This window comes from Eptesicus fuscus, chromosome 1 (genome assembly GCF_027574615.1).
Source record: "Eptesicus fuscus isolate TK198812 chromosome 1, DD_ASM_mEF_20220401, whole genome shotgun sequence".
Taxonomy (NCBI): domain Eukaryota; kingdom Metazoa; phylum Chordata; class Mammalia; order Chiroptera; family Vespertilionidae; genus Eptesicus; species Eptesicus fuscus.
This window is the reverse complement of record NC_072473.1, coordinates 76,345,407-76,407,989: the sequence shown is the minus strand read 5'-3', so window position 1 is coordinate 76,407,989 and position 62,583 is coordinate 76,345,407. Positions and strand designations below refer to the sequence as shown.

Genomic DNA, 62,583 nt, shown 5'->3' with positions numbered 1-62,583 from the left:
ATTTCAGTTCAGCTTCATTCCAGGGCTCCTCAGTGTTGGAAGCCAGTCCTGCTTTTTAAGCCAGCCCTGTCTTAATTTCTCGTATTTATTTTTGATTACACCAGAGACAATTAGCGTTTCAGCCCCTGGGTGGCAGTGTTTCTGAATTGACTTCCGGGCCTCTCTAGCTCTTTTTTCTTTTTTTTTTTCCCCCTTCTATGGCACTCACTACCGGTTTGTGGAGGTGTGCGCCTCAGAGCTGCCTCTCTGATGGTCACACGCAGCTCTGGCCCCAGGTTCCGAAAAAACACCTTCCCCCTGCAGTCTTTCAGGGTTTCCACCTGGGTTTACCTCTGTATTGGGCTTAGCAATCAGAGTCGGAAAGAGCCCAGGTGTGCGGACCGTGGGTCTGTGCCCCAGACTAAGGAGCCTGCACTCCTTTGAAAATTCTTAGTCTGACCCTCCTCGTCAGATTAAAATGAGTTGCTTTCAAGAGGTCACTTCTGTTAGCAGCTCAGAAGACCCCCCTCCTCATTCACGGATCACGGCAGTTCCAACTGCCGCTGATTTTTCTAGGCACAGACCTCCCGGCTCCTGCCGGTCCTGCGGCTGCCGCACTTCCCTCACCCAGCGCTTCCTTCACCCACCGCGGGGATTAGAAACCGCAGCTTATTTCAGACAAAATCTGACCTTTCCGTGGTGCCGTGAAGAGTTTCTTTGAATCCAAATGTTTGCGCTGATAGGGGACCGGTGGTCTGGTGCTCCCAGCAGTTCAGTGTTTGCAGTTGTCGCGGAAAGTCAGGTTTCCACTAAAATCCTCCTTTCCTTGCAAGATGGCGAGGCGCCCGGCGAGCCCGCAGCTCCAGGAGGGGACCCAGCCCCTGTGGGTGCTGCGCGGTCAGAGGAACACTGCCCAGCACTCCCCCGCCTTCTCCTGGAGTTTAGCTGTCCCTTGGCTTGCCCACATACACTCCCTCTGCGAGCCTCTGCTGCTCCGACTCTCCGCCCCAGGAACAGACTCCAAACCCGACTCTATTCCGTCGCCATTTTTTTCCCCTCCTGTTACATATTTTTTAAAACTCTGTGGAATTCAATTGAAACTGGACAACCAATGGGTTTAGGCTGCCTGTCACAACTTGAGCCAATTAAGCAGAGACGGGGTGAAATCATACCTTAGCGTTTATTCCAATACCGCCGGCAGTATGGGAGGGCAGCAGGCCATCCACAAAAATCTGCTCTCATATTTTTAACTATAAGTATAAACATTTTCAAAATGATTTCTTTTAAAAATATGAGTCATAGCAGATTCAAGTACCACACTAACACATTCATCACATTTTTTGTGTGTGGTGATAACATTTAAGATCTAATCTCTTAGCAACTTTCAAGTATATAATGCAGTATTGTTAACTATAATCACCTGCTGTACAATAGATCCCCAGAACTTGTCTTATTTAGCGAATTGTATTATTTTAATATTATGTGATTATATTATTATAAAATTAGCTATTTATTATCTATTGTTTATAAATAATAGTTATTGTTTGATAAAGGTTTATTATGTGCCAGATACCATGGCAAATTTATCTCATTTAATTCTCACCTCAAAGAGATGTTTGCACTCTTTGATCAACATGTTTCCATTCCCCCAGCCCCTGGCAGCCACCATTCTACTCTTTGTTTCTGTGATTTAAGTATTTTAGGTTCCACATGAAAGCAAGAATATAGCCCTAGCCAGTTTGGCTCGGCGGATAGAGCGTCAGCCTGCAGACCAAAAGGTCCTGGGTTCGATTCTGGTCAAGGGCACGTACCTTGGTTGCAGGCTCCTCTCTAGCCTGGGCCCTGGCCGGGCTCCTGCAGGAAGCAACTAATTGATGTGTTTCTCTTACATTGATATTTCTCTCTGTCTTTCCCTCTCTCTTCCACTCTCTCAAAATCAATGGGAAAATATACTTGGGTGAGGATTAAAAAATAAATAAATGAAAATAAAGGGGTCTTGTTAACAAAAATAATAAAGCAAGAACATAGTTGTCTTTCTCTGACTTCTTTCACCCATAATGCCCTCAAAGTACATTCACATAATGTCTTCAAAGTCCATTCATGTTGTTGCAAATGACAAGATTTCCTGTATTTTGATGCCTGAATAATATCTCCACCATATATGCCACATTTTGACACTCAGATTGTTTCCACGTCCTGACAATTGTGAATAATGCTGCAATGAATATGGGTTACAGATATTTCTTTGGGATAGTGATTTCATTTCAGATAAATATCAAAAGTGGGACTACTGGGTCATAAGGTAGTTATATTTTTAATTTTTTTAGGAATCTCCATACTATTTTCTATAGTGGCTTTACTGATTTTCATTTTTACCAAACAGTGCACAAGGGCTCCCTTTTCTCCACATCCTTGCCAACACTTGTCATTTCTTTCTTTTGGATAATAGCAATTTTACCAGGCCTAAGGTGATATATCCTTATGGTTTTTATTTGCATTTCCCTGGTGATTAGTGATGCTGAGCATCTTTTTATATGTACCTGTTGGCCTTTGTATATCTTCTTTGAAAAAATGTCCATTCGGGTCTTCTGTCCATTTTTTAATTTGTTATTTGCTTTTTTGCTATTGAGTTCCTTATATTTTTGGATATTAACTCCTTATCAGATATTTGGTTTGCAAATATTTTCTCCAATTTTGTAGGTTGCCTTTTTATTTTGTTGGTGGTTTCCTTTGCTATGCAAAGGAGTTTGGGTTTGATATAATCCCCCTTGTTTTATTTTATTGCATTTGCTTTCGGTGTTATATCCTAAAAATTGTTGCCCAGACCAATGTATTACAAGCAATGTATGCTTATGTAAAGCTTTTATGAATACTATACTTCATAATTCTCCAGAGTTTTGTTTGTTTGCTCTACTTCTCCAACATTTTGGTAAAGATTCTTCTAAAGGTGGATTTGTCTTTGAGGTTGTCATTTGCATTTGAATGCTATTCTCTTTGTTTGTTGTTTCTTTGACTAGTTCTCTCTAGAGTTTTCCTCTCTTCTCTTTCTACTTCCCCCTCAACTTAACTGTTCTCTACCCATCTGCTGTCTTGGGTCCCTTTGCCCGCTTTCCACATAGCCATGCTTTCTCTTTGGGCCTCTCTGTCCTCCACACCCATTCTCTCTTGAGTCTCCTTTTCTCTCACACACTATCTCTGCTCCTCCAAGATTCTCCCTCCTTTTTTTCCATTTTATATTTTCACCAGAAATGTATGAGGATTCCTATTTCTCCATATCCTTGCTTACACTTGTTATTTTCTGTGTTTTTTTTTAATTTAGATTTAAAATTATTTTATTTTTCAATTACAGTTGACATTAAATATTATATTATATTCAGATGTACAGCATACTGGTATAGACATTTATATAACTTACAAAACAATCCCCCCATAAATCTAGTAACCACCTTCACCATGTATAGTTATTACAATATTATTGATTATACTAGAGGCCCGGTGCATGAAATTCATGCACAGAGGGGAGGTCCCCTTAGCCCAGCCTGCACCCTCTCTAATCCGGGACCCCTCAGGGGATGTCCCACTGCTGGTTTAGGCCCGATCCTGAGAATCGGGCCTAAACCAGCAGTCAGACATCCCTCTCACAATCTGGGACCACTGGTTCCTAACTGCTCACCTGCCTGCCTGCCTGATCGCCCCCAACTGCCCCCCCTACTGGCCTGGTTACCCCTTACTGCCCCCCCTGCCAACCTGGTCACTCCCAACTTCCCCCCCTGCTGCCCTGGTCACCCCTCACTGCCTCCCTCTGCTGGCCTGGTTGCCCCTCGGTGCCCCCCCCCCCTTGCTGGCCTGGTTGCCCCTCACTAACCCTCCTGCTGGCCTGGTTGCCCCATGCAGCCTGCTGCTCGGTCATTTGGTCGCCCCTCACTAACCCTCCTGCTGGCCTGGTCGCCCCATGCAGCCTGTTTGGTCGTCGGTTCAGTTGTGATGGTCACTTAGGCTTTTATATAGATAGATTCCCTATGGTGTACTTTACATCCTCATGACTATTTTGTAACTGCCAATTTGTATTTTTAATCATTTCACCTTTTTCAATCAGTTCCCAACCCCCTCCCATTTGGCAACCAACAGTTTGTTCTCTCTATCTATGAAATTCTCCTCTCTTGAGTACTTCTACCCACCCTCCCCTTTGGTCCCACCCCTAGTATTTCCAATTTTGTAACTGCTAAAGGCACTCACTGAGAATGAGACCTGTTTCATGGCAATTTACAGTCTTCTGCAATGTCACACTTCTAATATTTAGAAAGTTGGTCTTAATTTTGGAAATTAAATTTTTTTTTCTAGCCCTTAAAATAAAATTCTGACCTTATGGCTTTGACATGTTATAGTACAAAGGGGAAGAAAGGCACTTAATGTGAAAGGTAATCAATAAGTTATACTGCTTAAGATATTTAATATGAACTCAAACTAATGCACCATTTTCAGTAGCCTTATATTTTATTTTGGCATAAAATAAAATGGTTAAGTTTGATCCCTTTCAATTTCCTTAAAAATGGCTATGCTAATTTCACCTCTCTCTGTCAATATGTCTCTAGGAGCTCAAACATTTAGAATAAAACATTAGTAATTCAATTTCAATTCCAGAGCTGGCATTTGTAACTATCAGTGCAAATGAGGATCCTACTGTACTTTGAGGTTAATACTTTCTTCTTGAGTAACATTTCTAGTAACATTTCTAGAAGGCTTTCTTGATGGAACAAGGGTTTTTGTTCAGTGAATTTATACCTTTCCTTTGCTTCTCTTCTCTCTCCTTAGTTTGGATAATTAATAATGTATCAAAGAATCATATGTGTTATCAGAAGTTGTTATTTACCAGAATGGTTCTATAACACGACTAATCAGATTGCATGAATTTTTAGGCCAAATCAGTTAGTAATTATGTTCTTGAGGAGTTGAAGTTAATTCATGGAACCTAATGGTTGTCAAGTAACTGGGCAGGTTAGGGAGAATGTTACCTCTAAGGAAAATCTACTTGCTTCCAAGAAGGTAGGAAACAAATTAATAAATTATATAGCTGAGCTTCTATGCTAGTCACTGCTTGCATCTGTAGGGGAATAGTAGCAAAGTGATTCCCCCAAAATCATTTATACTGTGTGATACAGAAACCCCTAAACATTTATGTTGAAATGGTTTAGAATAAGGATCCTGTCTTGAAGTTACCTTGTTTCTGCTTTTTGAGATGCAGATTTATCTTCCTCATAATGTGTTGCTTAAGCAAATATTAAAATGGAAGTATTGTGTCATGTTCCTTCACTTAACTACTTGCTTGTCCTTGGGAAACTAGTGTTTCAGAGCATCAGTTTCCTCAACTATAGAATGAAGATCAAAAACCAGTTTCGATTTGTTGAAGGTAAATAAGGGAATTCTGATTTAGTAAGTGTTACATTTTATCTTTCTTCCTTTATATTATGTAAGAGATTCAAGAATTTAAGTGGTAAAGTGGTATGTACTAACATGACCTGCCATCATTTATTGAATTTAGGTCAGATTTCCTACTACTCAGAATACTCCTTGGAATAATAAATTACGATAGGTAGTACACAGATAAGATAATTTGCATGCTGATGAGATATGTAGTAATTTTTTAAAATTGTAATTTGAAATCCATTTTATGTTTACTCTGTGTGCCAGCTAAGAGAGTGCTACATAAATATCTATAACTGATTTGTTGATCTTCCATTGACAGCAAGAAGAATGCCAACTTTATATTTTGGAAAGTTTTCATACAGTATTTTACATTAAATTAAATTAGACAAAGTAATATATGTGAAGGGTCCTTTGTAAACTTATTTTTAAAATATTTTAGTTACTTAATTGAACTGCAAGAATTTTAGAGGTGAGGAAACTGAAACTCCAATTTATTTAAGTGACTAGCACAGTCTGATCACCAAAAGAAAAATGGTGAAGCAACATTAATGGCAGTGGTACTCATTCAATTGTTTTCTTTCTTAAAAAGATTATTTTCTTTCTATACAGTTGTTTAGCTAATTCAATAAGGCACATTTAGATTGGATAAACAGGCAGGGAACAACTATCTGCCCATTCCCAGAAGCCTTTTCAGTGAGCTCTGATGATTTCTTTGGATGTAATGGGTTTTCTGCAGAAGCTTTTTACCATCTAGTATTTCTTTTTTTGAACATGTGTGCTTGCATTAAGGCATCCAAGATAGAACTGTATGCTGGGGTCAACATAAAAATCTGTAGTTTTGTCAACTTTAAACTCCTATAGTCAGACAGCATGGATAAGGAAAGATCATTTTGAAGAGAAATAGAGATTACCTGGAGGAACTCAACAAAAATAGAGACAGTTATTCCTATTCATAGCCATGTAAAGGGAGTATAAATTTATCTTATTTGTTTATTGGTTTGTTTTCCATTTTTAATAAAGTAATGCTATGTCTGCATAGGGAGTTAGAGTGTGCTAAGGTCCTCTTTGTTAAAAAAAAGAAGGGGAATACTGATTAATTTCAGGCTTTGTTAGAAAAACATGAATTTGTTCCTATTTTAAAAGAAAGAGTTCAAGAGAAACTCATATCAATTAATATAATTAGAATATGTAGCTTTAAAGCATTGAAAAACTAAGGAGAATAGAGTAAATTCCAGCAATCCAAATATGCGGAAAGAGATAAAAGATACACATGCAACACGGCAAATTCAAAACAATAAAATGAAAGAAATAAGTCTTATTGTACCATGTAGTCACTATAAATGTGAATAAATTAAACTCACTCATTAAGAGAATCTTAGATTGGATTAAAATTTTTCAGCTTTGCTATTTACCAAAACCATACATAAAATGACACAGAAATGTTGAAAACAAAGTGATGGAAAACAATACACAAGGCACATATCAACTAAAAGAAAAATGCTGAAGTAATATTAATGTCAAACAAAATGTGATTTAAGGAAATTTAGTAAAAAAGTGACATTTCACACTGATGAAAGGAAGGAAATCTGCCAAGAGACTATCAAATATGAATTCATGCCCTAACAACATAGCCTTGAAATATATAAAGCCAAAAGCAATGGGATTATAAGGAGAAATTGACAGTCCCTGGTAAAAATAGGAGACTTTTTATTTTTTTTATTTTTTTTTATTTATTTTTTATTTAATTTATTAATTTATTTATTTTATTTAAATTACTTTATTTAAATACCTGTCAGAAATGGTTAAGCAAAATAGTTTTTTTTTTATAAAAAAGTATAAGGATATGAAAGATTTAAGATCTAAATGACATGTAATGGACAGAATCTTTAATTTCAAATTCTTAGTGTAAATGCATTTTTAGTCCAAAAGTAATTTTCTCAAATTTATATGGTTAAAAAAATTAAAGGTTCATATTGTATTTAACAGGGAGTTTCTTAAATTGCTTTCAAAAGAATAGGAAGTCCATAAATGCAAAGGCACAGGGGGAAAAAATCCACCTTTTGATGGCTACCAGAAGACTTTCCTTTGGCTTGCATTGATGCCAATGCCTAAATCTCAAAGTGTCAAGTACTATTACAGTATCAATCCATGGTTTGACAATACTAAGTTTTTCTGCCAATATTTATAATATTATATAAAAATATTATAAATTTATTAATTATAAAGTATGTTAAACTATATGTTATATAATATATGTAACAATATACTATTATTATAATACTAGAGGCTCAGTGCACAATTTGTGCACTGGTGGGGTCCCTCGGCCTGGCCTGCACCCTCTCACAATCCGGGACCCGTTGGGGGATGTCGGACTGCCGGTTTCAGCCTGATCCCTGCAGGCCAGACCGAGGGACCCCACTGGTGCATGGTTTCGTGCATGGATCTTATGCATATAAGATCTTCAGTTAATCTCTTCCTGCCTTCCCCCCGCCACCTTTCCCTCTGAGATTCATCAGTCTGTTCTATCTTTCCATGCCTGTGCGTTGAGTGTCTGCCTCCTGGTGGTCAGTGCATATCATAGCTACTGGCCGAATGGTCGAACGTTCGCTTAGGCTTTTATATACATAGACTAGAGGTCTGGTGCACAAATTCGTGCACCAGTGGGGTCCCTCAGCCTGGCCTGCGGGATTGGGCCAAAACCAGCTCTCCAACATTGCCCGAGGGATGCTGGATTGCAAGAGTGTGCAGGCCAGTCCGTGGGACTCAACCAGTGCACTATTGGGGCCGGAAAGGGATGTGGGCGATTGGCCAGCCAGGGAGGGACCGTGGGAAGGCTCCAGGGCATGTCCGGCCAGTCTCGCTCAGTCCCGATTGGCTGAACCCCAGCAGCAAGCTAACTTACCAGTCAGAGCGTCTGCCCCCTGGTGGTCAGTGCACGTCATAGCGAGTAGTTGAGTGGCCTTAGCATATCATTAGCATTTTATACTTCGATTGGTTGAATGGCCAACCCAATGACCGGACACTTAGCATATTAGGCTTTTATAAGATAGGATAACCCTATCTAATAAAAGAGTAATATGCAAATTGACCATCACTCCAAGACACAAGATGGCCACCCCCTATGTGGTCAAAAATGGCTATCCCCATGTGGACACAAGATGGTCACCACAAGATGGCCAGCAGGGGAGGGCAGTTAGGGGCAATCGGGCCAGCCGGGGAGCAGTTAGGCATTGATCAGGCTGGCAGGGGAGTGGTTAGAGGGTGATCAGACTGGCAGGCAGAAACAGTTAGGGGCAATCAGGCAGAGGCAGGTGAGCAGTTGGGAGCCAGCAGTCCTGGATTGTGAGAGGGATGTCCAACTGCCCTTTTGGGATCGGACCTAAACGGGCAGTCAGACATCCCTCAAGGGATCCCAGATTGGAGAGGGTGCAGGCTGGGCTGAGGGACACCCCCCACCCGTGCTTGGGTTTGTGCACCAGGCCTCTAGTTTATAATAACATAATCTCAGGAGAGTGCTACCCTCGGGAATATTAGACTAAATACAGAAAGTACTGTTATTCTACCCAGAATGACTCCCTTTTTGTGCCTTCCAGGATTGAGTTATTACACTTGAAATCACCATTTAGAGCTTACATGTTTAAAGTTTTAAAATGTGTATATGACGTAACAAGTATGTCATAACTAACATATTCAGATAAATATTGTCCTTGGGAAGGTGTTCACTTATACCCTTGATACTAACTCTACTCAAGATAATGTGTTTCAATTTTTAAGAAGTATAGTTTCTAATATTTTAACATCTCTGAAATTAAAATGAGTCTTAATAATTGATGGATCTTGCAATCCCTTTTGGCCAGGTGACAGTTGTGACATCATAGTTGTTCCTGTAATATCACAATGTCTAGAATGAAAACTTGTGTAATGGGTGGCTTGGGGGAAAAATCCCTGAGCTAACAAGGGATCACCTTTACCTCCTAGAAACCAATGATTGTGGGGCAAAAATGGAGAAGATGGTGAATTAGATTTAGTTATTGATTATGCTAAAATGGGAGAAAAAAGGAGGCTAGTCTACACATTTGCAAAACTGGCTTGAAAGATAGTGAAAATGCCAGTTAGTTCTCTTATAACTTCTTTGAAGAAATACTGCATCAACAATGCTCCTGGTGGCACAGAAATTCTCAAGGAATTTGAATTGAAAATTGTATTTGGAATATTTTTTTTAATGTATGCGTGTTTGGTTAAAATCTATGTCTACATTGGAAAGAGCTCTTTCAAAAGTATAAAAAAATTTAAGTGATAGAAAGGAATTGTGACAGGTTGATATTTTTTCTTTTCTTACTGGTGCATTAAAGTAATGGCATTCTTAAATGGAAGAAATGGTTTTTTGAAACTGATTTCTTAGAATTGCCTTTCAGAGCTATTGTGTAAAAACTGATCTTTAGTCACATCCCATTGTATAAATCTTGATTGGGATAGAATTATAAATATACAATGATTTTTCCTTAACATTTTAAAGATATTATTCCATCATCTTTTAACATTTATTTTTGCTAATGAAGAGCCTGCTGTCATTCTGGTTGTTACTCCTTATTAGGTAAATGTTGTGTGTTTTTTCCCTCTGGTAATATTCAGATTTTTTCTTTATACTTAATATTCTAGGGTTTCAATAGCCTGTATAATAAAGAGGGAATATGCTAATTGACCATTACACCCTCACAAAGATGGCGGTGCCCACAGCCAATAAGGAGGGAATATGCTAGTTGACTGCCACGCCCTCAAAGATGGTGGCACCCACAGCCACAAGATGGTGGAACCCAGTCCCCTCAGCCCCACTGGGGTGACAGGCATATGGCACGGCCTCTCCGCATGCCCGCCTCTGGAGTCCTCCAGTCACCTCAGCCCCCCAGCCGCCCAGGGCCAGCCCAAGGAACAGGCAAGCCTCAGATGGCAGCTGCACAGCCGCCCAGGGCCGGCCCAACATGCAGGCAAGCCTTGGAGGCAGCTGCCCAGCTAACGCCTGAGGCACAGGCAAGCCTCGGATGACAGCTGCCCAGCCGCCCAGGGCCGCCTGAGGCTCAGGTGACCAGGGCCGGCCGAGGATTGCGCTGCTGGCAGTGGCAGCAGCAGAGGTGTGATGGGGGCATTGCCTTCTCCTGATTGCTGGGTCACCTCCCTCCCCTGTGGGTTCCCGAACTGTGAGAGGGGGCAGGCCAGGTTGAGGGACCCCCCCTCCAGTGCATGAATTTTCATGCACCGGGCCTAGAGTATTGTATATAAAAGGTATGCATGTGTATATAGTGGTGGGGAGGGGTTGCCTTCTTGCATTGGTGGCTTTTTTAATGTGAGGACTCATTTTTCTTCAGTTCTAGAAAACTCCCTTATTAATTCTTTGAATATTATCTCTGCCATTCTATTTTTTCCTTCTGACATTTCATTCTGGATATATATTGAAGCTTACCTTTTGTTTTCCCCTTATCTCTTAATTTCTCTCTTCTTTCTATCATTTTGTCCATCTTGTGTTCTGGCAGGGTTCTTCTGTTCTCTCTTATAATTTACTAGAGGCCTGGCGCATGAAATTCATGCACGGGTACAGTTCCTGAGCCTAGCCTGCGATCAGGGCCATCTTCCCCAGCTGCCCACAGCCAACCCTGCCCCCCTCCCCCAACCGCCACCCACTCCTTGTTCCCTGTTTGCCACCGGGTGATTGCTGCCTGACAGCCGGGGGAAGGGACCGAGAAGTCAGCTGTTCCTGCATGCACACCAGCCCCGCCCCTCCCCCCACCGCCACCCATCCCTCGTTCCCTGTTTGCCATCGGGTGATTGGTGCCTGACGGCCAGGGGAAGGGACCGAGAGGTCAGCTGCTCCTGCCTGCTAGCCAGCCCTGCCCCTGCCCCCCACTGCAGGTGGCCATCAGGTGATGAGAGCCTGCTGGAAGGGGAAAGGGACCAAAAGGTGGTCAGTGTGCCTCATAGTGACTGGTCCAGCGGTCATTCTGTTCGTTCCCCTTTTAGGGTCAATTTCTATATTACCCTTTTATTATATAGGATTGATTTTTTTTTTTCTCTTTAAAAGTGTGTCTAGTCTACTATTTAAATCTATCACTTGAGCATTGTTATTTCTAATACTGATATCCATTTCTTGGACTTCTTCTTGGTTCTTTTTCATATTCACTTGTTTGCTTTAAGGATGGTTTTTCTTTCTTGAGCTCTTTGAACATATTAAACATATATTTTAATGTGCCATACATATTGCTTTGTTATCTCTAACTCCTTGGATAAGAATTCTTTTTGGGAGGTCTATAGACTACTTACTTAGATGTTTTGTAATTCTTGTGTATGAGTTGATCTTCTGGGGTTTTTTTATGACCATGTGTGATCTAGGAAGTGGGTTAACTGCCTAGGCCCTGAAGGTTTCATCAGCTTCTAACCAATTTTTATGTTAGCATCTTAGCTTGAAGTTTCCACCCCACAAAGGTAAATGGAATTTGAGCCACCTATGTATATTTTCTGTACCAGCTTGGGGTTCCTGCATGTTTCCATTGCTTTTTCTGTTGTCCTATAGATGTTTCCCAGATTTAAGCTTCACTAGGTCTCTGCTGATTGAGGAACCTGTGGCCTCACCCTGTGGCCTCAAATGGTACACACAACTTAGCATATTTCCATTTATTAAGGCACACACCTCATTCAATTCATCCCCTTGGACAGAATAGCTTCAATTCTGTTGATTGACATAAATGCCCTCTCTTTCTGGCACCTAACAAATTATATTCTTTCTTCAAAAACTCTTTGTATTTTTACAAAATATTTTTTAAAATATTTTTATTGATTTCAGAAAGAAGGGAGAAAGAGAGAGAGAGAGAGAGAGAGAGAGAGAGAGAGAGAGAGAGAAACATCAATGATGAGAGAGAATCATCGACCAGCTGTCTCCTGTACGTCCCCACTGGGGATCAAGCCCACAATCCAGGCATGTGCTCTGACCGGGAATTGAACCATGACCTTCTGGTTCAGAGGTCAATGCTCAACCACTGAGCCACACCAGCCAGGCATTAAAAAAATACTTTTATTAAGTGCTTTTAAACGGTTATTTTTAGGGGTTTGGAGTACAGGAGAATGATTCCAATGTGTCTTGATCCACCATTTTGGAGGTCTCATTGAGATCTCTAAACTTTTTTTCTTCCATTCCTCTCTTACCCCCATTTAGGGTTTGGGGTCATGAACAGGTTTAATTTTGGAGGAACTGGTACCCCTACAGGTGGGTTCACTTTAGTCCACAAAAGGAACAACCACCACTTCAGCTACGGGTTTACCTTCTCTACACCTGGTATAGGAGGGTTTAATTTTGGGACTCCATCCCAACCAGTTACAAGTACATCTTCTAATGGCCTGTTGTCATTCAGTACACAGTGCCAGACTACAAAATTCAGCTTCTGCCCCAGTAGCAACTAGATTTTCCTAGGGTAAAACCAATACCCTTTGATTCTTTTGGTGGATACAGATCTAGTCATCTTTCAAAGACAAACTTTCAGTTTAGAGTACAGAAAGGGTAAAGAGATGCATGTTATTTCTAAGTCAACAATTTGAAATTATACCACTCATTTCCAATACAGTCTTATAAATTGAAACCATCTTAGATTTGAGGCACAAGGCACACTGAATTCTGATTTGTGGTCTTTCTTCATTTTATGTGAGCCATAGGAGGAGTACTCACTGAATTTTGGACATATATCATCTTGGAATTAGGCTGCTGACTTATTAAGTGTCTTTCTCTAGAGAGATCTTTATCTATTTGTCATTATAATGACCTTGACTATACATTCTTCCCTCCTGCATCTCAGAATTTTAAAGGGAGCACTCTTTTAATGCCTTTCTATGTAAATCTAGTTGGACCCAGCCATTTCTTTCAGTAGTACCTGATAGCCTGATGAAAGCTGGAGTATTCTTTCTGTAATTCTCCCCTATTCTTTTAATTATCTAATAACTTGAAGTTTTAATATCTGGTTATCTTTTTTTCTGTATTGAGATGAAATAATATATAGAACAGCATTTTTACAACCTGTTAGTATTTATTTTTTTCCTTTTTATTAAATTTATTGGAGTGACACTGGTTAACAAAATTATACAGGTTTAGGTGTAGTTTCACAACACATCATTTGTACCCTGTATTGTGTGTTCACCACCCCAAGTCAAGTCTCCATCCTGGACAACAGTGAACAGTGTGGTGTTTGCTGGTTGGAGAGGGGAGGGCGCAGAGAGGGGATGAGGGGAGGTGGAGGATGGTATAGGGGGATAAATGATTATGGAGGTATACTGTTAAAATTTAAAACATAATTTGACAGGATCTATGTAACTTTACTGCCATTTAATGTGTCTACTTAAAATAAGTGTACCAAAATTAAACTTTGGCAATACTGCTTGAATACAACCTACAGTGATTACAGGGGCTTTTGGACTGGGTACCAGAACCCTTGCTAATGCTGAAGCAAGCATAGCCCCATCACACCTGGTAACAGCATTCACTCCTTTTGCTTTTGGCTCTGATATCACCGCTGCTACTCAGTCTGGAACTGCCATAGGTCTCTCACTAATAGGGGGAAGTGCACCTCAGATTGGGAGCACCAGTTTCTCCACAGGGAAGGAAGCTCAAGCAACAGCATTTGCAGGATGATCCCGCATTCCTGCCTCTGAGGCATCGTGGAACAATTGCTGCACAACCAATTGCTCCTTTCAATCTTGGCAGACAGTCTAGGTTCGAACTTTGCTCTCTAATGGAGAAGCACAGTATTCAAGATTGATTTTGAGATTCTCATTTCATTGCTTCACATCCGAGTACGACTCACTTCTCTTGTTGGAGGTTAGTGTCATTGATGAATGTGATAGAAATTAAGTCCAAACTGCTGGTTCTGGTTTTGCACTTTTAGGTTAGGAACCAAGGAGTGTTTGTTTTGGAAAAAATTACAACCTTCTGAAAACCAGTAATCTAGATAGATTGGCATTTAGTAATAATAGAGTTATATTGAAATGTTTTATTCAGTCATTTAATGGTTGTATTTAGCAAATACATTCTTATTCACTATCTGTTGATATGTTCTGTTTTCATTTTTAAAAATAAAACTTCTGAATTGAAATTTATCAGAAGGTATAATAGCACAGGAAAGAATACCTTTGGAGTAGTATAAAATTTTAGAGAATATTAAAATAATAATGCAATGATGAGTCAGTTATATGGCATAGTTGGGGAAGGGTAGTTTGGCTGGTAGCTACATCATACATCTGCATGTGTTATCAGTGCCCACATAATTAAGATTCGGGGGGAAAAAAGAAAAACAAATAATTATTATTCAGTAAAATTCATTTATCCTATATTGAACATTAATCAGAAGATATTTAGGATCTTGCCAAAGCAAAATGCAGTTAATAAATAGTTCTGGTTTATAAGACATACAAATTTGGTTTTATTATAGATGTCTCAGATATTTTAGAACTTGGAAAATAACATTGAAATAGTAATACATTTTATTTTATAGTGTATTTTATTAAATTAGATAGTCATCATAATAATTTTAGAACTTTCAGAAATAACCACAAGGAAAACTATTTTTTAGATTATGGATAATATAGAAATAACATATTTATAATTTGTAGTAGTGCTAATAAGACTAATTTTGATTGTTTGATATGGCATTGTAGGTCATAGCAAGATAAGGTGGAGCATTTAAATAATTATGATGCTAGAATATTTGGTCCCTATTTTAGGGGTACACCATTTTAATTGTGTGCAAATGAATTTTTGATGTTAGAAATACTGTGGAACCTGGTTCTCGAACTTAATTTGTTCCTGACAGCGGTTTGGGATGTGATTTGTTCAAAAACCCCAAATCATTTTTTCCCATTAGAAATAATATAAATTGAAGTAATCCATTCCAAACCCCCAAATGATTATGTTTTAACCTTTCTTATATACAGTACTAGAGGCCCGGTGCATGAAAATTCATGCACTGGAGGGGGGGGGGTCCCTCAGCCCAGCCTGCCCCCTCTCACAGTTTGGGAGCCCTCAGGGGCGGGAGGCAACCTGGTGATCAGGGGAAGGCGATGCCCCCATCACACCTCTGCTGCTGGCAGCACAAGCCTCGGCCGGCCCTGGTTACCTGAGCCTTGGGTGGCCCTGAGTGGCTGGGAAGCCACCATCTGAGGCTTGCCTGCACCTCAGGCCAGCCCTAGGTGGTTGGGGGGCTGAGGGGACTGGGGGACTACGGAGGCAGGCACACAGAGTGGCCATACCCACCTGGGGGCGGGCCTGGCTGTGCCGCGTGCCTGCCACCTGGGCGGGGCTGAGGGCACTGGATGCCGCCATCTTGTGGCTGTGGACAACATCATCTTTGAGAGTGTGGCAGTCAATTAGCATATTCCCTCCTTATTGGCTGTTGGCACTGCCATATTTGTGAGGGTGTGATGGTCAATTAGCATATTCCCTCTTTATTAGATAGGATATGTTTGTTTAATGTACTGTTTAGTACATAAACAAACACTTCTTAAATTTATCAAACCACCCCCTACTAGCCTTTAACAAATCACTTTCAGCACTCTTTCCTCAGGTGTCTTTCAGGAGGTTCAGTGTGCAGCATCTCTATTTTTCACATATCATTGCCTCCGAAATGCTATCACTGGCTAACTGCTTTTTTTTTTAATCCAAATCAGCAACAGCTTTTCTACCTCTTCAATTGCCTGTGATCATTGTTTTGTGAGCACTTTCACACCCTTTGCAACATCAGCACTCTTGATGGCCTCTTTATGTTTTAAAATTGTGCTAATTGTCCATTTGGTCAGCAACAAAAGCAACAACAAAAACACCCACAAAAATATTCACAGCACAATTTCCTGAGATATTAACATGGCCCTTGAATTCTCTCCATTGTTTGTGTCCTGAGAGCCTCTTCTTGTCTGGTCAGGACCCAAGTTTTGTTCCACAACCAAGACAATTTTTTCCATGAACATCTTAGTGGAGAACCGAATTGTTTGAGATGGGAGACGTTCAAGACCTGAGGTTTGACTGTAATACATATCAGTGATTAAAAAAACAACTAGGAAATAAATGTTTGACTCTTGACTCTATTTACTAGTTCTATGACCTTGGGCAAATTGCTTTAACTTTTCAATGTTTGGTTTGCTCCTTTGTAAGTACTGAGCACAGGGCGGTTGAAAGGATTCAATAAATTAATATAGGTAGAATGCTTAGAACCTTGCCTGACATGTGACAGGCACATAATAAATGTTACCTATCTTATTGTTTTTATAAAGGTGTATATCCCCCTGCAATGTTATATAACATTGAATATTATTTAAAATATATATTTTTTTATTTCAGAGAGAAAGGAAAGGGAGAGAGAGATAGAAACATCAGTGATGAGAGAGAATCATTGATCAGCTGCCTCCTACACACCCTCCACTAGGGATGGAGCCTGCAACCTAGATGTCTTCTCCCCTCCACCTCCCAGTACTATGTTGGATAAGAGTGATGAGAGCAAGCATCAATACTTTTTCCCAATGTTAGGGAAAAACATCTAGTTTCTCACCATTAATATGGTGTTAGCTGTAGTTTCTTATACATACTCTTCATTAAGTTGATGTTCCCCTCTATTCATATTTTTCTGAGAATATTTTTTTTTCCTTAACTGGGTGTTGAATTTTCTAAAATGCTTTTTCTTGCCCACCTGGTGTTGCTCAGTGGTTGAGCATCGACCCATGCACCAGGAGGTCTCCAGTTCCATTCCAGGTAAGGCTGGTTGGATTCTAGGTCAGGGTACATACCCGATGTCGGGCTCAATCCCCAGCAGGGGGCGTGCAGGAGGCAGCCTATGGATCTATGTTTCTAGCTCTCCCTCCCCCTTCCTCTCCAAAAGAAAAAAATCAATAAAAACATATTTTAAAAAATGCTTTTTCTTCATTGATTGATATGATGAAGTGGACCACATCAACTGATTTCCAAATATTATACTTACCTTGCATCCTGGTATAAATTTTACTCGATCATGGTATATAATCCTCTTAAAAAGTGCTGAATTATAGTTGCTTATATTTTAAGGATTCTTGCATTCGTATTTAAAAAGGAAAATGTTCTGAAAGTTTTCTTTTTTATATTGTCTTTGTCTGGTTTTGGTTAGGATATAATGCAGGCTTCATAAAATAAGTTTGTGTTTGTCCTCTTTTATTTTCAGAAAGAAATTCTTAAGCATTTGGTAGAATTCTCCAGTGAAAGCATCTGGACCTGGAGATTTTGTTTCTAGGAGTATTAATTTAACCTACCTGTGACTTTTGAAGTTTTACTGTTACACATCAATATACAACAAAACAAACTTTTAATTATTATAGGTATTACAGAGAACCCAGCATCCCTTCTTGGGTCTTGTGGGCAGAGAACAGATCCTTTCATAGTTATAGGGCTACTCAAATTACCTAGGTCATATTAGTGAGTCATGGTAGTTTGTGTTTTTTGAGGAGTTTGTCAATTTCTTCTAAATTATTGTAGGCATAGTATTCTTTTTTTTTCAATTTTTTTATTAAGGTATTATATGTTTACATATCTTACCATTGCCCCCCCACCCCATTCCCATATATGCCCTCACCCCCCCCCCGAGTTTTGTGTCCATTGGTTATGCTTATATGCATGCATACAAGTCCTTCGGTTGATCTCTTATCTTCTCTACCTCTCCCTAACCTTCCTGCTGTAATTTTACAGACTGTTTGATGCTTTACTGCCTCTGTATCTATCTTTTTGTTCATCAGTTTATAATGTTCTTTATTATCCATAATAAGCCAGTCAATGAAAGTAAAATACCACATGATCTCACTCATTTATGGATAACAAAGAACATTATAAACTGATGAACAAAAAGATAGATACAGAGGCAGTAAAGCATCAAACAGACTGTCAAATTACAGTGGGAAGGTTAGGGAGAGGTGGGGGAGACGCAAAACTCTGGGGGGTGAGGGCAAGTATGGGAGTGGGGTGGGGGGGGGACAATGGTAAGATATGTACACATATAATACCTTAAAAATTTTTAAAAAATTAAAAATTAAAAAAAACAGTAAAAAAAAAGAAAAAAAATCCATCTGATCCAGTGTATCATTTAGAATCTCTGTTTCCTCATTAATTTTTTGTCTGGAACATCTATCCAGTGAATTTAATGTAAGGTTATTTTTATAAGTATTTATATATTGCCATTTTTATTGTCTTTATGCCTATGATCTCCTCTCTGTCCTTTTCTTCTTCTTCTTGAAGCAGTCCCTTTAACATTTCTTGCATTGCTGGTTTGGTGGTAATGTACTCTTTTACACTTTTTTTTTTGGTCTGGAAAGCTTTTTATATCACCTTCAATTTTAAATGATAGCCTTGGTCTTTAATGTTTGGAACGTTTTAATTATGATGTGTCTAGGTGTGGGTCTCTTTGGGTTCTTCCTTATTGGGATGCTCTGTGCCTCCTTAACTTGTGTGACATTTTCTTTCACCACATTGGGGAAGTTTTCTGTCATTTCTTTAAACAGTTTCTCTGTTCCTTCCTCTCCTTCTTTTCCTTCTGGTTTTCCTATAATGTGAATGTTGTTATGTTTCTTGTTTTCCCAGATCTACCTTATTCTATCTTCCTGCTTTTTAATTTTTTTTATGTTTGCTGCACTAAGTGGGTATTTATTTCTACCTTGTCTTACAAATCACTGATTCAGTCCTCTGCTTCATCAAATCTACTTTTAATTCCTTCTAGTATGTTCTTTTTTTAAAATATATTTTTATTGATTTCAGAGAAGAAGGGAGAGAGAGAGGAAGAGGGAGAGGCAGAGGGAGAAAGAGAGAGAGAAAAACATCAATGAGAGAAAATCATTGGTTGGCTGCCTCCTGCATGCCCACCACTGGGGACTGAACCCGCAGCCCAGGCATGCGCCCTTCACCAGAATCAAACCCGGGACCAATGCTCTATTCACTGAGCCCAACCACCTAGGGCCCTTCTAGTGTGTTCTTTATGTCAGATATGTTATTCTTCATTTCTGTCTGGTTCTGGTTCATGGTTTCTTTTTCCTTTTTCATGCTGCTATAGTTCTCATTGAGTTCCTTATAATTTGCACTAAGCTCCTTAAGCACCTTTATAACTATTGCTTTTAACTCTATGTGTGATAGGTTGTTTGCCTCCATTTCATTTAGTTCTTTTTCTGTATATTCCTTCTTTTATTTTATTTGGGATTGTTTTTATGTCTCCCGATTTTAGCTATCTCTTTGTATTTGCTCCTATGTATTAGGTAGAACTGTTATGCCTTCCAGTCTTTGTGGGATGGCCTTATGTAGAAAGTGTCTTGAGGGGTCCAATGGTGCAGTCTCTTTGTTCTCCTGAGCTGGATGTTCTAGGAATGTGTGTGTTATTTGGGCTCTCCTGTTGTAATTTGGACTTCATTGTTGATGTCCCATTCATGGGAGGGATATCCCCTCCAACTTGCTGCCAGTGAGGCTCAACACGAAAGTCATCATGCTAGCTGTTATACAGGTGCTGATAGAACAGAACAAGACATAACAGGATACAACCAAAAACACCACAAAAAATCAAGCTACATAATGTAACAGCAACAGGAAAGATTAAGAAGGAAAAAGAAGAGAAAGCAAAGCAAAGAAAAAATAAAAAGAATACTGAAAGACACACCACCAAAGATTTAGAGGGGATATAAAGAAAAATGGAGAAAGAAGAAAGCAGCAGAAATGGCTATATTGAAGCAAGGAAGTTAATAGAACTACTATAGGAAGTTAATAGAACTACTATAGGAAGAAAAAAGAAAAGGAAAAAAATGAAATAATAATAATGAATTTAAAATGTAGAAATAATGGCTATATTCAGATATAGATGGAATAAGTAAAACAGAAAAAATGAGAAAAACCAAATAAGAAAGAACAATAAAAAGAGACAAAAGTAGAATAGAATCAAAGGAAAGAGAGAAATTAGAGATATGCAAGGAAAAAGAGAAAACAGAAAATAAGGGGGGGGGGAATACAAACAAATAATAACAAAAACAAAAAAAGCCACACATACACACACAAAACAAAAGTGCACACATTCTAAAATCTTTGGGTCTGGTGTTTGTGGAGCTCACTGGATTTTGCTCTGATGTTGCTGAATCTGGTGTCTCTGGAGCTTCTGCACCAGAGAAGCTCCTGGGATTCCTAGGAGCTTCTCTGGTGCAGAACAGTGTGAGTCACAGTCCATCTGTCCCTGGACAACCTGATTGAGGTCCAATAGGTTGAAGCCCCTAGTAGTCCAGTGGGTGGCGCCTCTTTAGCCCAGATGCTGGGTCTGCCTTAAGTCTCATGCCTTGATTGTCCTTGTTCTGAGGTGTGCTCCCTTCCTCTGTGGAGTTGGGCTCTGCAGGGGTATGCTGTTCTTACCCAGGATGGTTTGATCAGACTTGTGTTGGGGGTGGTGCAGTAGCTATTAGGAGGGGTGGACAGGGTACTTCCTTTTCTAATACCTCAACTATGCCTGGTTTGCTGGCACTTCCTCTTTGCCACCTGCAGGGGCACAGATTTCCCACCCTAGGCTGTTCCCCCTTGCATCTGGTCACTGCAGGTCAGGTTAGAGCAGTTGTTTTGACAGTGGTAAAGAGGGCACCTCCTGCATTCCATTTGGACAGGGCTGACCCTCCTTCCTGGTCCTACTGTCCAGCCCCCTTTCTGCTCATCAGCATGAGTTCCTCCAAGGAATAGAGGGTCTCCCAGATTCAATGTTGGGTGTGTCCTTCAAACCCCTCAAGTGTAGGCTGGCTCTGAGCTCCACTGTATGGCCCTTCCCACTGGTCAGGAGGAGCCCCCCAGGCTGCACTATGGCAGGTGCTAGTGCTATTCTATCCAGAGACATCAGTCCCAGGTTTCCACTGCTACACCCACTCCACTGTTTTCACAGCCAGTGCCCTCGGGGTCTCCTCTCTCAGTCCCAGGCCCTCCCATCTCACCTACAGATCTGAAGCCTCTTTAGTCTCCACAGGTACTCAGTTCTAATAGGTCCAGGTCAGGAGAGGCTACATCCACCTCCTGGCCGTCAGCACAGTTCTTGTCCCCTAGCCCTGGTGATGGACCAAGCAGCTAGGCTCTAGGGCAGCAGTGGCAGCATAGTAGCGGTAGCAGTGGGTGAGTATACAACATGGGTGAGAGTCCTGCCAAGTCAGTGGTGGTCGCACTGTGGTGGCACAGAATCCAGGCTGGGTACTCATTGGGCACACAGGGTCAGGCTGGGTGCATGCCAGGCACATGGAGTTCCTGCCAGTGTCTACAGCATGCGTGCAGAGTCTGGTTTGTGACCTATGTGGTCGCATGGGGATGGTGGCAGGGTGCACGTGGGTTCAGGTCAAGGCCACAGTGAGTCCGGGTGGTGGTGAGGCTTGGTGCCTAGCCACTGCCACTTCCCGCAGCCCCCTCCAAGGAGGACCTTGTAACCCCTTCAGGATGATGTGCTCTCCAAGCTGGAGCTGCACCCAGGAAGTGGCTGTGGTGATAGCAGTGGCTACTTGTGGCAGTAGCTCAGGGCCCTGCAGGTGTCAGTTGTAGGAGCATGGGGTCACACAGATGTCAGCTACAAGAGTGTGGGGTCCCATTGGTATTAGCTGTAGACACAGAGTCCGGGCAGTGTGTGCGCGGGGCACGTGCAGTGTCTTGGGTGCAGTGTGCATGGGTCTGGGTTGGGGTGCCCGTGGGTTTGCACCTGGGCTTTGGGCTAGTCCAGGTGGTGTAAGGCTGAGTGCCTAGCCACTGCTGCTCCCCACAGCCTCCTCTGAAGGAGGACCTTGTAAACCTTTCAAGATGGGAAGGTCTTGGAGCCAGAGCTGCGCCCAGGGCATGACTATGGAGGTAGCAGTATCTCTTTGTCCAGGAGAGCCAGAACCGCCTCTGAGACTCCTGTACAATTGGACTATCACACACACACACACACACACACACACACACACACACGCACGTCCACACACTCACCTTCTCACTTCCTCACTCACATTCTCTCCCTCACTTTGGTCCTACCAGCTGCCATGTTGGAATCCTCCCTGTATATCTTTATCATAATTATCTTTCATTTAATTGTGTATTTAGGCCATTTATATTTACTATAATTACTAGGGGCCCAGTGCATGAAATTCTTGCACAGGTGCAGTCCCTAGACCTGGCCGGTGATCAAAGTGCAAGCACTTGGCATGGAAGGGCAGGTCCCACCTGACCTCTGGGCCCTGGGCAGCACCTGGGCCCACGGGCCCCTGCACACCCCCCTCCGCCTGAGTCACAGTGCCCGAGTCACCATGCAGAGATGTGGTAAGTGCAGTTGGATGCCATGGGCTGGGGCACAGTGTGGGCCTCTGGGCTGCCCAGTGGCACTGTACAGAAGCCAGCAGGCAGCACGCTCTCTCCTGGCTGGACTTGCAGACTGGCTCCTGCACCAACCCACAGGAAGCCGGACTGGCCCCTATAGTTCCAGTGGCTGTGTTCTGGCTCACCCAGCAGAGACCACATGGGTGCGGGGCAGTCTCCTCACGGGAGCCCGGCACCTGAATACGGAAGCTTCCCTGGCGTGTGAGCCTTAGCCTCCCAGGGAAGTGTAGTGGGGGAGTGAGAGTGAGCTCAGCAGACACCCCACATCCCACCACACCTCCATCCCCGTCACCTCCACACCCAGGTAGCTGGTGAGAGGTCACAGCCCCCAGCCCGAACACCGTGGGAAGTTGGTCGCCGCCACCCACCCCCAGTTCCCTGCCCCCCTCAGTGCCTGGGAGCTGGGCAGTGACACCGCCTCCCATCACAGCTGGTCACCATCTGCGGGGTGACTGGGAGGGCGATTGGGCCCCCCTCTCACATCCGCCTTGGCCCTGCCAGCCCGCTCACCTGCTCCACCATCCCACTGTGGTCCTGCTCTTGTTGGGGCCCTTTGGGGCTGCCAGCACCACAGTGCCAACGCCCACCATGTTCTGTGCTGTCCCCTGGTGGTTAGCACACATCATAGTGAGCAGTTGAACTCCCCATCTCTGGGTCAAACAACCACTCGAGGGGAAAATTTGCATATTAGGCTTTTATTGTATAGGATTGCTGTGTTTGGGCTTAAGTGTGCCATTTTAATTTTTTGTTTTGTTTGCCATGTTTTCCATTTCTCTGTTTCCTGCCTTACTATTGATGACTTCCAACATTTTTGACAATTCCATTTTGGTTTATCTATAAGTGATTTTGGGAGTACCTCACTGTATAGCTTTTTTGGTAGTTGTTCTAGTTATTATGTATAAACTAGTGGCCCGGTGCACAAAATTCATGCATGAGCGGTTCCCTCAGCCCAGCCTGCACCCTCTCCAATCGGGGACCTTTTGGGGGATAACTGGCAGTTGGACATCCCTTTCGCAATCTGGGACTGCTGGCTCCTAACCGCTCACCTGCCTGCCTGCCTGATTGCCCCTAACTGCCTCTGCCTGCCTGCCTGATTGTCCCTAACCCCTCTGCCTGCCTGATTGCCCCTAACCTCTCAGCCTGCCTTCCTGATCACCTCTAACTGCCTCTGCCTGCCTGCCTGCTCGCCCCTAACTGCCCTCCCCTGCTAGCCTGATCTCGCCCCAACTGCCCTCCCCTGCCGGCCTGGTAGCCCCCAACTGCCCTCCCCTGCTGGCTTGATCTCGCCCCCAACTGCCTTAAAACCCCTCCTCAGCCCCCACCTTAGGTTCTGCCTTCGCAGTTCACCCAGATTAGATTCTGATTGGTCGGTTTCTATGCCAGTTAGCATTAAAAGCTCTGCATCCTAGGCAGCCATTGGCTCTTCGCACTTCACCCAGATTTGGTTCTGATTGGTCGGTTTCTATGCCAGTCAGCATCAAAAGCTCCGCCTCCTAAGCAGCCATTGGCTCCTCATAGTTCACCCAGATTTGGTTCTGATTGGTTGGTTTCTATTCCAGTCAGTGTCTCTGGGCCTATCTCCGGGCCTGATCAGAGAGGCAGGGCTGATCAGCAGCCCCAGTGGAGGCCCAGAGAGAAAGAGAGGCACGCTGCTGGCCAGGCCCGGAGAGAAAGAAAGAGGCAAGGGCTGATCAACAGCTGTCATGGAGGCTACAGATCAGACCCTGCTTCTCTCTCCAGGCCTCTCTCTGGGCCTGATCCACAGCCCCATCAGCAGTCAGTGCTGGGTCACCACACCCACAGCAGCAGCAGTCAGTGCTGGGTCACCACAGCAACCCAGCACTGACTGCAGGACTGACTTCTGGTGTTTGGTTGAGCCTTCGGTCATTACAGTCACTGCCTTTATATATATATAGATAACTTATCATAGTCTACTGATGTCATTTTACCAGTTTGAATGAAATATACACCAACCTCATATGTTCCATAACCCTTTTCCATTTGTAATATTATAATTCTCTTAAAACTTCCATTTATATACATTCAGAACTATATCAGGCAGGGTTATAATTTGTGTTTCAAACATCAAACATACTCGGAGGAAGGAGAAAATGGCGACGGAATAGAGTCGGGTTTGGAGTCTGTTCCTGGGGCGGAGAGTCGGAGCAGCAGAGGCTCGCAGAGGGAGTGTATGTGGGCAAGCCAAGGGACAGCTAAACTCCAGGAGAAGGCGGGGGAGTGCTGGGCAGTGTTCCTCTGACCGCGCAGCACCCACAGGGGCTGGGTCCCCTCCTGGAGCTGCGGGCTCGCTGGGCGCCTCGCCATCTTGCAAGGAAAGGAGGATTTTAGTGGAAACCTGACTTTCCGCGACAACTGCAAACACTGAACTGCTGGGAGCACCAGACCACCGGTCCCCTATCAGCGCAAACATTCGGATTCAAAGAAACTCTTCACTGCACCACGGAAAGGTCAGATTTCGCCTGAAATGAGGGGCGGTTTCTAATCCCCGCGGTGGGTGAGGGAAGTGCGGCAGCCGCAGGACCGGCAGGAGCCGGGAGGTCTGTGCCTAGAAAAATCAGCGGCAGTTGGAACTGCCGTGATCTGTGAATGAGGAGGGGGGTCTTCTGAGCTGCTAACAGAAATGACCTCTTGAAAGCAACTCATTTTAATCTGACGAGGAGGGTCAGACTAAGAATTTTCAAAGGAGTGCAGGCTCCTTAGTCTGGTGCACAGACCCACGGTCCGCACACCTGGGCTCTTTCCGACTCTGATTGCTAAGCCCAATACATAGAAAAACCCAGGTGGAAACCCTGAAAGACTGCAGGGGGAAGGTGTTTTTTCGGAACCTGGGGACCAGAGCTGCGTGTGACCATCAGAGGGGCAGCTCTGAGGCGCACACCTCCACAAGCTCTGAGGCGCACACCTCCACAAACCAGTAGTGAGTGCCATAGAGGGGAAAAAAAAAAGAGCTAGAGAGGCCCGGAAGTCAATTCAGAAACACTGCCACCCAGGGGCTGAAACGCTAATTGTCTCTGGTGTAATAAAAAATAAATACGAGAAATTAAGACACGGCTGGCTTAAAAAGCAGGACTGGCTTCCAACACTGAGGAGCCCTGGAATGAAGCTGAACTGAAATACCTCCCAGACTGGGAAAAAGGCGTACCAAACAGAATAATAGAGGAAGTGAATGACAGCCGCTACTGCACATTTTAGTCTTCCTATTTTTTAATTTTCAATTCTTTTTTCAATTTTTTAATTTTTTAATTTTCATATTTTTTATTTGCATTTTTTGCATCTTTTACTTAAGAAACTAATTTTTTTTCTTTTTCCTCACTCGATTTTCACCTTTTTAATTATTACATTTTTATTTTCAATCAGCAATATTATTACTATTATTTTACTTTTTTTTTTTAATGTCATTTGATTTTCTCTTTCTTTTATTTTTGGATTAGTGTCCTACATTCGATTTGCATCTTTCCCTTACAATCGCTTTACCCTATCTCAAAGCTAACATTATGCCATCACTCTCCTCCTAACCTTTCCCCCTTGGTCCCCAGTTTATCTTAACCCTTTCTGGCTTTAGATTTTCCCTACTTTTTCAGTTTACTCCCTGCTAAAACTTCACCCTACTTATATATCTAATTCCCAACCCCCTGCTCCAAATCCATACAAACCTCTCTCTACGATACCTTAAAAAAATTATTTTTCTCTCGGGCCTTTTGTTGTTGTTTGCTTGAATGTTGATTAGATTGAATTTTTATGCTTTTTTATGAGATTGTTTTGATTATTCTTTTTGTTGGTTTGGTTGGTTCTTTTGTTTGCTTTGTTTTTGTTTGTTTTTTACTTTTGTTTTCCCTTGCCTCACTTGATATTAGCTGCTGTTGCAGTTTGTATTAATCTCCAGGCTCGTGTTGCTGGAATTTGCTGGGAATAGTGGTTGTTCTAGTGGAGTTTACTCCCCATATATATAGTTTGTTCCCCTTTTCTCTCTTAGTATCATTCTTGTCTCTCTTACTTTTTTTTTCTTTTCTTTTTCTTTTCTGTTATTTCTTTTTCTTTTCTTTCTTTCTGCTCTTTTCCCAAGTTCAGATTCACACTCTTTGTTTTCTTTTTTTCTTTTTTTGTTGTTGTTCTTTCTTTTTACTCTCCCTCTTCCACTCCTATTCCCTAATTTGTCTTTCTCTGGTGGTTACCTTTATTGGAGGTTATTAATATCGTGAATACAATTCTGTTCAGTGCCTTGTCTGTTGTGCCTGGTTGTGTTGTATTTTATACCTTTAAATCAACGCCAGAGAGAGAAATCTATATAACCAGACATCCGGAGAAGAGAGACCATGAGGAGACAAAGAAACAGCCCCCACAGGAAAGAGAAGCAGGCATCACCAGAAAAGGAAGTAAACGATTTAGAGGCAAACAACCTATCGGAGAAAGAATTCAGAGAAATGGTCATAAAGTGGCTGAAAAGGATGGAAGACAAATTCGACAATATGAGTAAGAACCAAGAAGAAATGAAGAAGAACCAAGAAGAAATGAAAAATGACATCGCTGCTGTAAAGAACTCAATAGAAAGCATCAAGAGTAGACTAGATGAAGCAGAGGACCGCATAAGTGAGCTAGAAGACAAGATGGAAAAAAATACCCAATTACAACAGCTTCTAGAAACAAAAATTAGAAAGATTGAGGAGAGCGTAAGGGAACTTCGGGACAATACAAAACAAAACAACATCAGGATAATAGGGGTGCCAGAAGGAAAGGAAACTGAGCAAGGAATAGAAAACCTGTTTGAAGAAATAATAACAGAAAACTTCCCTGATATAGGGAAGAAAAAACCCACACAAATCCAAGAAGCTCACAGAGTTCCAAGCAAAATGAACCCCAAAAGACCGACGCCAAGGCACATTATAGTTAAGTTGGCAAACACCAACGACAAAGTAAGAATCTTACAAGCGGCCAGAGAGAGACAGACAGTTACATACAAAGGAACCCCCATCAGACTAGCAACTGATTTCTCAACAGAAACTCATCAGGCCAGAAGGGAATGGAATGAAATATACCAAGTCATGCAAAGGAAGGGTCTAAATCCAAGAATACTGTACCCAGCAAGGCTATCAATCAAAATTGAAGGTGAAATCAGGAGCTTCACAGACAAAAAAGGACTAAGGGAGTTTATCACCACCAAACCAGCAATGAAAGAAATGCTAAAGGGTCTGCTGTAAAAAAAAAAAAAAAAAAAAAAAAAAAAAGAAATAGGAAACAAAGAAGGTACACAGGGGTATAGAATAAAAATGGCGTCAAATAAGTACCTATCAATAATAACTTTAAATGTAAATGGATTGAATGCCCCAATCAAAAGACACAGGGTAACAGACTGGATAAGAAAACAAAACCCAGATATCTGCTGTCTACAGGAAACCCACCTCAAAAAAAAGGATGCATACAGACTGAGAGTAAAGGGATGGAAAAAGGTTTTCCAGGCAAATGGAAATGAAAAAAAAGCTGGGGTTGCAATACTTATATCTGACAAATTAGATCTCAAAGTGAAGGACATAACAAGAGATAATGAAGGCCACTTCATAATACTAAAGGGAGAAATCCAACAAGAAGAAATAACTCTGGTAAACATATATGCACCCAATACAGGAGCACCAAGATACATTAAAAAACTCCTGGAAGATATCAAAGGAGAGATTGACAGTAATACAATCATAGTAGGAGACTTCAATACCCCACTATCACCATTGGACAAATCCTCTAAACAAAAAATCAGCAAAGAAACATCAATCCTAAATGACTCACTAGAACAGATGGAATTAATCGACATCTTCAGAACATTTCACCCCAAAGCCACAGAATATACATTCTTCTCAAGTGCACATGGGTCATTTTCAAAGATAGACCATATGTTAGGACATAGGCAAAGTCTCTCCAAATTCAAGAAGATAGAAATCATATCAAGTATCTTCTCAGATCACAGTGGCATAAAACTGGAAATCAACTACAATAAAAACAACCCAAAGAAATCAAACACTTGGAGACTAAACAGCATGCTATTAAACCATGACTGGGTTACCAAAGACATCAAGGAAGAAATAAAAAACATCATGGCAACAAACGACAATGAAAACACAACAATCCAAAATCTATGGGACACAGCAAAAGCAGTCCTGAGAGGGAAGTTCATAGCTCTACAAGCCTACTGCAAAAAACAAGAAACAATGGTAATAAATTACCTAACCCAACAACTCAAAGAGTTAGAGAGAGAGCAACAAGATAAGCCCAGTGTAAGCAGAAGGAAAGAAATAATAAAGATCAGAGCGGAGATAAACGACATAGAGACCAAAGAAACAATACAAAAGATCAACAAAACCAAGAGCTGGTTCTTTGAAAGGATAAACAAGATTGATGGACCTCTAGCCAGGCTCACCAAGAAGCAAAGAGAGAGGACCCAAATAAACAAAATCAGAAATGAAAGAGGTGAAATAACAACAGATCCCGACAAAATACAAAGGATTGTTACAAAATACTACGAACAACTCTACTCCAACAAACTGGACAACCTAGAGGAAATCGACATATTCCTAGAAAAATACAACCTTCCAAAACTCAATCAGGAAGATTCTAAACAGCTCAACATGCCAGTAACTATGGAAGAAATTGAAGCAGTCATCAAAAAGCTTCCGGCAAACAAAAGCCCGGGGCCAGATGGCTTCACAGGAGAGTTTTATCAAACTTTCAAGGAAGAAGTAAAACCTATCCTCCTCAGACTATTCCAAAAAATTCAAGAGGAAGGAACACTCCCAGGCTCCTTCTATGAAGCCAGCATCACCCTAATACCAAAACCAGATAAAGACAACTCAATGAAAGAGAATTACAGGCCAATATCCCTCATGAACATTGATGCCAAAATCCTCAACAAAATTCTAGCAAATCGGCTCCAGCAGTACATCAGAAAGATCATACGCCATGACCAAGTAGGATTTATTCCAGGAATGCAAGGATGGTACAATATCCACAAATCAATAAACGTGATACATCACATAAACAAATTGAGAGATAAAAATCACATAGTCATATCAATAGATGCAGAAAAAGCATTTGACAAAATCCAACACCCTTTCTTGATAAAAACTCTCAACAAGGTGGGAATAGAAGGCTCATACCTCAACATAATAAAAGCTATTTATGATAAACCCACAGCAAACATCATACTCAATGGGCAAAAACTAAAACCATTTCCCCTAAGAACAGGAACAAGACAGGGATGCCCACTCTCACCACTCCTGTTTGACATAGTACTGGAAGTATTAGCTATCGCAATTAGGCAAGAAGAAGAAATAACAGGCATCCAAATTGGAAAAGAAGAAGTGAAGCTGTCCTTATTTGCAGATGACATGATATTGTACATAAAAAACCCAAAAGATTCCATCAAAAAACTAATAGACTTAATAAATGAATTCGGCAATGTAGCGGGATACAAAATTAACGCCAAGAAATCTATGGCTTTTCTATACACCAATAATGAACTTACAGAAAGAGAGACTAAAAAAGCAATCCCATTTACCATCGCACCAAAAAAATTAAGATACCTAGGAATAAACTTAACTAAGGAGGTAAAAGACCTATTCGCAGAAAACTACAGGACACTGAAAAAAGAGATAGAGGAAGACGTAAACAGATGGAAGAACATACCATGTTCCTGGATTGGTAGAATCAACATCATTAAAATGTCCATACTACCCAAAGCAATCTACAGATTCAATGCACTTCCCATCAAAATACCAACAGCATATTTCACAGACCTAGAAAGAACTCTCCAAAAATTCATCTGGAATAAAAAAAGACCCCGACTATCCTCAGCAATCCTCAGAAAGAAGAATAAAGTAGGTGGGATCTCAATACCAGATTTCAAGCTGTATTACAAAGCCACTGTTCTCAAAACAGCCTGGTACTGGCACAAGAACAGACATATTGATCAATGGAACAGAATAGAGAACCCAGATATCGACCCAAACCACTATGCTCAATTAATATTTGACAAAGGAGGCAAGAACATACAATGGAGTCAAGACAGTCTCTTCAATAAATGGTGTTGGGAAAACTGGACAGATACATGCAAAAAAATGAAACTAGATCACCAACTTACACCATACACAAAAATAAACTCAAAATGGATACAGGACTTAAACATAAGACGGGAAACCATAAAAATACTAGAGGAATCCACAGGCAACAAAATCTCAGACATATGCCACAAGAACTTCTTCACTGACACTGCCCCTAGGGCAATGGAAGCTAAAGAGAAAATTAACAAATGGGACTACATCAAAATAAAAAGCTTTTTTACAGCAAAAGAAACCATCAACAAAACAACAAGAAAGCCCACTGCATGGGAAAACATATTTGCAAATGCTATCACTGATAAAGTTTTAATCTCCAACATCTACAGGCAGCTTATGCAACTTAATAAGAGGAAGATAAATGATCCAATAAAAAAATGGGCAACAGACCTAAACAGAATATTTTCAAAAGAAGACAGAAGAAAAGCCAAGAGACACATGAAAACATGTTCAAAGTCACTTATTATCCGAGAGATGCAAATCAAAACAACAATGAGGTACCATCTCACACCTGTCAGAATGGCTATCATCAACAAATCAACAAACAACAAGTGTTGGCGAGGATGCGGAGAAAAAGGAGCCCTCGTGCACTGCTGGTGGGAATGCAGACTGGTGCAGCCACTGTGGAGAACAGTATGGAGTTTCCTCAAAAAACTGAAAATGGAACTCCCATTTGACCCAGTAATCCCACTCCTGGGAATATATCCGAAGAAACTAGAAACACCAATCAGAAAGGATATATGCACCACTATGTTCATAGCAGCACAATTTACAATAGCTAAGATTTGGAAACAACCTAGGTGCCCATCAGCAGATGACTGGATCGGAAAACTGTGGTACATCTACACAATGGAATACTATGCTGCCATAAAAAAGAAGGAATTCTCATCATTTGCAGCAACCTGGATGGAATTAGAGAACATTATGCTAAGTGAAATAAGCCAGTCAATGAAAGAACAATACCACATGATCTCACTCATTTAGGGATAGTAAAGAACATTATAAAGTGGTGAACAAAAAGATAGATACAGAGACAGTAAAGCATCAAACAGACTTTCAAATTACAGGGGGAAAGTTTGGGAAAGGTGGGGGAGTTATGAAATCAAACGAAGGACTTGTATGCATGCATATAAGCATAAACAATGGATGCAAAACTCTGGGGGGGGAGGGCATGTGTGGGTGTGGGGTGGGGGGGTAATAGTAAGATATGTACACATATAATACCTCAATAAAAATATTAAAAAAAACAAAAAAACATCAAACATAATTTTAAAAACTCACGAAGGAAAGCCTATTGTATTTACACGTGTTTTTGCTCTTCTAGTTGTTGTTTCTTCCTTCCTAAGATTCCAAGATTCCTTCTTTTATTGCTTTCTTTTTGTTTAGAGAACTTTAGCCATTCTTTTAGGATGTTCTACTTGCAACAAATTGTGTTTTCTTCTCAATGTCTTGGTTTCCTCTTCATTTCTGGATGATAGTTTTTGCTAGACATAGGATTCTTGGTTGGCAGTTCTTTTTTTTTTTTTTTTTTTCTTTCAGCACTTGAAACATATTGTGCTCCTTCCTTCTTGCCTCTATCATTTCTGGTAAGAAATGTGCCATTCAAATATTCCCCCCCCCTATAGATTTGATGCCATTTTTCTCTTGCAACTTTGAAGATTTTTCCTTTGTCCAGTTCATAAATTTAATTATTATGTGTCTTCATTTAGATCTCTGTTATTCTATCATCCAGTTCATTGATTGTTATTGTTACCACTTCCATTCTTCTGGGTCCTTCCACTTAGCTTTCCATTTTGTTGTGGTACTTTTCAGTTCTCAGTTTTCCATTTGGATCTTCTGTATATCTTCTGGTTGTTGTTGTTGTTTTGTTTGTTTGTTTTGCTGATGTTTTCTTTTTTTTGTCTTTTTTCTTTTTGGGAGATGGTGAGGCTATTTTTTTCATGTGTTTCAAGTATGTTTGCAATTGCTTTTGGATGCATTTTTATCATGGATGCTTTAAAATCTTTGATATATAATTCTAATGTTACTGTCATCTTGGTATTATACTTTTTCAGTCATTTTGAGATCTTTCTCATTGTTGGTAGGATGGGTGATTTTAATTGAAACCTATGTATTTTGGTATTATGTTATAAGATTCTGAATCTGATTTAAACCTTTATTTTAAGTTGGCTTTATTTGACATTGCTCTTGTAGGGGAAGAAAGGGTGCTGGCTCATTAATGCAAGGTGGGATTAAAGCTTTATTTTCTTCACAGAGTCAATTGCTACCCAAGGCAAGGGTTTCCTAGTTACTTCTGAGTGGGGGTGGGAGTTTCTGATCCTGATGTGGTTTTCACTGACACTATGAGGGCAGGGTTCATTAACTGCTGGCAAGGATGAAAACCTGGCTATCTACTTGACCTTCTCTGACATCACCCAGGCCTGAGTATTGGAATACCTCTTAACAGTCTCAGAAGGGTGGAAGTCTGGGATCCTTGCTTGGGGTTTGCTGGTATAGATATGGAGTGACCATAGTTTTTTCTGTGGCATTTGGTTGTAGTGGAGTGGTTATTGTCTGAGTTTTCTTTCTTGCTAGCCTGCCCTTTTCCTTTTCTTTGTCTACAGAGAAGGCTGTTTTTTGAGAGGTGTTTAGTTTGTTTTATTTTGCTTTTGGCCTATACCCATTTGTGTTCTGTGTTGCCAGCCTATTCAACTCCAAGCTTGGCAAATGGGAGGCAAAAACAAAACCTATGGAACTCACCACCATACTGTTTCTTTGGTCTCAAGATCCCTAGCTGGTTTGCCTTCTCTCCACTTTCCAGGACCTTGTTATGTTTGTTTTGTGTGTAATACCTAGGGGTTTTAGTTGTATCTAGTTGGAGGAATAGGGTAAAAGTGCATATGTTCTATTTTCCTGGAAGTGGAAGTCCTTAAGATTCTTATAGTGTCAAATATCTTATTCTTCTGAGTTTCTCTCTGGACTTATTTGTATCAGCCTTTTCCATCCCAAGATTCTTATTTTTTTTGTTCTTTTATGGTTTATATTTTTAGGAATATTATTTTTTCTAAGTAATTAGTGAATTAAACCATTTTATTTCATTAAATAGCCATCCACTCTTCCCCTTTTGATTTAAGATGCTGTCTTCTTTATACAATAGATTATTGTATTGTATACATTTGGCTGTGCTTCTGGACTTCCTATTCTGTTCTATTTATCTTCCTTTCTTGTTCTACTATAACCATTTTAGTTATTATAACATGTCCCACTGTCTTGTAGTTTAAGGATACCTTTCCCCATTCTGTTAAAAAATTATTATGTATCTTCTATGGTCAATAATTTATTAATATAGTTGACATGTTCTTATGTTATTTATTAATCTTTATTGTTGAAAATATTACAGATGTCCCTTTTGTTTGTTTTTCCCCATTGACCCCCTCCACCCCATACCTGCCCCTCCCAGGCCTTCACCACCATTCTATTGGCTGTGTCCATGGGCTATGCATACTAGTACATGCATATAAGTTCCTGGTTAATCACTCCTCACAATCTTCACCCCTTCCTTCCCTCTGAGATTCGTCAGTCTGTTCCATGCTTCTATATCTCTGGATCTATTTTGTCCATCAGTTTATTTTGTTCATTAGATTACACATATGAGTGAGATCATGTGATACTTTTCTTTCTCTGCCTTGCTTATTTTGCTTAGCATAATACTCTCCAGGTCCCTCCATACTGTTGCAAATGGTAGAGTTCATTTTTTTTACAGTTGCATAGTACTCCATTGTATAAATGTACCACAACTTTTTTATCCACTCATCTGCTGGTGGATACTTAGGTTATTTCCAAATCTTAGTTGTTGTAAATTGTGCTGCTATGAACATAGGGGTACATATATTCTTTCTGATTGGTATTTCTGGTTTCTTAGGATATATTCCTAAAAGTGGGATCACTGGGTCTAATGGAAGTTCCATTTTTAATTTTTTGAGGAAACTCCATACTGTTTTCCACAGTAGCTACACCAGTCTACATTCCCACCAGCAATGTACTAGAGTTCCCTTTTCTCCATATCCTTGTCAACACTTGTTTGTTGATTTGTTGATGATAGCCATTCTGACAGGTGGAAGGTGATACCTCATTGTTGTTTTAATTTGCATCTCTCCAATGATTAGTGACTTTGAACATTTTTTCATATGCCTTTTGTCCTTCTGTATGTCCACTTTGGAGAAGTGTCTATTTAGGTCCTTTGCCCATATTTTAATTGGATTGTTTGTCTTCCTTTTGTTAAGTTGTATGAGTTCTCTATACAGTATTTTGGAAATTAACCCCTTATCAGATATATCATTGGCACATATATTCTCCCATTTCATTTCATGGTGGTTTCTTTTGCTATACAGAAGCTTTTTATTTTGATATAGTCCCATTTGTTTATTTTCTCCTTAATTTCCTTTGCCCTAGGAAATATTTTTATGTTCTTAAATATCAAGGAATTATGTCTGATTTTTGTTATCCTTATAGCAATAGATGGAGGAAATTATGATATTGAACCCTTCCTCTAGTCTAGTAGGTATCAACTGGAAGTGATTTTGCCCCTTCTCCCAGGTGATATTTGGCAGTGTCTGAAGACATTTTTGTTTTGTGTTTGACACTGGAAAAGTGTTACTGGCATCTAGTGGGTAGAGCCCAGTATACTGCTAAATATCCTACAGTGCACATAAAGGAAAACTTTTTGTCCTCTACATACCACACTTTTGACACCAAATGGGTGTCTTATGATTTAGCTATGAATTGTGGGTTCTTCCCATGCCACCCAAGTCTTCAACTCTCTGAACACCAACTGTGTATCCTATGGTTCAGTTATGATGATCACTACCTGGAGTTAGTACAGACACCATAGGTTAAAATCTTAGTCCCCTAAGATTGTCCCCTCTTCAGATACCAATTGCTTGTACTTCTGACCAACTGGCTATAACTGAGGGAGTTTCCGTGACCCCCTTCTTGGGTTGGATAATTTGCAAGGACAAACCACAGAACTCTGGAAAAACACTTTACTTACAATTATAAATGATACTTTATTATAAATGATACTTAGGAATAGCCAAATAGAAGAGACACATAGGGCAAGGTATGGAGAACAGCCCAGATTCTTCATGTATTTTCCAAGTGCCTCACGCTACTAGCACCTCCTTATGTTTGCCAACCCAGAACCTCTCCAAACCTCTTCATTTAGGGTTTTGATGGAGGTGCCACAATGTAGGCATGATTGATTAAATCTTGACCCCTAGTGATAGAATTTAATCTTCAGCCCTCTTCCCTCCCTGGAGGTTAGGGGATGGGGCCAAAAGTTCCAGTCCTCTAATCACTTGATTGGTTCCTCTGGTACCAGAGCCTCATCCTTGGGGCCTTTCTAAGTTTACCTCATTAACATAAATCAGGTGTGATTGAAAGGGCCTTGTTATAAATAACTGAAGAGGCTCTGTTCACTTTTGTTGTTCTTGGAGCTATTTCAGGAATTAAGGACAAAATACAAATGTTATGACATAAAGATGCTCCTATAACCCTTAACACTTAGGAAATTACAAGGCTTTTAGGATCTCTGTCTAGGAAAGAGACCAAACACCAAATACACATTTCTTATTATATCCCTACATGGGATAGCCCTCCACAACAAAGACTGATTTCCCTCAAAATGTCAGTAATGCCGCTTTTTACAAAGATGGCACCAAAAGCTAAGTCCCTGCCCCTCCCAAAGCCAAAGCCAAAGCAAAGCCTTTGAAGACATATAAAGCAGTGTTGAAAGGCATCCACAGCCACACACACACACACAAAAAGAAGATCCGCATGTCAGCCACATTCCAATGGCCAAAGACACTAAGGCTCCAAAGGCAGCCTAAATATCCTTGGAAGAGAGCACCCAGGAGAAACAAGCTTGACCACTATGCCATCATCAACTTTCTCTTGACTACCAAGTCAGCCATGAAGAAGATAGAAGACAACAATACACTTGTGTTCATTGTGGATGTCAAGACCAACAAGCACCAGATCAAACAGGCTGTGAAGAAGCTCTATGCCATTGATGTGGCCAAGGTCAACCCTCTGATCAGGCCTTTGGAGAGAAGAAGGCATATGTTCGACTGGCTCCTGACTCTGGTGCTTTGGATGTTGCCAACAAAATTGGGGTCATCTAAACTGAGTCCAGCTGCCTAATTCTAAATATAAAAATTTTACACTGAAAAAAAAAAATGTCAGTAGTGCCATGTTGAAAAATCCTGCCCTAGTCCTATGATTAGAAAAATAAGACTGTCTCTTAAATACTTTCTTATTTAAGGGTAAAATTCTGTTAACTTAAAAGCAAATCATATTAAATGGCATGTGCTTCCTTGGTTACCTCTGTTATTTAATGTCAGGCTCCTGAAATTATGCCAGTACCTGAGACAAATTATCAAGATTTAAAAAATATGGGCATAAATCAAGTGCAAATTTAATTAGCACTAACTAGTGAAGGGGTTTCAGTAATATGGTCAGTTACAAAATAAATAATACAAAAATCAATAGCTTCCCCATGTTTATGCAATAGTAATTTGGAGATATAATGAAGAAAGGTCCCATTAACAATTTCAACCGCAAGTATGAAGTGCCTAGAGATAAACTAAAAATGTGCATAACCTATATGAACATAACCTCAAAATTTTATTAAGGAATATATAAAGACATGAATAAATGAAGAGACCCAGTGAATGCCTGGGTTGATAGTATACAAATTTCATTTATTTACAAATTAATCTATACACATTTAATGTAATTCTTATAAAACACACTGGGAATCTTTAGGGGAAGGAAATGGGGGGTACTTAACAAGATTATAAAGTTTAAATGGGGGAATAAATGCATGAGAATCATATCTTATTTTTTAAAGGAAGTAATTATGGCATGCTTATAGAAAGTATAAGTTTATTCTCTTCCAGTAAGTTTAAAATATTATGTAATATAAAAATAAATTAATACTAGTGACATAATAATTGAAACTCTCCTATGGAACAGGATAGGAAAAAAATCAGTGAAAAATTTTAAAGTACAGAAACAAACGTGGTTTATGAAGATAACATTTCAAACCTTTTGGAGAAAGGATGGAGTGATAAATAAATGAATTGCAATAACCAGACATTTGAGTGATTTGGGGGCAAGAGGGTTAGTTTTTGCCTAAAATTTCCAATTCCTTTCCAGCATCTCCTTCCTATTCCCTTCACCCAATGGCCCACAAGATGTTTTGGGTAGGAGAGTTTTATGTCATGTATTGCCATGAGCTGTTCAACAGTTGGACACTGGTACCAGTAGATTCAAATGCAGTTACTTATTTAAGCAGTTTTTTCTTTTGAAGAGGAAATAGACCATCTGTTATTATATATTGGCATCTGGAAAAAAATGGTTTAATTCAGCAGAAGCATTTATTGAGCACTTACTGATACTGGAACCAGTGAGTAGGAATTCTTCCCCGGGGTCGTGTCTCATGGAATGCAAAAATGAAGCTCTGGACCAGAGGAGTTCAACAAGGCAGGAGTTCATTTCGAACAAACACAGGCTCCCCGCTGCAGGTGGGGGGAGGGAGATTCAAATGGGTTTCCCCCAAAACATTCTGCCCTTCCTCTTATATCTACTAAAGGCACCGTTCGTTGTCTATCTATGCTGCTCTCTGATTGGTTCCTGGCCTTTTTGAAACATTTTATTTTGCACTTGCAAGAAAAACATCCTTGTTTCGTAACATCCTGTGTTTCTGCTATCCTGTTTTTCTGCAAAACATTTTGTGGTTTCAGCTAGCTCCACAATTCCTCCTCCTTCCACCCCTTTCTCTACCTAATTCTGCTTTAACTCTTTCATTACTACCATATATCATGTATAATAATCTACAGTGAGAATGAAAAGATGAACTTTGTTTTCAATTAACCAATTAATCTTATTTGTGTCTTTAGGTACTTAATTTCTCTAGCTTTATTTCTTTATTTTTAAATTTAATTTTCCATCAAGTGTTATTTCTTTTATAGTTTTTTATTTTATTTTAAATTTTAAAGCAAGAGGCAGATGTTTTCTGAGACTTTACTCCAGACTTTCTCACAATTTTATTATTACACTAGAGGCCCGGTGCACGAAATTCGTGCACGGAGGGGGGTTGTCCCTCAGCCCAGTCTATACCCTCTCCGATATGGGATCCCTCTCACAATCCAGGACTGCTGGCTCCCAACTGCTTGCCTGCCTGCCTTCCTGATTGCCCCTAACCACTTCTGCCTGCCAGCCTGATCACCCCCTAACCACTCTGCTGCCAGCCTGTTTTCCCCCAACTTCCCTCTTCTGCCAGCCTGGTCACCCCTAACTGCCCTCTCCTGCAGGGTTGTTAACCTCCAACTGCCCTCCCTTGCAGGCTTGGTCCCTCTCAACTGCCTTCCCTTGCAGGCCGGGTGCCTCCCAACTGCCCTCTCCTGCTGGCCATCTTGTGGTGGCCATCTTGTGTCCACATGGGGGCAGGATCTTTGACCACATGGGGGCAGCTATATTGTGTGTTGCAGTGATGATCAATCTGCATAATACTCTTTTATTAGATAGGATAGAGGCCTGGTACAGGGGTGGGGGCTAGCTGGTTTGCCCTGAAGGGTGTCCCTGATCAGGGTGGGGGTTCCCTTGGGGTGTGGGGCGGCCTGAGCGAGGGGCCTGTGGTGGTTTGCAGGCCGGCCACGTCCCCTGGCGACCCAAGTGGAGGCCCTGGTATCTGGAATTTATTTTCCTTCTACAATTGAAACTTTGTAGCCTGGAGTGGAGCCAAGCCTGGGGCTCCGGCAGCCATTTGTGTTGCGGTTATAATTGAAACTTTGTTGCCCTAAGTGGGTGGGCCGGGCCAGGGTGTGCAGAAAGTTTTGCTTCCCCTGTTGCCGGCGGCAACCCTGGCCTGCTCTCTCAAGCTCCATTCTGCCACCATTTGTTTGAATTTGTTTATCTTCTATAATTGAAACTTTGTAGCTTGAGTGGAGGCTTAGGCCTGGCTAGGGCAGGCGGAAAGCTTGGCTTCCTCTGTTACCTAGGAAACCTTACTCTCTGTGGCTGTAGCCATCTTGGTTTGGGTTAATTTGCATACTCGCTCTGATTGGATGGTTGGCATGGCTTGTGGGCGTGGCTTGTGGGTGTGTCGGAAGTATGGTCAATTTGCATATTTGTCTATTAGTAGATAGGATAATTCATATACCATATAATTTACCAATTTAAAGTGTATTTAGTATACACATTTTTTAGTATATTCATAGAGTTGTGCAGCCATTACCCCAGGTATTTTCATCACACAACCCCCACACACAAAAAGAAACTGTACCCACTAGCAGTTACTGCCTCCCCTGCCTACCCATCACTGGCAACCACTATTCTGGTTTCTGGCTCTATTGTCGTTCCCTATTCTGCACATTTTATTTAAATGGAACCATACAATGTGTGGTCTTTTGTGATTAGCTTCTTTTACTTAGCATGATGTTTTGAAGGCTCAATCCACATTTTAGCATATATCAGTACTTTTCCTTTTTATGACTAAATAAAATTCCATTGTGTTGATGTACCACATTTTATTCATCCATTCATCAGTTGATGAAATTTAGTTGAGTTGTTTATACCTTTTATATATTATGGATAATGCTTCTGTGATCATTCATGTACATGTTCTTGTGTGGATATGTTTTCATTTCTCTTGTGTAGATACCTAGGATGGAATTACTGAGTCATACGGTAACCAAATGTTTAACACATTGAGTAAGTGTCAGAAAGCTTTCCAAAGAGGCTATACCATTTTACATTTCCATCAACATTGTATGAGGCTTCCAGATTCTCCACATCCTTACCAATACTTGCTATCTGTCTTTTTTATAGCCATCCTAGTTGCTATGAAGTGGTATATCATTGTGGTTTTTTAAACTAAATATATTGGGGTAACATTGGTTAATAAAATTATATAGATTTTAAGTATACAATTCTATGATACATAATCTGTATATTGCATTGTGCCCATCACCCAAAGTCAAATCTTCCTTCACCATTACATTTTTACTACCTATCCCCCTTCCCTCTGGTAAACACTACACTGTTGTCTGTGTCTGTTTGTTTTTCTTGTTTGTTCATTTGTTGCTTTCAGTTTTATATCCCACATATGAGTGAAATCATATGGTTCTTTGCAATTTCCTAATGACTAATGACATTGTGTTTTCACTTGTTAAAAGGCCATTTGTATCAGTATCTTTGTATCTTTCTGACCATTTTGTAGTCACTTCTCCCTCTGACCACAGCCTGGAAAGGATCTTTACTTTTAAGGATTCATGTCATTAGATTTCCTTTACCTAGATAATCCAGAATAATCTCCCTATCTCAAAGTACTTAACCTTGGCTCTTGCCTCATACTGGTGTTGGAGGAACCTCCCTGCTTCAGATTTACCAACAGCATGAATCAAGAAAAGTTAGCCAAACTTCAGGCTTGTGTCTGGATAAGGGGCAAGGGTACTGTTCACAGAAATAAGAAGGTGATACATAGGACAGCTATAGCCAATGGCAAAAAACTTCAGAGTTATTTTTAAAAAAACCTTTCTGTGCATAATAATGTAGCTGGTTTTGAAGCGTTAAACATAATTAAAGGTGATGGAGTCCACCCTTACCTTTTTGCTAATATCTTTGCAATTACCAGTCAAGCAGAAGCCAAACAAATCACAGAAAAGCTTCCTGAAATATTGTCAGCTTGTAACTGACAGCTATACAAGTTTTAGGAAATTAACTGAACTTCAACAGAGCACCAAAACCAGTAGACATTGATCTCATAGAAAATTTTGATGAAGCATCAAAGAATGAAGCTAACTAAAACCTTTTCTGGTTTTTGGAAGCTGGCATGGACTAGATTTAACAAATACACTATGTGGTTCCAAAGTATTACAGACATAGAGAATATCAATATTAAATTTATTGGGGTAACATTGGTTAATAAAATTATATAGATTTTTAATATTAATAACAAACATTGCCCAACATTTTTCAATCTTTTGATTTTTCATTTTGCACTTCTTCCCACGATCTATTTTTTTTTTCCGTCACAAACTAAAATCATTTCCCCTAAGAATAGGAAAAAGGCAAGGATGCCCACTTTCACCACTCCTGTTCCACATAATGATGGAAGTACTAGCCACCACGATCAGACAAGAAGAAGAAATAAAAGGCATCCAAATTGGAAAAGAAGAAGTAAAACTGTCATTATTCGCTGATGACATGATATTGTACATAGAAAACCATAATACTCCATCAAAAACTACTTGATTTAATAAGTGAATTTGGCAACATAACGGGATACAAAATTAACACCCAGAAATCTAAGACATATTTATACACCAATAATGAACTCACAGGAAGAGAAACTAAAAAAAAAAAAAATGCCTTTTACCATTGCAACAACAAAATTAAGTTACTTAGGAATAAGCTTAACTAAGGAGGTAAAAGACCTGTACTCGGAAAACTACCTGACATTGTAAAAAGAGATAGAGGAAGTTATAAACAAGTGGAAGAATATACTGTATTCATGGATTGGTAGAACCACCATCACTAAAATGTCCATATTACCCAAAGCAATCTGTAGATTCAATGCAATCCCCATTAAAATACCAATGGCATATTTCACAGACCTGGAACAAACTCTCCAAAAATGTATATGGGATAAAAAAAGAAAAGACCCTGAATAGCCTTAGCAATCCTAAGAAAGAAGAACAAAGCTGGAGGGATCACAATACCAGATATCAAGCTATATTACAAAGCCACTGTTCTCAAAACTGCCTGGTACTGGCACAAGAACAGACATATAGACCAATGGAACAGAACAAAGAACCCAGAAATCAACCCAAACCATTATGCTCAATTAATATTTGACAAAGGAGGCAAGAGCATAAAATGGAGTCAAGACAGTCTTTAATAAATGGTATTGGGAAAATTAGACAGACACATGCAAAAAAATGAAATTAGATCACCAACATATACCATATACTAAAATAAACTCAAAATGGATAAAAGACTTAAACATAAGATGAGAAACCATAAAAATCTTAGAAGAATCCATAGGCAGCAAAACATCAGACATATCTCATAGCAATGTCTTTACTGATACTGCTCCTAGGACAATGGAGACTAAGGAGAAAATAAACAAATGGGACTACATCAAAATAAAAAGCCTCTGCACAGCAAAAGAAATCATCAACAAAACAATAGAGTCCACTAACTGGCAGAAGGTATTTGCCAATGTTACATCCAATAATGGTTTAATCTCCAAAATTTATAGGGAACTTATAAAACTTAACAAAAGGAAGATAAACAATCCAATCCAAAAATGGGCAAAGGACCAAAATACACACTTTTTGAAAGTAGACATACAGAAGGCCAAGAGATGGATGAAAACATGCTCAAAGTCACTAAGCATTTGAGAGATTCAAATCAAAACGACAATGAGTTACCATCTCACACCTGTCAGAATGGCTGTCATCAACGAGTCAACACGAAACAAGTGCTAGCAAGGATGTGGAGAAAAAGGAACCCTCATACACTTCTGGTGGGAATGCAGACTGGTGCAGCCACTGTGGAAAACAGTATGGAGTTGCCTCAAAAAATTAAAAATGGAACTCCCATTTGACCCAATAATCCCACTTCTAGGAATATATCCCAAGAAATCAGAAACACCAATCAGAAAGAATATATGCACCCCTATGTTCATAGCAGCACAATTTGAAACAGCATGGATGGACTCAGCATTATGCTAAGTGAAATAAGCCTGTTGGAGAAAGACAAATATCACATGATCTCACTAATTTGTGGAATATAATGAACAACATAAACTGATGAACAAAAATAGATCCAGAGACAGAATAATCAAACAGGCCATCAAACCTCAGAGGGAAGGTAGGGGAGGGGTGGGGGGAGGGAGGTAAGAGATCAACCAAAGGACTTGTATCCATGTGTATGACCATGACCAATGGACACAGAATATAGTGGGGTGAGGGCATGTGCTGGGGGGTGAGAACAGGTGGGAGATGTCAATGAGGGGAGAAGGAAAGGAGACACATGTAATACTTTCAACAATAATTAAAATATTGAGGGGAAAACTCATAGAACAACCTTCCTCTGTCACACACCCATTACCTCTATTTCCTTCTTAACAGGAAGAAAAGCATAATTTCAAAGGTAGACAAAAAACATGGAAGACAGTTATCCTATCTAATAAAGAGGGAATATGCTAATTGACTGCCACGCCCTCAAAGATGGTGGCACCCACATCCACAAGATGGCAGCACCCAGATAATTTATTACCAGTTTTTCTTGTTTCTTTGAGGTAGGCCTGTAGTTCCTTCTCAGGACTCCTTTCATTGTGCCCCATAGATTTTGGATTGTTGTGTTTTCATTATCATTTGTTTCCTAGGATGTTTTTTATTTCTTCTTTGCTCTCTTTGGTAGCCCATTCATTGTTTAATAGCATGCTATTTAACCTCCAAGTGTTTGATTTTTTAAAATTGTTTTTATTGTGGTTGATTTCTTATTTTATGCCATTGTGATCTTAGAAGATGCTTGATATGATTTCTCTCTTCTTGAATATGAAGAGACTTAGCCTGTGTCCTAATATGTGATCTATCTTTGAAAATGTCCTGTGTGCACTTGAGAAGAATGTATATATTCCATAGCTTTGGGGTGAAATGTTCTGAAGATATCAATTAGTTCCATCTGATCTATTGCATCATTTAGGATTGCTGTTTCTTTTTTTATATTTTTTTCTAGAAGATTTATCCAGTAATGTCAATGAGGTATTAAAGGCCCCTACTATGATCGTATTGCTGTCGATTTCTCCCTTGATATCTTCTAGAAGTTTTTTTTATGTATTTGGGTGCTCCAGCATTGGGTGCATATATGTTTACCAGAGTTATGTCCTCTTGTTGTATCTATCCCTTTAGTATTATGAAGTGGCCCTCCTTATCTCTATGGTCTTCACTTTGAGGTCTATTTTGTCTGATATAAATATTGTTACCCCAGCTTTTTTTTTTTTTTCCATTTGCTTAAAAAAAACTTTTCCACCCTGTCACTTTCCATCTTTGTAAGTCCTTTTTGCTGAGGTGGGTCTCTTGTAGAAAGCATATATATGGATAATGTTTTTTTATCCATTCAGCCATCCTATGTCTTTTGATTGGAGCATTTAATCTATTTTCATTTAAGGTTATTATTGATAGGTACTTGTTTGTTGCCATTTTATTCTTTATGCCTGTGTTTTTTCTTCCCTTTCTATTTCTTCTATTTACAACAGTCCTTTTAGCATTTCTTTCATTGCTGGCTTGGTGGTAATAAACTCCCTTAGCCTTTTTTCATCTGTGAAGCTCCTGATTTCCACTTCAATTTTGAATGATAGTCTTGCTGGATCGAGTATTATTGGATTTAGTCCCTTGCTTTGTATCACTTTGTATACTTCATTCCATTCCCTTCTGGTCTGATGTGTTTCTGTTGAGGAATCATTTGATAGTCTAATGGGAGATCCCTTGTAGGTAACTTTCTGTCTCTTTCTTGCAGCTCTTAATATTTTTTATTTGTCATTAATATTTGCCATTGTAATTATGATGTGTCTTGGTGTGGATCTTTTTGGGTTCATCTATTTTGGGACTCTCTGTGCTTGTGTGATTTTTTTCTTCCCAATGTCAGGGAAGTTTTCTGTCATTATTTCTTCAAATAGGTTTTCTATTCCTTGCTCCTATTCTTGACCTTCTGGCACCCCTATTATGCAGATGTTGCTTCATTTCATGTAGTCCAAAAGCTCCCCTAAACCTTCCTCCTTCTTTAAAATTTTTTTCCAATTGCTTTTCAGATCGGGGGTTTTTTCTAACCTGTCTTTTAACTCGCTGATTTGGTCCTCTGCTTCTTCTAGTCTACTGTTGAAATCTTCCATTATGTTCATAATTTTACTTATGTCATTCTTTATTTTCTCTTGATTTTTACACATATTGGTGATTTTCTCATCCAGGGGGTTGAGTATCTTTATAACCATTATTCTGAATTCTTTCTCTGACATATTGCTTGCTTCCATTTCATTTAATTCCTTTTCCAGTGATTCCCCCCTTTTCTTTCCTTTGGGAGTTGTTTCTTTGTCTCCCCATTTTGCTGTCTCTTTGTGGTCTTGGGCACCCTGCTTGGAGCCTGAGAGGTTGAAAATCCTATCGGTTCAATGGTCCGGAAATTGTTATCCCAGAGATTGGGTCTGCCTTGAGTTTCATGCCTTTATTGTCTCTGCTCTGATTTGTACCCCCTTCTCCCACAGATCTGGCCCCTCAGTTATCCACTTCAGATGCTCAGGGTGGCAGGGGCATGTGTACAGTTCCTCTAGTGTGCAATTCCCTTTGAGGACCCAGAGCCCTCTGGCATGCAATTCACTGTGAGGCTCTGGCACCCGCAGCAGGCTGGAGCCCTAGATCCTGCTGGCAGTGCACTTGCAGCATGGTCCTGTGGCCCATGGATGGGCACACTGGGTTGCTCTGGGTTGCCTCGGCCACACTGTCCTGTGGCTCAGAGTCGGGTACACGTCATCCCCGCAGCACTGTCCCAGGCCAGAGTGGAGTGGGCCCAGGGTTGCTCTGGGTCTAAAGTCAGCACTCTCCTATGGCCCAGAATGGGGTGTGCTGGGTTGCTCCGGGTTGCCTCAGCAGCAACTCCTGGGGCTTGGGGTGGAACAGGCGCTGAGTTGCTGTGGGTCGCAAAATCAGTGCTCCCTGTGGCCTGCACTGGATTGCTCAGGGTTGCCCTGGCAGCAAGTCCTGGGGCTTGGAATGAAGCAGGCTCCTGGTTGTTCTGGGTCACACAGTTAGTGTTCTCCTGTGATCCACAAACTATATATATATATTTTTTTATTTTATTGATTTTTTACAGAGAGGAAGAGAGAGGGATAGAGAGTTAGAAACATGGATGAGAGAGATACATCGATCAGCTGCCTCTTGCACACCCCCTACTGGGGATGTGCCCGCAACCAAGGTACATGCCCTTGACCAGAATCGAATTTCGTGCACCGCTTCTGCCTGCCAGCCTGATCACCCCCTAACCACTCTGCTGCCAGCCTGTTTGCCCCCAACTTCCCTCCTCTGCCAGCCTGGTTACCCCTAACTGCCCTCTCCTGCAGGGTTGATCACCTCCAACTGCCCTCCCTTGCAGGCCTGGTCCTTCTCAACTGCCCTCCCTTGCAGGCCAGATGCCTCCCAACTGCCCTCTCCTGCTGGCCATCTTGTGGTGGCCATCTTGTGTCCACATGGGGGCAGGATCTTTGACCACATGGGGGCAGCTATATTGTGTGTTGCAGTGATGATCAATCTGCATAGTACTCTTTTTTTAGATAGGATAGAGGCCTGGTACAGGGGTGGGGGGCAGCTGGTTTGCCCTGAAGGGTGTCCCTGATCAGGGTGGGGTTCCCTTGGGGCGTGGGGCAGCCTGAGTGAGGGGCCTGTGGTGGTTTGCAGGCCGGCCACGTCCCCTGGCGACCCAAGTGGAGGCCCTGGTATCTGGAATTTATTGTCCTTCTACAATTGAAACTTTGTAGCCTGGTGTGGAGCCAAGCCTAGGGCTCCCTCCGAGGCCCGTAGCCATTTGTGTTGGGGTTATAATTGAAACTTTGTTGCCTTAAGCGGGTGGGCCTGGCCAGGGTGTGTGGAAAGCTTTGCTTCCCCTGTTGCCGGCGGCAACCCTGGCCTGCTCTCTCAAGCTCTATTCTGCCGCCATTTGTTTGAATTTGTTTACCTTCTATAATTGAAACTTTGTAGCTTGAGTGGAGGCTTAGGCCTGGCTAGGGCAGGCGGAAAGCTTGGCTTCCTCTGTTACCTAGGAAACCTTGCTCTCTGTGGCTGTAGCCATCTTGGTTTGGGTTAATTTGCATACTCGCTATGATTGGATGGTGGGCGTGGCTTGTGGGCATGTCTGAGGTATGGTCAATTTTCATATTTGTCTATTATTAGATAGGATGATTATTACAGATTAAAGTGATCATTTTAAGCATATAATTCATTAACATCATAATGTCTAGAAACAACTTCATGAAGCTACTGTGAATAGGAAGAGTTGGGCATATTGCCAAGTATGTCTAAAGGGAAGAAGCCTTATTATCCATGTGAGTAAGATAACGTAAGAAAATAAATGTTGGAGCCTTGCTATAGTGTATTCGATATAGACCAGGTTTATGATCTTTACTTTTTACCTATCAGAAGTGTTATATGACAAAAGGACCAGCTGGGATTCTGGGTTTTAACTGACACTGTGTGTGTGATGTCTCCCTTGAAGGTAACATCTGGACTCTTTGAGCTGAAAAGTGGGACATTAATTATCTCGTAATCCCAACATCTTTGCTACACATCTTCTCTTAATAGAATAATAGCAAATGTTGAGAATATTGAACTCCATATATATGTTAGGCAATTTCTTTTTACAGGTCAATAAGCTGACTGTGCTTTTGAGGCATCTTCCCAGGGCCATGATGTTCATCATTAGTTTTTGTTATTGTAGTCCTAGCTGTAATATGTTTTTCCCAAAGTCCTATTATAGTAAGATTGACCCCATTCCCAGGAATAAAACTTGCCAGAAATTGCTGATGCCTCATCAAGCATGAAAAATAGTGGCATACCATCCCTATAGTGGCCTCTTGAGCAACTGGCATAGGTAAACATTAGTTAAAATTGCTGGTTACCATTTGAGTTGTGATTTTTACAAAGTAGACTTCCAATTTTGAGACATGACTGAGATTTTAGAAAGATTTTGATATATGTAAGCAATATCCCTCTCAGTAACAATAGATTTCTTGAATATGACCATATCTGAGGTTGGAAGTTAAAATTATTGAATGAATTCCATTTTCAATCAAAGACTTTTCCTGTTACCTTTAACAGGCTTTTTCTCCTTTCTGTCTTTGGTGCTTTGCCTACAAAATGAAATCTCAACCACTGTACTTTTAAAACTTAATTTTAATGAAGTATAACTACATATAAAAATTAATTTAAGTGTATAATTCAGTGTTTTTAATATTTATTGATTGTGTAATTCTCACTGTAATCCAGTTTTAGAGCATGTGTATCACCCCAATAAGATTGCTCATCCCCAGACATCAACTAATCTATTTTCTATAGCCATAGTTTTGCCTTTTCTGGACATTTCATGTAAATGGTTTGACCATAGTCTTTTGAAGTTTAGCCAAAAGCTTCTAAAGGTCTCTTCAGATGAAAAAGACTGTGTAAATTTCTCACTGTTTTTTTTTTTATTAAAAGTGTAATAGGTTATATTATCTTTTTTGCAGTGCGTGACCCAACAATTTTGGCTACAACATTTGGTGGTATAACTTTGGGATTTGGATTAATATTCCCTGGAACAGGTGGAGCAGCATCTAGTAAGACTTAGGAATTTTTACTATTGATCATAGTGTTTAAATTGGCACAATATATTATGACTGATTTTTTTCTCTAAAAGTTAATTTTTGACCTGCATAGAAGTTGGCTCTCTCCTTAAAAAAGAGTTTCTTTAGACCTATCCTAAATTTGTTTCGACCACTTAGGAGCTAATTAGGTTGTAGGTTGAAAAAAACTTGGTTACTCATTGCCTTATAGCTATGGTGAACTGAGTGGTTAGGGGACAATTGCTACTTAAATCTATCATTAAATCAGACTCCATTTTAAGGAAGTCTTGTTTGTTTTTACTTTTAAAAGTTTGCTTAGGGCTGAAATTACTCTTTCTTCAAACCTGGAATAAACTAAAAGTCAATGCCTTTTAATGTTAAAGTAATTATTCCTAAACAAAGATGTACATGCTCTATTTTAAATTCACACAGCCAGCACTTAACTGAGTTTGTACTGTGTACTATACTAACTGGCCAACCTATGAGAGTTGTGAAGGGTGTGTCTGAGGACTTTACAAGTTATTGTATTTGCAGAAAATATAACACATAATTTCCTTATAAAATGCTGAACAAAGAACTACTATTTCAGTCATGCTGAATCGAAATATGAATTGGCAGGCTTTTTGTGACTGTGCCAGTACCCACCCCCTACCTATTTAAGTCTCAAATTTCTACCTGCAAACTAGTACCTTTGCTATTAGCTCATGCTTTATTGCCATTTCATTCAAATTTACCTTATGTATTTACCCATCTCCCCATCTGATATGTCTCAACTCTACACCAACAACCCTGAGTTGTTTCTTTCCCCTTCTCACCTTTTCTTCTGCCCAAGTGTATTTACTTGCTCAGATACTTCACCTCACAAATCAGCCTTGTAGTGCAGCTTTCAGGTGTCTGTGTCTGCAACTTTATAACCATTTGGGATGATTCTCTACCCTAGGTATAATCAGCAAGTTTTAAGAGAAGTTTGTTATCACTCTCATTATTTGCCTTTGTCTGAAAAGATAATGATGTTCATTCCCAGCATGGAGTGAGATACATAGTTATAGATCTGGGACAAGAAAGGAAAATTGGATAGTAGAGTCTTTGAAAGGATGTTTTCACTATTTTATATAATGATTTTGAGGCCTTCAGAATGAGATTTATTTAGATGTAAATCCAAGTTTGGTATGCAATTATTTTCTGTTAGTTATAGAATTGTGATTTCCTTTTATTACACAGATATGTAGAGCTGACTATATTTAGTTAAGACCAAAGTTGTAAATTGCAAAATCAGACTGTGATAGAACCTTCATTCTCAAATCCATTTCTTTTTTAAATATTATGTCTTATGCCAGAGCTAATTTATACCTTCATAAGATAGCATAAAAAAGAGACAAAGATAAATGCTGTATAAATGTATTTAAATTATTATACCATTTTTTTATGACTCAAGATTCATTTATATTGAAGTTGACAGGTATTAATTTATTGTAGGTATTATTTAACATCTCCGGAAGGTGTTTTGTTGGCCTGTATATCTGTTTCTTTAAAGGTAGGAATGTTACATGTTACTTTTTAAATTATAAGAACCATATACACATGCATATCCTATCTAATAAAAGAGTAATATGCAAATTGACCATCACTCCAACACACAAGATGGCCACCCCCATGTCGTCAAAGATGGCTGCCCCCATGTGGACACAAGATGGCCCCCACGCCGAAACCGGTTTGGCTCAGTGGATAGAGCGTCGGCCTGCGGACTCAAGGGTCCCAGGTTCGATTCCGGTCAAGGGCATGTACCTTGGTTGCAGGCACATCCCCAGTAGGGGGTGTGCAGGAGGCAGCTGATCGATGTTTCTCTCTCATCGATGTTTCTAACTCTCTATCCCTCTCTCTTCCTCTCCGTAAAAAATCAATAAAATATATATATTAAAAAAAAAAAGATGGCCCCCACAAGATGGTCTGCAGGGGAGGGCAGTTGTGGGTAATCAGGCCAGCAGGGGAGGGCAGTTATGGGCAATCAGGCCAGCAGGGGAGGGCAGTTAGTGGTGACCAGGCCTGCAGGGGAGGGCAGTTGGGGGGAACCAGGCCAGCAGGGGAGGGCAGTTAGGGGTGACCAGGCCAGCAGGGGAGGGCAGTTGGGGGGGACCAGGCCTGTAGGGAGGGCAGTTGGGGGAGACCAGGCCTGCAGGGGAGGGCAGTTGGGGGCGATCAGGTCATCAGGGGAGGACAGTTAGGGGCAATCGGGCTGGCAGGGGAGCAGTTAGGCATCTATCACGCTGGCAGGGGAGTGGTTAGGGGGTGATCAGGCTGGCAGACAGAAGCAGTTAGGGGCAATCAGGCAGGAAGTCAAGTGAGTGGTTGGGAGCCAGTAGTCCTGGATTGTGAGAGGGCAGTCAGACATCCCTCTAGGGGTCCCAGATTGGAGAGAGTACAGGCTGGGCTGAGGGACACCGCCCCCGTGCATGAATTTCATGCACCAGGCCTCTAGTAAACATATATGTAGAGTGAACAGTTTGATTTTTATCTTTCCAACCTTTTTGCCAAACACATACAAACATACATTAAATGTATTTGTTTTACAAAGATGGAATACAGCCCTAACCGGTTTGGCTCAGTGGATAGAGCGTCGGCCTGCAGACTCAAGGGTCCCAGGTTCGATTCCGGTCAAGGGCATGTACCTTGGTTGCGGGCACATACCCGGTGGGGAGTGTGCAGGAGGCAGCTGATCGATGTTTCTCTCTCATCGATGTTTCTAACTCTCTATTCCTCTCCCTTCCTCTCTGTAAAAAATCAATAAAATATATATTAAAAAAAAAAAAGATGGAATACACACACAGTCTTAGAATTTGTCTTTCCTCTTTGGATATCTGTCCATGTCAAGAAATGCAGATTACTTTTTTTTGTATAGAAAATTTCTTAATTTTTATATATTTTATTTTAATTTTTTTATTTTTCTATTATAGTTGACATAAAATATTATATTAGCTTCAGTACAATAGTGATTAGACATTTATATAACTTACAAAATGATCACCTAAATAAATCTAGATTACTTTTGAAAAATTTTTCTTTGGGTAAAGATAAGGTCCTTTATAATGACTCATTTTTCTTTTTTTAATTTAAAATTGTTAACTTAAATATAATTGGTATACCATATAATAGTTTCAGGTACAAGACTCATTTTTCCTTAATTGTTCTTGTGTTGGAATGTGGTAGTTACCCAGTGTTGAGATAAATTAATTAATAAAGGAGGGGTCTCTTTAATAGTGTCATTAATTTTCAGCATTTCTGGGAAAAGATTTTTTTATATCAGATTATTATTCTCAGATGAAGAACACGAGGACATATGGCTATAAAGAATGCCACACAGGATCCAATCTGCAGTGTCTCCAGTGTTTTTGTTGGATAGTAATCATAAGAATCCTTTATGATTGGGCATGGTCTTCCCCTGTGGCACTCATTCCATCCTCCCAAAGACTAACATGAAGAATGTGGGAAATTATTGTAAAGATCCTTATGTCCAAAAGGGAAATGGAATCTTGTGGAAATCTAATACAGGTATTATCATGGCTCTTCAAGGTGTTCTAAAGGCAGCCTTAGGGACCTCCTGAATCTAATATTGCATGAACATAATTCAGTTACTGTCCTTTGTCTTCTTTTTTATAACTTCACATTGGTTTCTTTACCACTTTTTCTGCCTTACTATTTTAGTTTATTCTTAATTTTGATTTGTTCATGGCCCCTTAATTCTACTTAATTTTCTTCCTCTAACAGTCCTTTCAACTCCCTCTACCTATAGGTCTGATTCTTTCCACACTTTTGCAAATATTTCCAAATTTCTGTTAAAGTATAAAGTGTAAGTATGCTTTCTATGCTGTATTTCTGGAAATATTTCCATATTGCTACATATAGTCTGATTGTTTCTATAGTTCTGAATTTTGAACATCTACCTTATCCCTTTTTGGCTACATCTCTCTATGCCAGACCAATTCACATAGGCTGCCAGTAGCACATAGAATTATTTCCTGTACTTTAGATGTTCATCCTTCTCCCAATCAACTGTGAACCAGGATCAAAGGACAGAGCTGCTGGAATAAAATATGAGCCTGATTTCCTCAGCAGGAATAGAGTAGGCCAGTTTCCCTTAGAATAGTCAGGCCATGTTGTCAGACACCATTTATCTAGTGCATCTGTTAACCTGGAAATATTGCTAATGGGGAAATCAAGGGTAATGTTATAATATATTTTATACCTCTTTGTTGTAGAAGCAGCATTTAACTCTAACAACATTTGAAAAATACAGAGAACCAAAAAGAAGAAAAGAAAACATTTCCAGTCTCCCCAGCCACAGTGTTCTGAACATTGTTCTTTTAAAAAATATGTTTTTAATTGATTTTTAGAGAGAGGAAGGGAGAGAGGTGGAGAGATAGAAACATCAATGAGAAACATCATCGATTAACTGCTTCCTTTATGCCCTGTACTGGGAATTGAGCCCTTAAGGAGCCACACTTGTGGGCTGAGCATTGTTCTTTAGGTGCTTAGTGTTTAGGAAAAAGCAAAAGTGCTATAGAAGTTCACAAAACCAAGAGATAATAATGATTAGATGATAAGTGGTCAATAAACAGGGGAAAGAAAAATTTTGAGTTAGGCCGTGATGTATACTGAGGATTTCATCTACATTGGACAGGGCAATCTAGTAAAGATGCAATAAGAAAAGATACATAGGTGAGAGGTCTGTGCTGTAGATAAAACTGTGAGAAGCTTTTATCTATCAGATTGGCAAAGATGTATGCCTTGTATAGGCTATGATGTAAGGGGATCAATAGGTACCCTTTCCTATTGATAGGAATGTAAATTGGGAAAGCTTTTTCGTAGGGCAATTTGCCAAGATATATTAAAATTTAGAACATGCTGACCATTTGCTTCAGCAATATTATTTCTAGAAATTACACAGATTTATTCATGTGAGTATGCAAAGATAGATGATGTACAGAGAGTTTGTGTAAGATTGCAAGTCTTTCTTTGAAAATTTAGTAGAACTTACTAATGAGGTCATCTGGGTCTGAAGTTTTCTTTATGAGAAGAGTTTTGAGGATTAATTCAATTTTTTACTGGTCATAGATATAGTTGATTATAAATTTTATTTTTCTATGTATTTATCCAGGAGTTTTAGTTTTCATCAGGAAGGTTAATCCAGATACCTGCCCTGCCATATATCACTTCATATTACAACAACATTGAGTTTAAGTGCATACAACTTTGAGTTTAATTCACATTTTAAAAAAATGCTTCTATAGCCGTGGCTGGTGTGGCTTAGCTGGTTGATCATCGTCCCATGCACTAAAGGGGTTGCAGGTTCAATTCCTGGTCAGGGCAGATACCTGGGTTGTGGGCTTGATCCCCAGTAGTGGGCAGGCTTGATCCACAGTAGAGGTCCTGTAGGAGCCAGCCAATGGATATTTCTCTCTCATTTCTCTTTCACATTGATGTTTCTCCCTCTTCCTCTTTCTCTGAAATCAATAAAAACATTTTTTTAAAGAGTCAAGACTTTGGGAGTTTTGCAAAAAAACAAACATGCTTCTATAGTTTTTGTCCTGAATCATCAAGGACTAAATAAAAGGTTCTCATTTCTTACTGACATTATACATTTTATTTTCCAGCTACACTATCAACGACTACCACCACCACCACTACCACCACCATCACAACTACTAATGAATTTACCTTCAGTTGAAAACCACTGATATCAACTGGGATTAAGTATACACTATTCCAGTCAGTTTGGCTTCTCTACCTTTAACTTCGACTGTTAAGTAAGCTTGTTATTTGAAAATATGTGTCAGTTTAATTTTATTTATCATATACAGGCATAATTTGCTTGTGCAGCTTTGGAATAGTGTTTGAAAATTAGGTAAATGACTCAAGAGTTGAAGAAACTGTTAGAAAAAGGATTTTTGTAGTTGAGGGAGTTGAACAACTAATAGGATACTTTTGTCCTTGAATACCATTATCTTCTACCTAATAAAAGAGTAACATGCTAATTGACCATACCTTCGTGACACCCACCAGCCAATCAGGAGTGAGTATGCAAATTAACCCAACAAAGATGCCGGGTTAATTTGCATACGCAGGCGCCAAGCAGCCAGGGCAGGGGCAGGATGCTTGTGTCATTGCCATGGTGATGACGCAGGCATTCTGCACCACCCCAGCTGCTCAGGGGCTCTGGGCCTCTGGGCAGCGTGGGAAGACAGAAAGGTGGCTCCAGGCCAGAGCAGAAAGGCTACTCTGGCCAGAGCAAAGGCGGTGCTGGCAGCCAGGGGAAGGAAGGCCCATTCTTGCACGAATCTTCATGCATTGGGCCTCTAGTAATAAAATAAATGTTATTACTAATAATAGCTAACATTTATCATATAATTAGTTTATCTTTAGTAATTTGACAATGCTTTACAAATATCATCTTTAATCCTCACAGTAACCCTATGAAATAGGCACTATTTTTGTTTCCATTTTATAGATAAGAAAACTGGAGCACATAGAGATTTTACAATCTGTTCCTGATCACACATTTGGTAATGGTTGAACCAAGATTAAAATTCAGGCAAACTCCAGCACCTGTATTCTTACAGTCTAGGTCATATTCCTCTCTCAAATTGTTCTTGTGTTTTTGTTAACTTTTCATTTTGAGATAATTGTAGATTCACATGTACCTCTAAGAAATAATATTAAAAAAATCTATCTTTGTACCCAGTTTCCCCCAATAATAACTCTAGTACAATATCACATGTAGTATAATGACATTGATACAGTCAAGATAACAGAACAGTTCCATCACCACAAGGATCCCTCCTGTTACCCCTTTATAACCACATTCACAACCCTCCTTTCCCTGACCCTGAGCAACAATTAATCTGTTCTCCATTTCTGTAATCTTTTTATTTGTTATTGTTGATTTCAGAGAGGAAGGGAGAGGGAGAGAGAGAGAGAGAGAAACATCAATGATGGGAGAGAATCATCGATTGGCTGCCTCCTGCACACCTCCTACTGGGGATTGAGCCTGCAACCCCGGCATGTGCCCTTGACCAGAATCGAACCCAGGACCCTTCAGTCTGCAGGCTGATGCTCTATCCATTGAGCCAAACCAGCAAGGGCCATTTCTGTCATCTTGACATTTTTAGAAATGCTATTCAAATGGAATCATACACAGTATTTGATGTTTAAATATTAGTTTCTTTCAGTAGGCATAATTTCTTGAGATAAAGTTGTCACATGCATCAATAATTTGTTCTTTTTTATTTCTCAGTAGTATTCCATGGTATTGTGGATGTACCATAGTTTGTATAACTGTTCATCTATTCATAGACATCTAGGTTGGTTCCAGCTTATGACTATTATGAATAAAACTTTAATAAACATTGTGCACACTTTTTTTTTGTAAACCTAGTCTATTTCTCTGAGATAAATGCCCAGGAGTATAGTTGCTAGGTGGGGTGGGAGGTGCATGTTTATTTTTTAAAGAAACTGCCAAGTTCATTTTCAGAATGGCTGTGCCATATTACATGCCCAACAGCAAAGTTTAGGGATTCAGTTTGCTTAGATTCTTGCCAGGATTTGTTCTTGTCATTACTTTTTATTTTAATCCTTCTAATAGATATAAAGATATCTCATTGTGGTTTTAATTTATAATTTCCTGCTGAATAATGATGTTGAACATTTTTTTCACTGTGTGCAATTTTTTTCTTCTGATTTTTTAAACAGGGAGTGAATTAACTATTTAAAGCATTAAATTAAAGAAAATTACATCTTTATTATGGAATGCTATGCAGCCATTTAAAATAATATAGAAAAAAGAAGAAAGAAAAAATCAAAACAAAACAAAAACAAAATAATGTAGAAAATATAGGTTCTGTAAAGTGGTAACAAATACATATCTATCAACAATTGAATCTAAAAATAAAAATAAATGAACATGAAATCTAATGAACAAAATAAACTGGTGAATAAAATAGAATCATAGGCATGGAAGGATGGAGCACACTGACAAATCTCAGAGGGAAGGGGGGCGGAGGGGACAGGAAGAGATTACTCAAAGGTCTTATTTATGGACACAGACAGTAGGGTGGCGAAGGATCTGAGATGGGGCAGGAACTGAGTGGAGGAGGACAATGAGGGTGAAAAGGGGGGAACATCTGTAATACTCTCAACAATAAAGATTTAAAAAAGAAAGAAAATATAGTATCTGACTTGAGAGGAAGTCCATGATATAGGAAGTGTAAAAAGCAGATTATAGAATTAAGTATATAGAGTATCTGATAACCAGGAAATGGTTTCAATTTATGTCATGTTCTTGAAGGCATTTTAATCCCTTGGAAAATGTAATGTGACTTTTAAAAATAAAAAACATGATGTTGAACATTTGCTTGTGCTTATCTTCCATCAGCATACTATCTTCTTTGGTGAAGTGTCTGTTCATGTACTTTGTCCTTTTTCTACTTGAATTTGTATTTTTTACTAAGTTTTAAGAGTTTTATGTATTCTTGATACCAGTTCTTTATCAGATATGTGGTTTATAAATATTTTCTCTAACCCTGTAACTTGTCTTTTTATATTTTCGACATGGTGTTTTGTCAAAAACTTTAAATTGATGAGGTCAAATTTTCCTTTATTTTTTATTTTATTTTTTTTTAAATTTCTTTGTTGATTAAGGTGTCACATATTTGTCCTCATCCCCCCAATTCCCATCCCACAACCCTCCCCACGGATGCCCCAACCCCCTGTTGAACTTAACCGTTGGATAGGCTCATATGCATGCACACAAGTCCTTTGGTTGATCTCTTCCCCCTCCCCGCACCCTCCCCTATCTTCCCTCTGAGGCCCGATAGTCCGATCGATGCCTCCTTGTTTCTGGTTCTGTTCTTGTTCATCAGTCTATGTTGTTCATCATTTCCCCTAGATGAGCGAGATCATGTGTCACTAGAGATCTACTTATAAGGACTGAATGTGAGATGAGCAATAATAGTTATGCTGACAGGCAAATGAATCAGTCTGTAGTGAGTTTCTTTCTGGACCAACAGTTCTTTTGAGACCCAATGTCCACCAGTTCCTTATGTGTACATGTCCGCACTGACCCCTCAGCTCTGGATGGTGGACAAATGGTGGTAACAGAGGTCCGACTCCTTCTGGTTTGGTCTCGGCCAGACCCAGGGGCACGGCTTCACCCGGACTCAGGGGCACGTGGTCTCACCCAGACACAGGGGGCACGTGGCCTCACCCGGGCCCGGGCCCCAGACTCACCCAGATCCAGGGGCACATGGCCTCACCCGGACCCAGGATGCAGCTTCACCCATACCCAGGGGCACAAGGCCTAAACCGGACCCAGGGGCACATGGCCTCTCCCAGACCCAGGGGAGCGTGGTCTCACCCGGACCTAGGTGCGCGTGGCCTCACCCGGACACGGGACCCAGCCTCACCCGGATCCAGGGACACATGGCCTCACCTGGACCCGGGGGCGTGTGGCCTCTCCCAGACCCAGGGGCGCGTGGCCTCACCCGGACCCGGAACCCAGCCTCACCTGGATCCAGGGACACATGGCCTCACCTGGACCCGGGGGCGCGTGGCCTCTCCCAGACCCAGGGGCGTGTGGCCTCACCCGGACCTAGGTGCCCGAGGCCTCACCCTGACCCGGGACCCAGCCTAACCCGGTTCCAGGGACACATAGCCTCACCTGGACCCAGGGGCGCGTGGCCTCACCCGGACCCAGGGGCACATGGCCTCACCTGGGCCCGAGACCCAGCCTCACCCGGATCCAGGGCCACACGGCCTCACCCGGACCCGGGATCTAGCTTCACCTAGACCCAGGGGCACGTGGCCTCACCCGGACCCAGGGGCGCGTGACCTCTCCCAGACCCCTGGTCGCGTGGCCTCACCCAGATCCAGGGGTGCACGGCCTCATCCAGATCCGGTACCCAGCCTTACCCGGATCCAGGGGCACACGGCCTCACCCGGACCCAGGGGCGCATGGCCTCACCCGAACCTGGAATCCGGCTTCACTTGGACCCACGGGCGCGTGGCCTCACCCAGACCCAAGGGCGTGTGACCACACCCGAACCCAGAGGCTCGCAGCCTCGCTCGGACCCGGGTCTCAGCGGGGTTTCGTCTTCATGATCCCAATTCCTGTTGGTCAATTCCCTCTCAGCAATTCCTTCAGCCATTTTCTCAGAGCTCCAGGGCGGCTGCCGCAGAACTCGTTAGGCGGCGGGCTCGGCGAAGCTCCGGTGTGCCCGGTGCATGGCGGCGGGCTGGTCCGGTGTCGCTGCATTGGCCCTTGGGTCTGCAGCGGTGGCTGGTCGCCGAGCGTGTGCACCTGGCTGCTTCCGGGGCGTTGAGATTCTTGAAGGACTCGGAGGTCAGCAAGCGCGGAGTCTCCCACCCCATGTCTCCGAGGGGCTCGTCTGTCCGTGCTTGGCAGCGAGTGGAGCCGTCCCCTCAGCTGGAGACAGCCGGGGGAACTATGCCGAGCACGTTCCAGGCCACCATTGTGTCGCCTGAGCCGTAGTTCTTAAAGTGTGGACTTTGGGTCACCGGCATCAGCATCATCCCGCGTACCCCTCTCTTTTATTCTAGTTGTAGAGCATCTGCTCAGCCAGCCCTCCGGTGGTTCTGGATGGTGTCTGCTCTGCTCTCCCGTCGTAGTCTCAAAATTGTTGTGGTAGGTAACGATCAGGCTTCAGCCCTATGCCTCCATCTTGGTCCTCCTTTGTATAGTTAAGTCTTGATTGTTGTTGGTGTCACTGGGAGGAATTGTCCTCCAGGCCAATTGGCCGTGAGGACCCTCTTTGTCTATATAGGAAGAGTTGCTGTGCAGGAGACATGTTTATGGGCCGGGTCTTGGTGCAGCAATGCTTTGGCGCTCACTGAGTCTGCCTCTTGAATGTATCCCTTATGCGAGTGGTTGAAATCTGGTGTCATCTCACACCGACCACTAGATGCCCTCGTTTCTGGGTTTCCAATGTAGTGTAGGTCAGCTACTGCCTGAGGCACTCAGCAGGGAAAAGCCTCTGTGCTCAGCTTGGATGGGGCGGAGTTATAGGGTGGAGCCTACAACCTTGGCTTCCTGTCAGCCCCGCCCTATGAGGTTTCTGTGTCTGTGTCCCTCTGTACTCCTTGCAAACACCTCTGAGAGAAATGCGCCCTGGAGTTTCGCCCGCTGCCAAACAGTCTAGTCTCTCCCCTAATGAATCTGGATTCCCAGGTTCTCGCCTGGAACTGGGTTTCAGTGTAGTTGGAACTGGGTCTCAGCGCAGTCTGGCACCCCCGTCTCCTTCCCACCAGGGCAATTCAGCGGCACAGGCAACCCTCCCTCCTCTGCGCACCTTCCCGTGCGCGCCTCTGGAGCTCTGCCTTGTGCCGCTCCTCTGTGCCTGCGCCCCTCAGCCCAGATTCATTCCCCCAGCGTGTGCCTGGCTTCCCAGGGTTTCGCCCGGAACTGGGGTTCAGTGCAGTCGGAGCTGGTGTTCAGCGCAATCTGGAGCTTTTATCTCCTTCCTGCTAGTGAACACCGGTCAGGCCATCAGCCGCCCCTTCCTCTCCGGCTCCGTCCTCCCCGCACGCACGCGTGCTCGTGTCTCCGCCCGTGTCTCCATACCTCAGGCTTTTACGGCTCCTCTGATTATCCTCGTGGTTTTCTCTTTCCTTCCAGTTGTGGGCATTTCAGTCTGTCAGCTTTCCTGTGGTTCTGGATGATGTCCGTTTTGACCTTTATTTTTATTTTTGAAATTGTTGTGCCCGGCTGTAGGTTAGGTGTTTAACCTATGCCGCCATCTTGGTTTCTCCCCAAATTTTCCTTTAATGGATTAGCTGTGCACATATTTAGTTTTATTGTATTTTCTTTTTAAGAAATGTTTTTATTGATTTCAAAAAGAGGAAGGGAGAGACAGAGAAAGAGAGAGAAACATCAATGATGAAAATCATCCAATTGGCTGCCTCCTGAATGTCCCCTACTGGAGATTGAGCCCACAACTTGGGCATTTGGCCTAACTGGGAATGGAACCATGTCCTCCTGGTTCATAGGTGGATTCTCAACCACTGAGCCACACTGACTGGGCTAGTTATGCTGTATTTTCATTCAATTCTATGTATAGTTGATCCTTGAACAATCTAGGTTTGAACTTCATGGGTCCACTTATACACAGATTTTTAAAAATAAAAACTGTACATGTATTTTCTCTTCTTTATGATTTTCTTAACATTTTCTTTTCTCTAGCTTACTTTATTGTAAGAATACAGTATATAATACATATACAAAATACGTGTTAATTGACTATTTATGTTATTGGTTAAGCTTCAGGTCAGCAGTAGGTTATTAGTAGTTAAGTTTTGGGGAGTCAAAATTTACACATGGATTTTCCCACCCGAAACTAATATAAAATAATATTAACTATCTACACTAATAAAAGAGAAACATGCAAATTGACCATACCTCTGCTACGCCCACAAGCCACACCCACCAGCCAATCAGGAGCAAGTATGCAAATTAACCCAACCAAGATGGCTGCGGCCATGGAGCGAGAAGGAGGCTTGGGTTTCCCCAGCAATGTAGGAAGCCAAGCTTCCCACCCGCTCTACCAGCCCTGGCCTCTGGCTTCAAAGTTTCATTATACAAGATAAATAAATCCCAACAAAAATGGCGGCATCCAGCCGAAACCGGTTTGGCTCAGTGGATAGAGCGTCAGCCTGCGGACTCAAGGGTCCCAGGTTCGATTCCGGTCAAGGGCATGTACCTTGCTTGCGGGCACATCCCCAGTACGGGGTGTGCAAGAGGCAGCTGATCGATGTTTCTCTCTCATCGATGTTTCCAACTCTCTATCCCTCTCTCTTTCTCTCTGTAAAAAATCAATAAAATATATTTTTTTAAAAAAATGGCAGCAGCCACAGAGCTGGAGAGAACAGGAGGCTTGGATTGTCCCAGGCGATGGAGGAAGCCAACCTTCCTTGCCTGCCCTGGCCTCTGCTCAAGGCTACAAAGTTTCAATTGTAGAAGATAAATAAATCCCAGATACCAGGGTCTCCGCTTGGGTCGCCGGGGGGCGTGGCCAGCCTGCAAATCACTACAGGCCCCTCGCCCAGGCCGCCCCACGCCCCAAGGGTACCCCCACTCTGATCTGGGACACCCTTCAGGGAAAACCAGCTGGCCCCCACTTGTGCACCAGGCCTCTGTCCTATCTAATAAAAGAGTAATATGCAAATTGACTGTCACTCCAACACACAAGATGGCTGTCCCCACGTGGTCA

The 62,583-nt window shown here is 41.1% G+C and overlaps 1 pseudogene; it reads left to right on the top strand.

Annotated features, from left to right (window-relative positions):
• The first annotated feature begins 36,586 nt into the window (after positions 1 to 36,586).
• On the top strand, positions 36,587 to 37,092 carry LOC103299471 (60S ribosomal protein L23a-like; annotated as a pseudogene).
• Positions 37,093 to 62,583: the final 25,491 nt, after the last annotated feature.